The sequence below is a fragment of the Metopolophium dirhodum genome, chromosome 2 (assembly GCF_019925205.1).
Source record: "Metopolophium dirhodum isolate CAU chromosome 2, ASM1992520v1, whole genome shotgun sequence".
NCBI classification, from domain to species: Eukaryota; Metazoa; Arthropoda; class Insecta; order Hemiptera; family Aphididae; genus Metopolophium; species Metopolophium dirhodum.
The window spans coordinates 39,501,440-39,570,730 of record NC_083561.1 but is presented as its reverse complement, the minus strand read 5'-3'; the positions used below and the strand labels follow the sequence as shown (position 1 = coordinate 39,570,730).

Here is a 69,291-nt window from a genome sequence, read left to right as displayed (position 1 = left end):
TATTCGTGAATCGAACTATTGATCCATGACTCCAAGGGCAAGGGCGAGCACAGGTACCGATGTATAACAATATATTGTGTCCGTCATCTTACCGAAAATCATCCAAGGTCGTGTAGAGAGAGAGAGAGAGAGAGAACTGCGCGCATACGTGCTTGATAATTTATTTTTTTGGGATGGTTTCTGGAGTGATTATAATACGTCATATTATTATACATAATAATCTATCAAGGGAGTAATATATACAATATATAAATCCATTAGCCGACGACTGGACGATATAATAATATACCAATTGTAACAAGCCGACTGTCTCTCTTATAAATAGTATAACTATATGGCTATATTAATATATTATAGTGTTGCGTCGTATGAACTTTGAACTTTGATGCTCTATAAATTATACTTGTAAGTTGTATTAACAAAATATTAATATGATTTTCTATTCTATTTACTTCTAAAATAGATTAGACATTTATGACGTTCTAAGTTTCTACGTGGTACTAAAAAAAAAGTATGTATCACCAAATATACATCATTTAAAAAATTGTTAAATCATCATAAGATATGCCTGATTTAAACATATTATACTTGTACAACATATATTTTTAGCTATATATTATCATATTATATAATTAAAAGATAGGTAGGTACGTAAAAATATGCTCTAAATATTCCCAACTATAGATACATCATTTGTGTTGTTAGTTATTGAAAAATGTATATAATTTGCCTAGTAATAAATCTGACACGTCAGACAAGTTTTAGGTAGATCGCGATCATCATCCGAGAAATTTGCTGTTAATACAATACGGACTAGGTACGACATAAAAAACAAAACAGCGGTAGGCGCGTTAATATGTTTACCATACAATACAATTTGGACTGTCACCAGTCAGCGGGAATCCTCGGTAATACAATTATTTAATTAGCATTTATTATGTTACGGGTGTGTATATTCAGGTAAGGTTTACATACGGAGTATGTGCGTTAAAAAAAATCTTTGGTTTACAAAAATGCAACAGGGAGAGTTTTTTTTTTTTAAATAAAAATCTTTGGGATTTTTGGTGACTATGTTATGCTTTATGTGAATAATATACCTGATATGAACATAATAATATAATATCGGAGGTCATAGAGAGATCAACAAGATATTATATTAAGCCGTACAGCATTCGACGTCATCTGCAGACAGCAGTCCAGCTGTAGTCGCATCTATATTATAGCACTAAAAATGTATTATAGGTGTTTGATGTCGTTAGTTCTAGATTTACTACCATTTGTCCACCTATATTACAATGAACATCAAAACATTTCGTATATTTGTGCCAACAAGTAGTTCCAGAGTCCAGTTAGTTCTTTGGTTAACGAATAACGGCTATAAAATGTATAGCTGACAACAATAAGACCGTAATTTAAAACCATTTGAACAAAAAACTGACAAATCGTACTTGTGAAATATTGTACAATATATTCGAACAACAATAAATAATTCGAAAACCAATCACAAAATATAATTGGTTTTAAGTATTAAAACCTCATTAAAGTTTGGACTTTTGAGGGTGCCGCCAACAAAGTCTCCCTATATAGATGTGACTTTACAGGTATAAATTCGTCCGGAGCGGTAGTGATGCGGGAAATGAGTGTGAGCGGGATTCGATTGCTGGAGCGGTAAAAAAGGAAATGGGTTTCGGCTGTAACGGCTGCAGCGTAAATCGCGGTAAACGAATAGAGCCGCAACTGAGTGTCTACCTTCCCCTCTTCCGCTTTATGAAAAAAAACTTTTGGGACATAGTATTTTAATAACATTAAATAGTTTTAGATATTAGAGGGGTGGATAAATTATTAATATTAGACAGGTAAATAGAATAAAAATAATATAAGTTATTAAATTAAATAGACAAATTTTCGATATTTTAAGTATGATACCATTTTTGTTTATGAGTAAAAAAGATTAAAAACTAAATACAGGATTCTTTATAACAGTTGCAAAATGTTCTTACTAAAATTATTAATTATTAATAAATATTAAAAATATATAGGTAGAACATTTTTTTTACAAGTTTACTTATATAAGTTCAAACTTAAACGAAACTCGTAAAAATTAAATATGTTACCTAATTATTTTTTCGTGAGCCGCAAAGAAAATATTTACTAATGAAAGTCTTAAAAAAAAAAAAAAACGCCAGAAAATGTACAAACTATTGATGGTATATACATATATTTTTTTTTTTTTGTTATGTATTTGAGTCAATTAGTTAAGTTACTTTCTGAATGGATGTATTCGTATAATATATTATTTAAAATTTAATAAGTAATTGTAAAATAAGTGAAAATTTGGTAACTTCGTTTCTAATTTCACGCGCAGTCGTATGACTTTAAAGAGTCAAAATCATGTTCTTTATTGTTATTGTGGCAATTCGCGCAACCGTATACCTGTCCAAAAAGGTAAAACGCGCTCATAAAATGTATATACATTGTAAACATACGTGCTGAGGCCTAAGATTTTACATGCCTAATATTTTATATTTTATTATCATTATCAATTAGTGATGAGCAACGATATAATTTTATGCATTGATATCGTAAGTTGTACGATATCAATATCCTATCGAAAATATCAAAAATATTTTTTTATTATTTTAAATATTACCCATTTAGTACTTATTAGTTATAAGTAAAATTAATAATTAATATAAATAATTAATTACAATTAATATTGAATTAATAATTATTATTTATTAGTTCAAAAATTTTCTTTACGCATTGCTAAAATTTAAAATGAGAAAAAAAACTTGTTACAATAATTCCCGATATAGGATATAATATCGATATCAAAAATTTGTCAAGATATCGATATCGTATCAAACGATCGATATTGTTGCCCATCACTATTGTCAATACAATAAATAATAATAGATTCAACATAAAAGTATTTATAACTATGATGTTGTACAATAGCATTGGGAACTTAAAAATGAAACAGTATACAGTATTATAAGAGTAACCGTAACAATATTATGGTATTAAAATATATGCCATGCAGTGGTGTGCGTGGCATTGTAATTTGTAGTACGAGTAATAATACCTATATAAGTTCAGCAAAGTTCAGTAAAATGAAATTCCAATTACGAATTCGAACAACAGGAGAACTACCACCCATCACACCAGATATGTATTTGGAGTTCGTGAATAATAATAGAGTGGAACGGCGGGTGGGTACATATTATTATTTTAAAGAATAATTTTTATCGAACGATTAGGCACGATATGTTTTGGTACTGGTCCAGATAAATAGTGAAAATCCATTTTGAAATGTTGTCGAAAAAAGTTTGATGCCATATTTTTTATAAGATTATAATCGTTATAATTTATGACGACAACTTTGAACATTTTCATCACACAATATAATATACACAACATGTAATATCATTATCATTATTATTATTATTTGTTACACTTAAATTTTGTTTTAAAAAAATGCCGACGTACTGAACCGATCAATGCACAACTAAACCATATGGCAGCGTTGGACGAAAATTCTTTTTCAGTCGTATACCTACATTAGTTTTTTGGGTAAGCGGTGATTTCTTTATGCATTTTAATAGTTCCCAATAGTTCAGCCAATAAGGTATAACGTTTTAAATAATTTTATCATTTGATAGCCATTTTAATACCTTTAATTTGCGCCACCAATAGATACATCAAATTGAGTGTGTAATCTGTAACACACTTTCAAATTTCAATTTTAATTATGGAATTTACCTGACAAATTGACCGAACTCACATCATCATTCATCAGGTATATAGCAAGCTGCACTAATCCCGACACGTGACCCATTATATAATATAATAGTTTATTTAATTTTAATATAATATTATAAAATATGTGGATTATTCAAATTTTAAAATTGACACATATTTCAAATTATATAGTGAACTGCATTAATACGTTCCGATGTATACAGGGTGTATCTTATGTCATTGTACGCGGGGTTTTTTAACGATTATGGATCGATGACAATATGACATGGAATTTCGTTATTTTTTTTAACCCCTATACGTCTTACCTAAGACATTAATGTCAACAATCGAATACCATTTACCAATTTACTATTATTACTTTAGCCACCTAATAAAGAATCCAAATTTATGATATTGTAAGAAAAGTAACTGCGAAGTAATTAATTATACGATTACCTATAGTAACAAATTAAATAATAATATTGATTTTGATGATTGTATGTTAAAATAAAAATAATGAACTATGTTTGCCAACAATTTTGTATATGTTTTTTTTTTTGAGTGTCATTAGATTACAGATTAAACTACGGAAGTGTATAAAAAAGTAGTTATAAGAAAAAATTATTTAGCTCTTGTAAATTAAACCTATACCAATTATTTCAATTAAAAGTATTAATGCAGATTTTACTAAACTTTAGAGGGCCATAGTTAATAAAATAGCGAACCAAAATTGATGATTTTCCTATCAAAATTTTCAGAAAAAAAGTTTTACCAAAATCCATTAAAAAATATTATAGTAGTTGCCATTTGAAAAAATAAAGTTTATTTGCTATTGGTACACCTGCGTGTTTAAAAATGTTGAAATTGTTATAAAAAAATTGCCTGTTAAAAATAAAGAAACGCCTCTTTTTTCGTTTTAACGAAATTCCATGTCATCGATCCATAATCGTTAAAAAAAACCCGCGTACAATGACATATTAAGATACACTCTGTATAATATTATAAATTATTTAATTTTAATATAATATTATATTATAAAATATGCGGGTTATTTAAATTGTAATATTGACACATATATTTCATTATATTATTGTATTTTATATATTTGTAAAATACATTATTATATTCATCAGTGAGGAGCCTAAATTTTCACCAAAATTTGAGCTGCAAATATTGCACTACTGTTACTTTCAATACAAATGCTTACGACTTACGAGCTTACGAATCATTCACAGTTCAATTCAGAGTTCTAGCACCCCACGTTCTATTATTTATCACTCTTTGGATGTACTAAAAGGATTTCAAACGGAAACTTCGATTAAAAATTATTATTAAACGCAAACATCTCAAAAAACAGAATTCTACATTAAATAAAAATCGGTTGAAAAAGTTATCCAATAAAGATTAAAGACCAAAACTAATTTATAGAAAAAGCTTGGTTTCGTCGTTAAGTTAGAAGTAGGTATAACAAAAATGAAGGTATAACTACCGAAGTTGGGTATCATAATTTAGTTTTATTTGAAAAATTAATTTTATAAAACGTACATACGTATTTGTTTTAGACACATCACGCATACAACATGAATAAATAACATGGACCATTATAACGTGCACAATTGTTGGACAGTGAGTTGTTTAGTTATTAAACCCGATTGCAAACGTTTTGCCTTTTTTTTATAACACGATATTGCCTGAACAACCGTCAAAGACATTTTCTTTTCACTCGAAAAATTAGGAACGTTTTTTTGTCGATGGACTTACAATTACTATAGTAATGTTATATTCTAGGCTTGGGTTTCTTTTAATACCACGTAACGTAACCGCACTTTACGTATGTGTTTGGAATACATGGGTTCAGTGGTGGTCAAACAGTGAAGGGGCGGTAAAAGGTAGGGGGTGATAAAATGTTGGTATAAATAAAGTAGGTAAAAATGTTTTGATTTAGTTATCTCATGCTGTCAATCACAATCATAGTTAGGCTTTTTTTCATACACTATAAGGCCCTTAGTCTAAGGGTATATTGAGAGGAAGGTAAAAATTTGAAACGCAACGTTTTTAAAAATTGGTATCTGCCATTTACCTCATAAACATATTTATTTTTCCTCATTTTCCACGGCGATATAGAACAAAAAGCGAAGCAACATACCTCATAATTACCCCAAAATCAATTAACCGGTCTTGATTTCGGAAAACAGGGACCTGTGAATCAACTCGTACGTGGGGGGGGGGGGGGAAGGCGTAATCAGTGCAGTTATATGACGTGTGACTGCGATAAGTTGGAAATAACGGTTGGTTCGTGGTACCTGATGTGAATAATATACGCATATAATATAATAGCCATATACAGATGACAGATGTGCTACTTAACTTGACTCGCCAACCCCGAGAAACGGATGACGCGTTCGCCGCACTTACCACCCCACCGCACCCACTAACCGGAAGTGTTGGTGCTCGAAAATAAATACGGATACAACAATCATCATTTCGCCGGGGTGTCGTCGCACTGCACAACACTTAACGCACTCGTGAACAATTTTTTTTTGCAACCATAATAAAAAAAAAAAACGAGTACGTGCGAGACGCAATATGGTGCCCGCATCAAATATTATCAATACGAAATGGCGAACGTGCGCTATTGAAAATTCACAAGTAACAAATGTAAAAAAATAGAAAGAAACATTTTATAAAAATCGTTCGAATCTAGAATAGATAATTTATTTACATATTATAGGGAGCTTATTGACGGTCAGTATAGAGCTTTAAGGCAAAGTTAATGGACGGCGAACGTCTCACTGTCCTATCCATCCGGTATAAACTGCGACTTTATGCTGTGTTTTTTTACTACATCGAAATTACAATCTTTTGTATTAAAATATATTTTGTATTTATCTATAACACTATATTGTAAACCCTATCGTTATGTCAAATCTTAAGGGGAACAGAAAATATTATAATATAGAGTTCGATTTAAATATCGAGTTTTATCAAAATTAATTAATTTCCGAAATAACGCGAGGGCGCGGCAATAACATACAATAATATATTTTATTGTTTCACTCTTAGCCAGCCGGCCGTGATGTCAACATTTTGTATACTATTTTCAGTTCGGTTTCGATTGATATATTTTCGGATTTTCTTATCGGGTTAACAAAACTTACGATTGAACTTTATATGCAGCGCTACGGTACGAGATACACAAGAACGGTATACCTATAGCTCAGTTTAGTTATAACTTATAACTTACTCGTCCAGTTCATCTTGGATCCAAAAACAGTGGCGTCATTAGAACTTTTTTTTAATACGCATATTTGATATTTTAATGCTTGCCACAAACCTTGTCTAGAATTTATCCATATTTTAGGCCGACCAATTTTTAGAAGTTTGCCAAATCACGAAAACATTGGATTTTAAATACGCAAATTTACACCTTGCGCCGTCCCCTAAATGACGCTTACTGCTTGGCAAATAACCATATAGGCTTTAAAAAAAACTGTGGTCCGAAAACTGTATATTATATTTATTTTTTTCAATACAATATTGTTTTTGAACTTCCTGAGTGGCACCTACTGTTTTTTTTTTTTTTTTAAACCGTAACGACTGCCGAGTGCCAATATGAACAGGACCGCGGTTATGCGCAATATCATGCAGTCGATTTTTCAGCTTTGTGCGCGGAAGTCAACGTCGGTCATTGTCATCAGTCATGGGCTGGTGTTGGTTCACTGTTGTTAAATAGTGCAGAAAATGTGTGCAACCGATGCGTCGACGTTGCTACCTTAAACACAAGTGTGTGACTGGCGAGTGCTAAAGACCTGCAAGGGCCGGGCCGGGCCTGAGGATAAAATTGATGGACCGGACCGGGCCGAAAATGTACGGCCCTTGGTTTTCTACTGAAACTCGGAAATCGCTACGCGAAAGCGTCATCGCTAATAATAGGTACTTTTATATTTTGAGCAGAGCGATGAATGTATTGATTTTACTATGATGAGTTTTTTTGTTTGTGTCCGTTGCATGTCTGTATAATATCGTTGAGGATAAAAAGTATACTAAAATTATACTCGATGATAATACGAATACAAAGAGTGTTATTGATGGGGGGAGGGGATACTGAAAGGACTGTAGCCGAAATGCCTGAGATATTTGAGCAAAGTGTTTCATACGCATATGGTTAATAATACAATGTTTTTTCTATTGTCATAAGTCATAACTATCTATACTTGGGTGTAATTGTACAAAAACGTGTGTGGACGATTTTAAACACCACACCAATAATAGGTGCGGAATCAGGGTGCCTATTGTGTACTCACGTAATGTAAATATATAAATAATAAATATATATAATATATATATATAATAAATGGGACATATAGATCCAATAGGCACTTGACTGCGGTGTCATATTTTCAGGGCAGTAGAATTCGTTTAATTTTCTTTCTATGAATTGTACTTACCTACCTTTAAAAATTGTTGCACTTCAGCGGAAAAAATTTAATTTTAAGTTCGTCTAGGTATATATTTTTATTTTGTTTAACCTTATACAGCAACGATGGGACGATATATTATAATATGCGGCAATGCAATGTGGTAATATTTATTGTACCATTACTACAAGTACGGTCTATCTATATTATGGTATCAGTAGAGTAATAGACATTATCATCATTGAGTATAGATAGTATATTATCTAAACTCAATGGTATTATACTATATTAATATAATTACAAATAAGTACACGATTATAAATACTCGCGGTGACATTTTTGAACTTACCTACACGCGCTAAAATGATAAATACACCCCCAAGTAAGGTGGTTAATGGTTATTCATTTTAATCAATTTCGTTCGTACCGCATGCTACAAGGGTCCGTCGCCGTCACGTCAATTACTATTATTATATTTGCGCGCACGGCGTTCCCGTTGACCCAACTCATCGAGGTCATAACCCCGATGCGATCGTATTATATGTGGGTCGGCACACACAGACGTATAATGTATACCTATAATATTTACTATGCATTTATGCTGTGAAACTTCTATAATACAAAGTATCATACTTCGTGCGACTAGTAGGCAACAAACAAAAAAAATCTCATTATAGAGGAATTCGTTAAATAGAATTACATAAATTAGGTTATAGGTAATTTGGTTGGGGTACTCAAAAATGGGTATTTCATTTAACAGAAAAAATTCATCGAAATTTCCCCATGTATTATAATATATTTTCATAGGTAGGTACATTATAATCCCAGTATCTAGGTACAACTGAAGTTGAACGATCATTTTCAACTTTAAAAAGAGTAAAAACACTACTTCGAAACCAAATTGGAAATGACCGTTTAACAGGGCTGACTCTATTATCAGTTCATTGGGAAATATCAGTTTCACCAAAAAAAGTGTTGAATATAATGGCAAAATCAAAAAGAAAATTATTATTATAAATTTTATTATATCTATGTTATATGTATACCTACATTTTTTTTATTTATACGATACTTTTTTTACAATATGTACATAACATAGCTAGCATAATATAGTAACTAGTAAGTCATTACGAATTTAATTTTTGATTGATTAATAATAGAATGGTTAAAATTAGTTATTATTATTATTTTTTTTTTTTTTTGGTTTGACCCCCTCCGAAAGAAAATCCTGGCTACATCCCTGACGTAGGGTGTTTATAGCTTATATTTCCAACCCCTGTATAGGTTGATACAGGGTGGCTTACATACATCAATTTATTTTCATCTAACGAAAATGGAATATTTGTTTGTTTACCTAAATGGTTGTCATAATTGGTTACAGATTATATTATAATATTACTATGATAATATTACACTAGACACATGGAATATATTAATGCTACCAAATATATTTAAAAAAAAAAAACAAATCTTAAATTTAGATACTAATGACAAAATTACATTGATTCGCTTTCTTAATTGTATACACATATTTAGATATTAGATGTAAACATGTACACACGATATTGGATTTACGTTGGCTTTTAATTTTGTCTCCGGTTTTTTTTGTTTTTTAATTATATCCAGAGTTGTTAAGAAGTGGAAAATCAAAAAATTAATCATTGTAATTTTGTGTTTATATTATTTAAAGTTTCAACTGAAGCAAAACGTTTAATATAATTTAAATTAAATTATAAATTATAATTAACACAACTAGTTATGTATGTATCGCATTATATTATATAAATATATATTTATTAATAACCGATGATTAGAATATAACAATGTGTAATTTTTTGCCGACAGTAGATATAGCATGTGCATGGAAATGCAAGGAATGCATTTGAATTGCCCTTGCGAATGCAGATAATAATATAGCAACATTCATTAATGGTCCTGAAAGCCATTTACATTTTACAAGCCTAACAAAAAGGAATGCACATTTTTTTAGAAGTAATGTTTTAATATATTTTTTAAACAAAACACTGTTTTATATAATATCACGTGTTGTCTCGACGCGACGTGCGCGTTGTGCTTATATTTTTTCACCACAATAGAACTTATTTAAAAAAATTTTCACTCATTTGGGACAGGTATAAAATTCCAATCTAAGTGATCGACTACATAAGCTAGGTATATATACATTTATGTCTATCGTCAAATACACGCACGCTGTGTTTTCCTATAACAGGTATAAGCCTACCTTGCACACTATAATATAATATATATAGAGGTGCCTACTGCAAGGTGACTTCGCTTGTCTGTCCGTAAAAATAATTTTTTTTTTTTATTTTTCGCGTAATTTAAAAATTTGAGATAACCTATTTGAAGGTCTTATTTTTCTAAAGAATTTAAAGTTTAAATACCATACATACATTTGTGCGTATGAATTATATTATAATAGGAATAAAATTTTTTTACACACCAAAAAAAATTCAATAATACAGGATGCTTAACACGGGCTAAATAATACAGTTATTAATTGAAAAATCGGATTTAAAAAAAATTCCGAGGACAAACCACGGTGACACTGAATCCCTGCGTAGACTATTATAAACAGTTTAATTTTACTTAAAAAATAAAAACATATTGAATCCAAGTAATATATATTATAATAAATTATGTGTAACGTGTTACCAATATTACCTATATAATACATCATAATATATAGTTTGTATGATAAATATTAAAATATTATATATATGTATAATATGTATTTTAATATGTAAATAACCAACAACTCCTTGAGTTATAAAAAAATAAATATAAAATGAATAAATGGAATTTTCATTTTTTCTTCAGACAAGCTTAATAGAGTCTAAATGAAAGTTTTAGTCCGGCTGATAATGCTAATTTTTCTGAAAATGTTGGTGGTCGAATCGTCTATTTTGGTTCACTGTACTAAATACTTTATTAATTATTAATTATGACCCTCTAAAACCTAAAGTATAGAAAATTCATCAACAGATGTAAATAAAATAATATTGGAATAAATTCTTATCTCTTATATTTTGTGCAAGTATTAAATGAATTCTAATCATTTTAAATATACCTATATAACTATACGTTAGTGTACTATAAACCTATTGGAGTGTAGTTCCTACACCGTAGTTAAGAAAATAGGAAACACAAATTCATAATTCGACCATCAACATTTTCCTAAAAAAAAGAATTACCAGAATCCAATAACAAAAAATGAACTGTTAATATTTAAAAAAATTAAATTGATATCAATAAAATAATTAACCATGAAAAATAAAATAGCACAATTTTTAAAAAATTTCTGAAATTGCATTTTATTCGTGCATAAACATAAAAAAAAACCATTCGTCAAAAACTCAAGCATCAACGTCATAAGATGCCATAGCTGTATCGGCTATACCTATACTATGTATATTATATAATATTTTGTTGTTATAATGTCCGTCGCTATTGTTGTTCTTGGTTTGATGTATATTATAGGTAAATAATAAAATATTTTTTTTTCATATATTTGCGTGCGACAGCATATTTTATTGAGTTTTAGAATACAATATTATACATACAGGTACATAAAGTACTCAATCGATTCTATAACTATGTGCGTCAGTCAGAAACACGTGCAGAAAACAATGATAATAATATATAGGTACCTATATAATAAATATTAACACTATCGTCTGCATAGTATTTTTATTCGACGACAGTTTTATTACATCCCATCGAAATAATTCCAAATTGTAATAGTCGGTATAATATTATATATTAGGTGTTAATAATTAATATATCTCCACTTGCAACCAAGGCTGGACAAGTTAATGATATTTTTGAACTCAGTTTAGTTAAGTTAAGTATTTTTTTTTCAATTAAATTAAAAGTTAATTTAATAGACATTTTCAATACATCAATTAAGTTTATATTAAGTTAACAAATACTGTTAACTTAATTTCAATTATTAAGTTAAGTTAATTTAATTTTAAAAAAAAAGCATTAAAAAGGTATTAAAATAAGTTATAACCACTTGTATAGTATTATATCTATCAAATTATCAACCCATGGATAAATATATATTAATAATATTATTTATGTATAATTTAAAACCTGTAGGGCTGTATAATTTTAGAATTCTATTCTTATTTCACGCTTGGTTCAGTTAAAAATAAATATAGTATGCAAATGTAAAATATATATAAATTAAAATTATTAATTAATTAATTTGTTATAATTATATTTAAATATATAACATATTTTGTATTTGCTATTTTACAACTAGGTTATTCTAAATATCTATTAAATTTTAATAACAGCGTAAGCTGTATGAATTATGGTATAAATGTATAATATTAATAAGTGATAAGTAATAACTAATGACTAGGGCTGGGATTTCGATGCACTTTGCATTGTTTTCTAAAGCTTACTGTGCGATGCTCGTCTTGTCACAAATTTGTTTTATGTAGGTACTTTTGAATGAGAATAAGAAAGTTTATTTTGCATTTTTTGGAATTTTTTAGTTTTTAGGTCATTTTTGACATTTTTTAGGGGGTTTTAAGTCATTTTTGATGTTTTTGAATATAAAATTAAAGATTATAGATTTATAATATAAAATATTTATATGCTAACAATATATGAAAACCCAATTGACCTAATTTTGTTTTCTAAAATAAATTTGAAACGTAACTTAATATATATTAAGGCAAATTTTAGTACTTTGGCAACATCTATTATTCAATTAGAAATTTCTGGATTATCTTTGATTGAATCCATTAACATTGTTAATAAAATTAAAGATGAAATTCAAAAAGCGCCAAATGAAATTGGAAAAATCGTTTATCAAAAGCTTAATACAGTTTTAAATAAAAATGAAGGATTCAAAATTATTTCCAATATATCTGATATTTTAAACGGACAAGAAGGTACACAAAATTAATTTCCTGGTGATCTTACAGCGAGTGATCTGTCGTACTTTAAATACTCACCTATAACTTCAGTAGATGTAGAAAGGAGCATTTCCATCTACAAAAACTTATTGATGGACAACAGGAGGGCATTTCTATTTGAAAACCTGAATCACGCTCTCGTGATTCAGTGTAACAATAAAGAATAATATTTTATTTATTAATATATAAGGACACGAAATAAAATAAAACATTTATGTACATTTAATGTAATTTTTTTCAATTTTAAGCTATTTTAAATAAATTTGAATGCATTTTTTGAGTTTTTTAAGTCATTTTTGCATTTTTTTAAGGTAATTATTCGCGATTTTTTGGACATTAAAATCCTAGCCCTACTAATGACTAATGAGCATTTACTTAATAAGTAGGTGTTATGAATCAGGGCTTCGTGGGCGACTGGGCTCGTATCTATTCATGATGTCTTTATACGGGCGACTAAATAAATATAATGTTACATTATTACCCCTATATTATTATTAACTAGTGCCTAATTAATACGACATATTAGTTTTTATTTATATAAATATGTACGAAATTCTTCGTAAATATATCTTTTTTTTCTAATAGTTTTTTTTTTTTATTTATTATTGAGCTTGAATTCGGGAACTTAGGCCATTAGGTGTTGGTTTGTTTGTTTGTTTGTAGGTTGTTAGTAGGGGAAGGAATGGTTGAAAACACGTTTTGTATGTGAGGCGAGGAATCGTTGCTGATTTTAGATTTTCGAAATAATTTTTTTAATTTTTTGAATTTAGGATTTTAAAAATCATTTATTCGGTAATTTTGGACTTGGATTTTAAAAATCATTTTTTTAAGGATTTTGCCCAGCTCTGTCTACGAACTTATAACTTTTATAAATAATATTTGGATAATATGAAAATTAAAAACTAACTTAATTGTGATTATAAATAATATAACTCATATAAGTTGATTTTAAGTTAAACTCAGTTAAAGTTAAGTTGATAAGTTAAAAATAACTTAACTTTTAACTTATTAACTCGTTAATGCCCAGCCTTGCTTGCTACAGTAGTTTTGCCAAGATGGGTGGGTCAGTAAAGGTAAAGCCAGGGGGTCCATGGAGGACATGTTCATGAGTGTATTCTATTTTATTATTCAATTTGAGTGTTAACTAAATGTTGTTTGAATTAAATTTTGTTTATTAGGTGTTACATGTAAGCATCAACTGACAAGAATCAAATTTTATTACTAAAGATTAGACAGCTATTACTTATTTTATCATAGGTAATTCAATCTGTTTTTATCGTAACTTAAATTTATAATTTTTTTTAATAACATTTTTTCCGTTTGGAATTTATTTATTTTAATGTTTTAACATAATATTATACATATAATATGTACAACCGTGATCCGCAGTGATATAAACGACGAATTTTAAATTTGAAAAACCTGCTATCGTTTGTCAACGAAGTTACTGAAATATAATTCATCAACTTCAGTTTTTTTTGTGTAGGTACCCTATACCTTGATATTTTGTGTTTCAATGCTTGAAATTACGAATATCAAGAATTTATTTAGTTTGTTAGTTTTTATTGTTGTTCTTGATGACGTACTAATTAGAGCTCAAGCTATACCGGGACAAGTCATAGACGATAAACTTTTTTAGGGGAGTCAATTAAATATAATCTCAATAGTAATAATTAATTATTAAACTTAAGGAATAAAAAAATACATATTAACACACTTTTAAAGACTAAGAGGAGGGTATAACCCTTGTATCACATCTTACCAAGACACCATCATAAGTACTCCAAAAGCAAAAAGTATTCACCCCCTTCTCCCAATTAAAAATCCAGAAGCGTCACTGCAAGTCTGCAATTTAAAATATATTATGCGTTTACTATATTAACTATTTGAATGACACAATATTATTATCTTTTATATCTTGTCTTTTGTACGGATCAGGTTGCAGCACGGCAAAAAATTGATGCACATATTTTGAGAAACTATATAGGTACCATGTACGTGTGAGTGCATAAAGCTATACCTACCTATATATTATAATAATGTCAAGACGTATTTTAAATATCTTTAATCGCGATAACGTTATAAATTCGCTGCGTGAAGACCGGAAATTAACGTAGTAAATATAAAAATGTATCAACAACAACGAAAAAGACGACTGGTACCTATACCTACTTATCATAAAAATATATTATTTTTATCTTAACACATCTGTTTATTTTGACTTTGGGTTAACTTCGTTTGATATAAATATAATATAATGAAATATTACGGTATTTAACTAAAAACAAATATAGGTAACTATGTAGCATGTACCTACTTATATGTACCTATATGATAGTTGAGAGAGTATTTTCGATTTAGTCTGCGCGTAACAAAAAACTATATCGGCAGGGCCAACATTATTGATCGCACGTAGGTACTTACTAATATAATATAAAATATATATATATATAAATATAAAAAAATAAATATAAATAAATAAAAAAAAATATATATATGTATCCATTTAACAACCTTGCAAAAATGGGTTTTTTCATTCGTTTTCTACACTGCTCAAAATATATAAAATTAATAAACATAGTGAACATGGGGTATAACACGAAGTTATACGATCGACGCGGCATAGGTATAACTCGAGACGAAAACGTGATGGGAAACTTTTCAGTGCGGACGGACCGAAATTCGGTTGGGGATATTTCTTCTTTTTTGAAGGGCTAAATCGATGTTGCAGATGGCCCGGCATCACGGTTTTACTCTACGCCGTATCTTATACGTATTAATGTATTATACTGAGTGATACACCAAATATGATAACTTTTTCAATAATGCGTTGATTTAAAATCTAATATTTTGAACTTTTAAACGTATCTAAATAACCGTCATAATTGCAAATCTTTGAGATTTTTTGTACTACTTTAGGAATGTCCTGTGGAGTCACAAACCTTTCGTTTTTTTCAAATTAGAACCGCCCTCCCCCCTTCCCATTCTAGGGGGGGCTTTTCAACTGTAAATTGAGGGGTGACATTCCAAAACGTACTATGGCCATAAAGTTGATTTTCCAGGAAGAGCAGTTTGGTTTTTGTTAAATATTATCTCCTATAGTGATACTGTGTAAATAAGTACGTTTTGGATGATTTATACATTTATGAACCGATTTTTTTCATGGAATAGATGATTAAAGTTTAATTCTGATAGCGCAAGTCGACTTCCGCCTTTTTTTTCTATAAGAATCGGTGCGTATCTCGATTTTGTATATTTTGGCCATAGTATAGGGGAGCCTGGGGCTAAAGCTAAATGATACACTTTTGTCTTTTTGTATTTTACACAAATCTTGTGCAGTAAAATAATTTTTTATTATTATTTTTCATTAGATACACATATGATGATTGATATAACTATGATAACTAGTAAAAAAAAAAAACAATTTGTAACACAATACCCCATGACGGGGCTAAATGTTACATACCTGCAGGGGTAAAGTGATACAAGTTATTCAATATACATTTTTATATTGTGATAGACCTTAATAAGCTTGTCCAATCATTAATAATGAATATGTCCATATTGAAGATGAATATTTAGCTAAAATGTACAACGTAAATAATAATTTCTGACCATTATAGCAATCTATAAAGTGAATTGTTAATAGAAATATTTAACTTTTAATAATACTTTATGTTATTATAAGGTGTCAAATGTATATTATGCTAGTATTATTAAAATTACATTAAATTTTAGTCGTCCATAAATAGATCACATTTGTACAAAACAATTTAAAAAAAACCTTTGAATAAGCACAGGTGAATTAAATGTATACAAACACTAAAAGAATTGATATATAATATAATCGAGTTTTACTGTTTATATGTTAATATCTAACATTATAACAGTTTACCCCGTAACAGTTGACCACAACCGTCCATTTTTAACGATTTTCGTTATAACGCAATAGCTATTTTGTATAAAAAGATAATTCCAATGAAATATTTTTCTATACAAGCTAGACAGTATAATGAAATAAAAATTACTTACCTTAAAGAAAAACTGTGACGAAAAACTTTGGCCAATACAAAACGTTTTTTTTTTTTTTTTCGACTTATTTTACTATTATACAGTTTTCCAAAATATTTATTAAAATACGTTTGTTATCAAACCGGCTTATCAGTAACAGTATGCACGTCATGGCCGAAGCCGAAAATCTTGCGCTGTTATTCTAGTGTTACCGACTGCGCAATACGAATAATTGTTAACGTAACACTTTGCCCCGTGTAACACTACGCCCCACGCTCCCCTACGTTTTGGAATGTCGCCCCTCAATAAATTATTTAGTTGATCATTTTTCTGAAAATGTTGAATATCAGAATCAACGTTTTTGAGTTATTTAACTTGGTGTTCTAAGGATAATAAATTGGTGATTGGAGCTTATAATGATAATAATATGATGGTTTTAATATTTTAGTGATAACCATCAACATTAATAATTTGTAAAAATGTGTAAGTTATCAAGTATAATAAATAGATCCAACATTAAATTTACTTTATATTTTTGTAACACCATTGTTACGGGCAAAAGTCGAAATCGGGCAAAACGCGAATTGCCCACGATCCTTGGGAAAAATGTCATATTTCGGCTTTTGACCGGGCAAACCTAGTTATGACCAATCTCATTTGGACAAACCCGTATACTGCAGACTTTTACGGTAAGGGCAAAACCGCAGTGTCTTATATATACGTTCGCTAATATTAAACACGAATAGTGATTTTTATCGTACGATTTTATTACGATTATTAATGAGCACGCGTGTCTCGTTAATTTATCGTTGTTATCGTATCTTATCAACACGTTATATTAAAGGTAGACAAAATACACCTTATCTAAATGGTACAATATTGTACTGTAGTTCGTATTTTTGTGAGCCTATATTAGTACGTCTTTAGCAATGACTAATACGAAATGCGTGCGTCCGATTTTAAAACTAAATTTGAAAAAAAAAAAACTTTATGAAATCACAAAAAATGAATGTAGTGCTCTCATAAGTGATACAAGACACGAAGAACTCATAAAAGAGGTAGAACAAGCGAAGGTCAATTCAAATAGAACAGCAAGCGACTAAATAGAGTTGACGTATTCACAATCGGTGAGTCTAAAAAGTTAATAGTTCCATACCGAGTAAAACCAATGCTGACATTATTTATTTTGTAAAATGCAATGAAATGTTCGATACATTGCACGTGGCTCATATAAATTATGGACACGGTGGTCGAAACCGAACGGAGCATTCAATAAAACAAAAATTATTATTATTTAAGTCTATTCAATTGTATAGGTACATAAATATTTTTAATAAAAATTAACTAAAATAATTTACAATAAAAAATGAGTGGGGAGATTTCATTTTTCTATCACCACAGGAGGCCACTCCTTAAGCTAATAGTACATACACAATGTAAATATTTTATAATATAAACCTAAGGTCTTTGCAGAGTGTACCTATTTAAAAATTCCAAAAATCACAATTTGAATAAATAATTATCAAAGGAAATAAGTGGGGGGGGGGGGGGGGTGAGCATGCTTGGTGAATCACTCTGTATAGTAACATATAGGTAGATACCTAAAAAGCCACGACGTTATACAGATCGGTATATTATATATTATATAGTGTACAAGTCGAGAAAACCATTTAATTTCGCCGAGACGTTATTTTATCAGGATTGTTTACACGGGAAATGATCGATGAAAAAGGACTTTTATAGGTAACTGCGGTATATATATATATATATTAGATAATGTGTACAGACTTCAAATATTCGTGTGATGTTCGTCTCGGTTTTCTGTACACGCTCGTCGACGACCAAAATGGACCGCAATTCGCAGCGAAAGTGTATACCTATACACGGCTGCAGCGTTTACACGGTATAAATAATGTATAATATAATAATATATTATGATCACCTAGGTATACTGTTTCACGTTCGGTCGAACGACAGGCCGTTTTAAATTAATCTACGGTCGTAGAGTAAAAATCGCGGACCGATATAATATGATTATTTATTATAATATTACAGTATAATAAAGCTGGTACACGACACGACTCTATCTGTTGCACACGATAATATTACAATAATAACGTTAAATTTACATTTTATTACGCACGCACAAACCGTTATAGTGAGGTGGGTATAGCCAACGATAGCGACGGATTTTAATATATTATTATTAATGTATTTGCATAGGTCCCGAACGAACTGAATAATGCAATATAGGTATATTATATAGGTATGCGTGTCCGATTATAATATAGCCCGCAATCAGCCAATATGTTGTTTACATATTTTAGTAAATGCTGTACTTATATACGTGATCGAAATTATTATCAAAGATTACCGAGCGCACTAATTTATGTTTTTTTTTTTATCAAACAAATTATTATTCCCGCGGACAGTAGGTAATAAATTAATATACGTGAACGCTATTCTTATAGAATAATTAGGCATTCAATCTACCTATAACGTTTTAAATTATTAATTCCCAAAATCCCGTAAAGTGTAGAGCAGCGGTTCTCAAACTGTGGTACGCGTATACCAATAGTGGTACGCGGAAAGCTAATAGGTGGTACGTGAAAAGATCTCCCCTTGGCCTCGATAAAGAAAATTGGAATGAAAAATTATTAACATTAAATATTATTTATTTTATTTAGTGATGTGGAGGTCGTTTGTAATCGTAGCAATTATTAAGATAACGATAATCTCTTTAATATAGGACATAGGTAATATAAATCGATAAACTTTATCCGGTAAACGGATAAAGCGTATTCTTATTTCACAATAATGCGTTTTTACCTTAGTTTCGTAAGTTCTTTCAGTTTATTCACGAGTGCCATACGAGTTGTTTGCATCAATAGTATATTTCATATTTTAGATTCTGAGCGAAGCGATGAATGTATTGATTTTACAATGATGTGTGTTTTTTTTTTTTTATTTTTTTTTTTATTTTTTTTTTAATTTTTTTAATTTTTTTATTTTTGAGTCTGTCATCACCTTTTAGGACAGTAAAAGTGCTTGGATTTTCTTCAATAGTAACTTTTCTGATAGGAAAGTGAATCTAGTTGGTACTTTGGGGGGTCAAAAGTAAAAATTACCCAGTAGTTTTCACAAGCGACATGAAAAACAAAAGAAAAATTAAGGAAAAAACGGGAATTTTTACGCAAAATCTGTTTTTGAGAAAATCGATTTTGGTTTTTGGTGTAACTCTAAAACAAATGACCGTAGGGACATGAAATTTTGACTGAATGTTTATATTAGCATTTTCTATACACCATAAAATTTTGAAAATATTTTGACTCTTTTTGAGCTGTTTACGGCCATTGTCAGTTTTCAATTTTTTTAGTTTTTTTTTCTATAAATATCAATAAAATTTTATCTGTTGAGTAAAAAAGCTTGAAAATTTAATAGAAGGCTCCTAGGTTATTGTTCCAAAGGCAGATGAAAAAAATTAAAAATCCTTAGTCACAGTTTTTAATTATAAGCATTTAAAGTTAAAAATTTTGACAAAATACGGAAAAATCACGAAAAATAGCAAATTATTTTGAGTTGAGAATTCATAAAAATTTTTCTTTTTAAATCTAAGATTTGAAAATGTAATATAAGATTACTCATAAGTTTGTCTACCTTTATCAAAAAAAAAATGTCTAGAAGAAACTTAAATTAAATTTTTATGAGCGTCTGAAATTTATATTTTTACAACATTTGATATTTACTCGATTTCTCATGTAACAATTTTCTTATTTTATTGTAATTAAAAAACGAATGACTGTAGATACTTGAAAATTTCACTGAATGTTTATATTAGCATTTTCTATACACGATAAAATTTTGAAAATATTTTGACTTTTTTTGAGCTGTTTACGGACATTGTCAGTTTTCAATTTTTTTAGTTTTTTTTTCTATAAATATCAATACATTTTTATTTGTTGGGTAAAAAAGCGTGAAAATGTAATATAAGGCTCCTGATATATCGTTCTAATATCAGTTGAAAAATATTAAAAATACATAGGCACAATTTTTTTTTTATAAGCATTTAAAGTTCAACTTTTGACAACATTTATCAAATGTATAATTTATTAATTATTTTGTGGTTAAAAATGTATAAAATGTTTAACTTTTATGGCTAAAGATTGAAAATTTAAAACAAGGCTCCACGTAAATAGGTTATATATAAATTACTTTATTCACAATAATATCATCAAATATATTTGGTAAAATCATAGGCTGACTGACCGTTTTCGCTCAGAATCGTTTTTTCTTATACAATGATATTATATCATTGAATTCAAATTTAACACCATCCATTACAGTGACCCACTTGTAACCTACTGTACAGCAGAGCGACATCCACTTATCCACCTTTTTATGTTCTTTTTTCGTACTTTTTTTCGTGACATAAAATTAAGTAAAAAATGAAAAGATTTGCAGTTAGCGGAAGCTCAAATACTGAAAAACAGAGAACACAGGTGAATTGTAAATATGACGTTAGTTGCTTACAATTCGGCTTCGTTGTAAAATTTGGTTCTGAAAATTCTATACGTATAACATAAACGTATACATTATTAATAAGCAAAAAAAAAAAGCAAAAAAATGGTCAGGTGGTACGTAAAAATGTTCGAACTGTGTAGGTAGTACGTGAATATAAAAAGGTTGAGAACCGCTGGTATAGAGACATTAGTGCAGTGACGTATTGAAGTATTTTTTTTATTTTTTTTTTTTGGCTAAAAATAAAATAATGATTTTGAATTTGTCTGTAATATTAAAAAAAAATGATTAACCTTAACTTGTCCACTTATTTGAAATTAATTTTTGCTTGAAAGGTAAATAAAATATTTGACTTTAAATCACAGAGATATAATATTATATAGCCTGCAATATGTGCAGTGGGTATATAGTTTCAAGTTTTAAGTACCTAGGTATTTATCCTTTTTTTGTCTGTTTTTCCCTGTTATCTTGCGTTATTACACTATAGGTAGCACTTTTTTTTTGAACTGACGTTGATGACACACCACAGCCATTCTTATCCAACAAGTATATAATATTTATTTTATAGTTATTATAATACTTAAATAGGTCCTAACCTAATAATGTATTTATAGTATTTAGTAGGTTTTTAACAATAATATATTATGGCGAATAATCATATAAGCGTCAATCTACTCATACACACACTATATTTGATACGGAATTTTACCAAGTTGTGAATTGAAATTGTTTTTCATTTTTCATTTCAAAATTGAACGCAATTCAATTAATTATTGCTTTCTCATACCTACATAATTATTATTTATTAGAGAAAAGATATATTGATGGTTTATACATCGGAATTTGCCGCTATTCATACTATATTACACCTTCCAGTTAGGTACCTAGATCCTAGGTATAGGTGCATTTCAATCATTATTTTTGATATGATAGGTAGGTACGCTTACTTTAAAAAGATTAGGTATTGCAAATTACTATATGAATTGGGCACGTCTTCGCGAAGTCACGACCATACCGGATAAAATATATAATATAATAACAGGGTTTTACGTTATAAATATCAATTTTTTGTTTTAGCAAAAAAAATTTTACTATATCTGTATGTAAATGGTAAATCCATATGCACCGCAGGAAAGGTCCATTGTGATTTTGGAAACGATTGGTATAATATAGTTGTTTACATATTATTTTTTTCGAGTAATTCCCTATCGTTTTAATGGGCATTTGGACCTTTTTGTACAGAATTCATTTGATTTTTTTTCCCGCAACAGCAATACCGCCGCCGCCCGCCGCTATGCAAATGTCACACGTGCCACCGCCGTTGTATCGGAGGAAAACACTTTTATAAATTGCTTTTTGTCCCTACCCCACAACCGACATTTTGCTTACTGTTGTGATAGATTATGTATGCGACGGAAATGATAATATCAAACCAACCGTGCATGATCGGAAATAAATTTGAAAAAAATCATAAAAGTTTTTGGGAAACAAATGTTTGGAATACGTACAGCCGAATGGGTAGGTATATATCATTACAACAATTTGGTATAGGTACAATAAATAATGAAAACAATTTATACTACAAAAAAAAAAAAATAGCGAAGTCGGTATCTTTACTGCGAGTGATACCTACCTCCATTGAGTAGGTCGTCACTGTAAGAGAATAATGATAGTTTAAGTACCGTAAAACAGAAAAAAAAAACTCCGAGCAGATTTTTATGTTTTTATAAAATAATTCTCAAAATATTCACTGCGCGATAAAAAATAAATACATTATATTCTTTATATAAATTAGAATACTATTGCAACTAGGAGTCTAGGGGCCTAGTGGAATGTTTTAGAGTCTTAAAATTAATACATTTTAAAATACCTAATAACGAATATGTTACAAACTTAAAAAAAAATTACTTTTCACCCTCCCAACGTAGGTAGGTACCGACAACTATATCCGATTTGCTACCATGATAATATTTATAACCACCACCCTCATATAGTTTAAGATTTGAAGCATTTTTACCGGTCCGAGAGGCGAAGGCGCGGACAAAACCAAAAAACCGAAACACATCGTTGTAAAACCAATTTATTCGCCGTTCATCTCAGAATTTAAAATTTTCGAGCATATAATGAGGTGCATATTATACCATTGATTATAATATAATATAATATTATTATATCATTGTATTATTATATAATAATATTGTATTATATTACCAATGATATTACATATTACCTATTATGCTAATAATAATGATATCCAAACCTTGCGTGCCGGTTACGACGCGTAGACAACAAAACATGAATCCACACTACGGTTGTCGCGAAAAAAAAAACGATGTTGTAAAAATGTTCAATCAAAGTAATAATATCTAATCCGACGTCATAATATTATAGTGGGTATTATATTGTTATGTTTTACGCGGAAATATTATAATAATATGTAATATATTAGGTATATATATATATATATTATATATATACAGATCGTACCTATATTTGATCATCCGTCGTTAGTCCACGCGACCTTAGTCTTACGACGACTTGTGGTTAACTGTCAAGTACCGCGGTCAGTAATCAGTTCCTACCCATAAAGCAGGTATACATCGGTCGGTCGCGATCACGATTTTTAAATATTAAATTATATTATTAATGGTACGTTTTGCGCTTGTATTGCTCATTATAACCACACTAAATAGCGACGTAACGTCATATCGAGTGAAATAATAATAATATAATAATGATAATAGGCAAGAAGGTACATTTACCATACTTATATATACTAGTATTGTGTCTTTCCTTTGTTACCTGTATTGTTATTTTTTATCTATTATTTAAATCGAATGGAGACACCTATGTACGTCGTGATCGCGAAGAGAAGTGGACTCGGTAGGCACCTACTCGCCTACCTATGCAGAGCGCGAATTGCATTTTTCCGTTCGTTTAGTCTTTTGATTTATGGCGGAAAAGCATATTTTAAACGTCTCGCGTGGAAAATAGATGCTATTACCTAAATGAAAATAAAATGTCTAAAAAAGTCGTAAACTATAAAATACTGATTTCGTCGTGTTGACAGACATGTTCATTTCTACATCCAACATTTTATAGGTAACTACCCTGTTCTTCGTCATTTCATAATGTTAAATTTAACACGGCAATGGATGTTTTATACGGATTAAACATTAAATACAGTACCTATTCATAAAATATCATAAACCAAAGTCTATAAATATATGATTGGGTAAAGGCGGGTACCTACTGGGTACCGGCTTCCAGTGGCGCCCAACCCTATTACTAGGTGTAGCGGTCGTTACACATTGAAAATAAGGGGTGGGTAGGTATAATAACATAAAATAATTAACTTGAAATGTGTTCATTATTAATCACAGATTATATTGGTTGATACCTTAGTATTTACTAATATTGTCAATTAAAATATGATAATAATATGTAAAAATAATACAATTTTGAGTTTGTAAGGGGGTGGGTGGGTGGGTAAAATTATTTCTTGCTACACCTGAAAAATATATCTTGGGCGCCACTGCCGGCTACCTATATTTGTTTTCTTACCATATTATATATTATAGGTAGGCAGGCAATCGATAAAAAATCCGTTTCACGAAGAAAAAAAAATAATGAATACCTGGGGGCACCTATATTAAATCATTTAAATCAATATAATATTATTTATGTATAAACCCCGTTCGCGTTAAGCTATGCCTGCCCACTTTATTTTACGGTAAAATTTTGTAATTTCTCAAAGCGCTTTCGAGAAACCGCAATCACGTCTCTTCTTCCATATTATAGTGATCTATACATAATATTCCATTCAGTGTTTGAAAGCCATCTATAATATCCATTATACAGGTGTAACGCCTTTAGGTGTTTACTCTGTAACCGAACGTCCTTTCGACCGGAGAGGATTTCGTAATGAGTGTTTAAGTTTAAGAACCAACCATTTTCTGTTTGTCCGAATAACGGCGAGATATATTATGGCAGCGTGCTTAATTTATTATTTGTCGAGATTTATTTTGATTGCATTGGATTCGAATATTCGATACCTACCAATTTATATAGGTACCAATATCAGAATCTAGTTTTTTTTTTCAAATAATTGAACGATAGGAACATTTTAAGACAGATTTGGTTGAATATGATATTTAGTATTGTTGCACCTTGAACATATATGGACGTATTAATGATATTGGAGCCGACCGATTTTTAGTAAAAAAACTTATCTCACTCATATTTTGAGAGGGGGGAGGGGCAACATTTTTGACAAGCCCAAAATAAAACTGAAAAAAACCGCTCGCTAACAATTATATTACATTACATTACAATTGCATTTTTATCTCAACACAAATAACCTTCTAACATAATTTTATACTTACAAGTTAGTATCAAAGGTTACTATCATAAACATAAGCAACCCATTTTTTTGAGAGATAACAATAACTAAATAATTAATACATAATATGTAGAGGGATACAGATACTTAAATATATTACATATTACCAAGGCTGGGCATTAACGAGTTAATAAAAAGTTAATTTAATTTAAACTTTTTAACTTAACTAGTTACTTTTGGTTTTTCATTAACTTAACTGTTAACTTACTAAATTTCTTTCTTATTTAACGTGAAATTAACGAGTTCATTTTTAATTTTAAGAAGTAAGTTAAGTTAATTTATTTTGTTTTTAATTTTATAATATTCCACTATGTCAGTCTATTTCGTTTTCATGTCAAAAAATATGTATCGTAAATTGTTTAAAGTTAAAAATTTATATCATTCGAATCTAACTTGTATGGAAATACTGTATGAAGTATTAACACTATATGTCTATATCCTATAATTTAGTTTTGGGTTGGAAAAAAATTAATTACGCTAGCGCTGTATAAACAAATTAACTTTTTTTTAACTTAATAAAAGGTAACAAAAAGTATGTATTAACTTTTAACTTAACTGAGTTAATCTAGAGTTAAATTAACTTTGACTTTTAATTTTTTGTTATTGGTGCATATTAACTTAACTTAACTGAGTTAAAAAAAATCATTGACTTGCCCAGCCTTGCATATTACTATATGAAGGCCCAAAACTAGCCCATACCCGGTCCGCTGATGACAAGGGAGGGGGGCAAATTACCACCCGAATGATGTCACTGATCTCACTGGAAAAACTCTTAACTAGCTATTTATTTATTTTTTCTTTCAAACACTACAGAACAAAACAGTAGTTATAAATAAAGGGCTTACATCATAACTGTGTTTGATTTGTTTGATTAGTATACGTTATAACATCTATATTAGGGGACGTCAACGGTCAACCTAATCTAACAAGTTAACTACCTACATAAAAAAACTGTAAGTATATAGTGATCAACCACAATTTACTTAGGTATACTATTTACATTATTACAAGCAGCACAATAATAAATAATTCAATAATAATATTCTTCTTTTATTACTCCTCCATCAGAAAATTGTGTTTTTCTTCGCTTATAAATACTTGAGTATATATATACCTAAAGCGTAAAAATGTGTTAAGATTATGCACTTGATCAACTGATATTCGTATAATTAATTTTCAATACGATCGACCAATATTCCTCTAAAGATCAACTGGTTGGCAACCCCTAGTTAATTGTCATGACTCATGAGTAATAGGTGTAAAATATGACAGTAAATGTTAAATTATTAATTTATAATATACATTATACGTCATGCATCATAGACAAGGTTTTCATCAAATGCATATATGATAGGTATTAAAAATTTAAAAACAATACATTGCCTGAACCTATCTAGCGTCATACTATAAATTCTTAAGCATTTTACTGAATCATATGCTGTGCACCACACCATTATACTTTATAGTAATGATTAACCAATATAAACTTTTATGATTTGACTGATGTTTTTTATTAATGGAAAATTAACAATGTTTGTTTTAAAAAAAATACATATTTAACGGTTCATGACCAAACAAGTACTTTAGAAATATTAAATTGTTATTTAAAATCTAGTTGTTAGTTAGGTATTTAATAATAATTTGACTAGATAAAAAACAATTTTGAAATATAGACTTAACTAGATGATGATCAAGAAATTGACAAGTCACACTTTATAAACTCTGTTAACCAAAACAACTAATTGAATATATTTATTAAATTTAAGATAAATATAATGCGTCATGGTTTATTTAACATTATGTACATTATTCAGAAAAATAAATAATTATTTTTATATCATTTTGTTTTTTTAATAATTGTCATAGGTAAGTTACAATTTGTATGGGCATTAAAATATTTACTTTTTTTTAACTTTATAATTTACAACTATATTTATTGTATAATAAACTAAATTAATATATTAATATAGGCAAGCAACACCTATTATAAGTACAAAAATATCACATATTTTGATACGTTTTAATTTAAAATGTATTGAAAATAAATTTAATACTGTGCCATACTATTTCATAAAAGCTATATCAATTGCATTATTAAAATGTATTACACAAATACACAATACAATAATATGTATATTGTGTATTATGGTATTGAAATAATTGTTTTACATTATTAAAAATGCCTAACATTATAATCACTGACTAAAAAACTGTTGGTATCATCCACTACAAAGGTATCAAATAAATTAATATTTATAATTTAATATCAAGTTCTAAATGGTAAATAATAGTTATTTACAATACCTATATAAATAAATAATTGCCATTTTTTTAAATCTTTAGTACCAATTTAACATCCAGTCCAGTGGTTTGGTTAAGATGTATGAATACATATTTAAAATATGATTGGATGACAACAAATACTATATTTTATTACAATATAACAATATTCTGAACATTTGAGTAGTACAATTTTGTTTTCGGCTCACTCCAATTCTATTCTACAAGGTTTAGCATCTCTGTTGTCTTCTTTGTCAGATTCTTCATTTTTGTTTGTATCTACATCATCAAAATCATCCCACTCCTCCGTGATGTCAACTGGTACGTTGGATTTACAATCATCATCATTTTCTTCAAGTACCTGTTCAGCATCTTCCAGCGTCACAGTTTCTACTTCTGTAGTTTCTTCATTGTAAATGATTTCTTCGCCTTTTCCTAGATCATCCGTTTCATTTATAATATTATTTTCAGCTAAAACTTTGGCCCCAGGTGGTATATTATCAATAACAGAAATCAATAGCTCTTTGGTTGATGAAGTTGAAGGAATAATGTCATCAACTTTATGGAAGTTTCTCAAATGTCCTTTGAGCATCAAACTTGAACGGAACGTCCTATCGCACTCAGAGCAAGTATAACTTCCATATTCTGTTTTGGATTGTGGTTTAATGCCACATTTCTCCAAACTCTTATGTCGTTTTAGATGAACTTCGGTTGTAGCAACAAATCCACAATCGTCACATTGAGGAAATTTGAAATCAGCAGGCGGCTGAATTTTGTGTTTTGTGTACATGTGATGTATTTGTAAGCTCTTGCGTACAGAAAAGTGTCCACAGTGTTCGCAAACTCTAGTGTCTTCTTTCTCATTATGTTTTTCTACCAAATGTCTCCTGTATATTAAATAAGAATCTAATTTCAATGGATTGGTGTCAGTTCCACAAAGATTACAGGACCAAGGTCCAATTATGTTCATGATATCCGGCTTGACTTTGTGAGTGGTAATTGGTTTTTTAACACCACTCCCAGCAGGTAAGATTTTCTCGACTGAATTAGGAGTGTTGATAATTATGCTTTCAAACTGGCTTTGATTAGTACTAGACATAATTTTCAATTTAATGTTACCTTTACTTTGCAATAAATGTGGGTATTTCTTTAAGATTTCTTGCACTACTTTGCTATTGGTGTTCTCTGGGTCTGTATCACTGACAATTTTTAATTTTTTGCCTCCTGGTGATGATATAGTTTGAGCCTCACATTTAATGACTTGGGTTCTATGACCCTTGTCCATGCTCTTATTAATCAATTCTCCATTGGAAGCTCTCTTGAGCATTGCCTTTGCGCTATCACAATTTTCTTGTTTAATTAAAGGGGCACTATCATACTTGGGTAATTCAAAAGTTTGTTCTATAAACTCAGGTACATCATCGGCATCACATTCAAACCGCATTGGTTTATTTTCACTCAAAATATCTTTCACTTTCATTGTATTAATAAAAGTAGATGCTGGTGTATGTTCTGGTGGTGATCTAATGGTCATATTCATTTGAGTGGTTGGTTTCTTTGCAGGCCTATATTGATTTAGAGCAATTGCTGAATGAGTTCTTGATGTTGAAGCTTGTGGGGAGTGATACTTAGGAGTTACTTTGTTTGCTCCATTCTGTGACTCCAGAAGCTTAAGTAACACAGTAACCTGTAACATGTCAGCTACTTCAATTAAACTCATACGACTGTCTTCGGTGTAATGAAGTTGTCCGGTATACATAAACATGATAACACTCTTAACTGCATCAAAGTCTAGATGTACAGGCATTGTCATTGTTTTGTCAGTACTTGGGTGGGAAACAAAATAGTCTGAACACGTATTCAAAACAACTCTATGGACTTTAAAAGATTCATTTGTCACTGAACGAATAGTATAGTCGCAGTATTCATCTTTTTTGGCCAAGTTGTTAAGGCGCTGCATGAAGAAATTGCCCCAGTTGTCAATTTTCAATTGACTAGGAACCGACATAGTTACTTACGAACAATCTAAAAATTAAATATTATTTATTAGAATCAATTTTGTAAGTAGAAACATTTTAATAATACTTTTAAAGACTAGGTAACAATGTTTTAGATTTATATAACTTGACCTATATTTTCATTAAAGGGATTCGATACTGTGATTTTCTGTTTTTGTCTGACACACACGCGACATAGGATTTTAGACTGGTTCTTTGCCAAACATACAAATTGATGTAATGAAGTGATAAAAATTCTTTATTTGAAATCAACTTTCCCACATTTTTGATTTTTTGAATTTAACTATTCCAAAAATTAAAATACGACACTTTTTAAATACTCTTTTTTAATATGATATTTTTAGGAATTTGGGGGATATTATCAAACATGTGGAAAAGTCGATTTCAAGTAGACTTGACGACAAATTCAAATCTGTTTTCAGAATTCTTATCGCTTCAATAGATCAATTGGAATGTTTGGCAAAAAACACTTCTAAAATACTATGTTGCGCATGTGTTAGACAAAAACAGAAAATCACGGTATCGAATCCCCTTAATTTGATTACACTATTTAATAATATACAATTTGTATTTGTAGATATTAGGTAGGTACAAAAAAATTGTTAAAATAGATTTCAAATCAAAATATTTATTTAATTGATTTGATGAAAAATAAGACTACATTTTAGTATTTTACTATCATACAAGAACAAAACCATTTATACAAAATAGGTACCAATGTTTTATTTACATATTGGTTACAAATCAAAAATATTGTTCATGGCATTGGTCATTCTAATCATTTACCTACTCAAACTAAATAGTAGTTCATATAGATAATAGATATTATATAGACCTGACCGATACAAAAATTCAATGTTTATATTTTGGATATTATGAAATCAAGACTATAATCAAACACAAAATCTTGTGTCATATAGGTACTCATAGGTGGATGTAAATTGAAATTGAAATTAATGCAATTAGGTAAGTAGATAAGAATCTATTAATTCAAATTTACTGTTCAAACTGTTCAAAATATATTAAAAAAGATTAATTACAAAGATAACTGGGAGAATTGAATCAAACATTTCAACATCCTACCAGTGGCCTATTTGTTTTTTCACCTTTATGATGCAAGTATATTATATAAAACGCAAGACCTACATTCACAGAAATGTGTACGTACCTACATATCTCAAGCGATTATTAAAATAATTGAAACTATATAGGCCAACAATAATTTCATATCGATCAATAGGTAGGTTGATAGTGATCAGCCTTACGTAGGTTCTTATGGCTCACCTACAATGGCAGGACGTTACGCAGCTTGTCGTTGAAAAATATCTGTCCGAAGGCAGCCTCTCACGCCTGGTGTTCTGGAGTTGTCCAGAGCTCAGTGGCGATCTGTAAAGATACGAGTATGCAATGAGTACGTGCAGATCAGCGGTGGTCGAGACGACGAGCCAAGACGATGGTCTGTCCGACCGGTACGACGATACCGCCATCGCCTCCGCTCGTCGTCTCCTCATCCGATGCCGTCATGGCAGCCGCCAGAGTACGCCGACGGGTAAAATTATTGTTAATGTTATTATTGTGGAGCTTCGACGCCACTGCCGTCATCGGCAAGCCGCCGCCGCCGTCGTATTCCTGTGCATACAGAGCGGCGCGCGTAAAAACTAACGACGGCGACGATGTTGACGAGGTATTATTATTATTATATTAGTCAAACAGAATGCGACGGCTGCAGCAAACAAGCAGCAGACCGACCGATCGAGCGCTTACCACGAGATAGTGCTGGGCGTCCCGGTGCGTGCGTCGTTGGACGACGGGACGTGTCCAATATTCGTGTGCCCGTCAATGGTCGTCGTTCGTGGGCCACAAATACGGCGGCCGACAGATTTGCGTGATGACTGATCGACGATCGGCGCCTTGGCGGCGTCGGAAAACCGGGAACGGCTTGTCGGATCGTTGGGCGGCGGCGGCGGCGGCGGCGGCGGGCTATTGCGGTGGGCAAACGATAGCGGCGGCCATTGGGACACACTCCGGACAGGCTCACTGCTTACGACGCGCCACCTGCCGATGACGGCGGCGGCGGTGACGACGACGACGCGAAGCGGTCGTTTGCTCGCGACCGCAGTGCTGCCACACGGCTGATCGTTTCTCGTTACGCACGGTTCCGCCGCCGCCGGGGTTCGTTATCATCGTCATTCGTCAACTACGTCCAGCGCTCAGTCGGAGCGGCGAGCGGCGCCGTTTGTCGTTTGTCGCTGACGTCGGGCCGCGTAACCGAAACATGGCAAAATAATATGAAATAGGCACTCAATACGAAATACGAAAATCCAAAATAATATGTTTATAATATTATGGTTACTACGAACGATTTATACAATATGGATATAATATTGACATATTGTATTAATAATTACCATTTGGTGGTGTAACGTAATTTTTATTTTGACAAATAGCGGTAGACGTCGTTCCTTCTTTTTTCTTTTTCGACATTCTGTGATGGATATTTTTATTATCAGTGGTCGGGAAAAATATTAGCTTGCTTTCGCTATCGCTACTTTTTTTTAAATGTTCCATTTGGTAGTTTGTTCCGATTCAACATTTGGTCACTGGACAGGTTTTAACTACGCGAGTTAATGGTGGATTGAACGCGAAAACTGCATTAATATACTCATTATTATTGTAATAAAAATAAATAAAATATATAATAGTTTAATAGTTATCAATTATCTATTTAACTATCGCCAAATAGGTTAGGCCCAAGTTTTATAGATTCCTCCCAAGACCAATTTTTTTTTTGTATTTATTAGATTTTCCAAAAATTTAGAAAATTAATAATGGTACTTTATCATTATCCTCCCAGTTATTTATTATACCCGCCTTATCATACTGCTTAATTAACTGTTTAACGTCTCTTTGTCCTGAAAGTCGAAACAGATATTTCTTTCCATTTTAGATTCTGAGCGAAGCGATGAATGTATTGATTTTACAATGATGTGTGTTTTGTTTTTTATTTTTTTTTATTTTTTATTTATTTTTTTATTTTTGTGTCTGTCATCACCTTTTAGGACAGTAAAAGTGCTTTGATTTTCTTCAATAGTAACTTTTCTGATAGGAAAGTGAATCTAGTTGGTACGTTGGGGGGTCAAAAGTAAACATTTCCCAGTAGTTTTCACAAGCGACGTGAAAAACAAAAGAAAAATTAAGGAAAAACGGGAATTTTTACGCAAAATCTGTTTTTGAGAAAATCGATTTTGGTTTTTGGTGTAACTCTAAAACAAATGACCGTAGGGACATGAAATTTTGACTGAATGTTTATATTAGCATTTTCTATACACCATAAAATTTTGAAAATATTTTGACTCTTTTTGAGCTGTTTACGGCCATTGTCAGTTTTCAATTTTTTTAGTTTTTTTTTCTATAAATATCAATAAAATTTTATCTGTTGAGTAAAAAAGCTTGAAAATTTAATAGAAGGCTCCTAGGTTATTGTTCCAAAGGCAGATGAAAAAAATTAAAAATCCTTAGTCACAGTTTTTAATTATAAGCATTTAAAGTTAAAAATTTTGACAAAATACGGAAAAATCACGAAAAATAGCAAATTATTTTGAGTTGAGAATTCATAAAAATTTTTCTTTTTAAATCTAAGATTTGAAAATGTAATATAAGATTACTCATAAGTTTGTCTACCTTTATCAAAAAAAAAATGTCTAGAAGAAACTTAAATTAAATTTTTATGAGCGTCTGAAATTTATATTTTTACAAAATTTGATATTTACTCGATTTCTCATGTAACAATTTTCTTATTTTATTGTAATTGAAAAACGAATGACTGTAGATACTTGAAAATTTCACTGAATGTTTATATTAGCATTTTCTATCATACATGATAAAATGTTGAAAATATTTTGACTCTTTTTGAGCGGTTTACGGACATTGTCAGTATTAAATTTTTTTAGTTTTTTTTTCTATAAATATCAATACATTTTTATTTGTTGGGTAAAAAAGCGTGAAAATTGAATATAAGGCTCCTGATATATCGTTCTAATAGCAGTTGAAAAATATTAAAAATACATAGGCACAATTTTTTTTTATAAGCATTTAAAGTTCAAATTTTGACAACATTTATCAAATTTATAATTTATTAATTATTTTGTGGTTAAAAATGTATAAAATGTTTAACTTTTATGGCTAAAGATTGAAAATTTAAAACAAGGCTCCGAGTAAATAGGTTATATATAAATTACTTTATTCGCAATAATATCATCAAATATACTTGGTAAAATCATAGGCTGACTGACCGTTTTCGCTCAGAATCGTTTTTCTTATACAATGATATTATATCATTGAATTCAAATTTAACACCATTCATTACAGTGGCCCACTTGTAACCTACTGTACAGCTGAGCGACATCCACTTATCCACCTTTTTTATACTATTTATTTGATTTTTAATAAATAGTGCAAGCTGTGTTGTTTAAGAAGGGTTAGGCATAATTAAATTATTTGGTTTAATTTAAATTGTCTGTAATTTCTTCTTAAATATTTTTACCTGTATTGTTTAATTTAGTTCCTAATTTCCGAAATATTATTGTATTTTTCGATTTTACTTTCCTTTAAATTGTTATAATATAAATTATTATTACAACTGTCAACAATTTTACTAAAACTATCCCCAATATATTATCTATATTAGACGTTTTTTTTTTTTATTGAACAAAAATTTTTATTTACAATTTGTGTTTGCAAGTTATACAGTAAGTATATTTGATGTGGTTTGATTGACGGGAGGGAGAAGTCACCCACCCAATGGTGGCACCCCGTGAATATTAAAAGTTATAATGCAATATATCATATATTATATGGAATCTTTTTGAATTTCGTTTAAACTTTTGAAGAGGTGTTAATTTTATCTTTCTGAATCGTTGTTTATGCTATGATAATATACAATAAAACGTATGTACCTGTTTTATTTTTATTTCGGTTCTAAGGAAATTTGTTTTAATTGAAACTTTATGTATCAAAAATATAAATCATTTAAAATGTTGATAGGTAAATACTTAGAAAAAAAAACAATAAGATTTTAAGAGAAAAAAAATGAATACAACTACATTCCTTATTATAATAGTACCTATGCATTAACTCACCTTCACGTAGGTGTATATAGTATATATATACTACTAGAGTTCGGATGTTTATGACTTAGCATATTTTTTTCGCGCAGCCAGAATTACACCGTAGTGAGATATAAATTTGATTCTTGACGTCTATATTAGAAATAGGCAAACTTTTTTTTGCATATTTGACATTTTTGAGCATATAAATGCATATATTGCTAATTTTCAGTTTTAGTGGCATTTAAAATATTTAAATATAATATAATAACATAACACTTTTTACTACCTAATATGTATTTTAGTTTTTATATTTATAGTATTTTATTTCTTTTATGTATTTTGCAATGAAGTTATTTTAAAATCATTTAAAACAAAAGTTATTCTGAATCACTGTTATCCCATTTTTTGTAATTGTTTAAAATAGATATAATATTTAGTATACATTTAATAGTGTTCATAATTTATTTGCTAATAAACTATCCAGATAGTAGTTAGGTACATGACTAAATTGTTAGTTGTAAAACACACCACTATATTATTATTTATTATATTACATTTATGAGTACCTCATAATATTATGGTAAGTAAATAGGTACCTATAGGCTTTAGGTAGGTAAGTCATGCCTTGCACTATGAATATATTAGAACTGCACATGTATACATATACCTATATATTAAGTTCAAGTGTGAAATAACTGCACTAAATGCCTTAAATTGTTTTGGATCACGGTTATAAAGAACTTGTAAAAGTTTCATCGCCAAGCAATAACAAAAACAAAAAAAAAGTGTGTAAGTGGATGTTGCTCTACCGTACAGTAGGTTACAAGTGGGTCACTGTTATGGATGGTGTTGAATTTTAATTCCTTGGTACACCTAATATCATTGTATACTAACAACGATTCTAAGAGGAGACGGTTTGTCAGTCAAGGATATTGTATATTATATTAATTATATTGTTATTACTTATTTTTAATAAGGTATAGACGGAAAGTTGCATTAATGATATAAAATTACAAAAAAAAATAACTAAAATCGTTATTCTTGATTATTTAATACGTAATTTTGTCCAAATTTTAACTTAAAAATAACTGTAAAAAAATTGTGTTTACGTATATTTTTTAGACTTTTGGTTACAGAATTAACTACTTACGTTAAATCTTGTTTTACATTTTCATCCCGTAGCTATATTAGTTGAACATTTTATACATTTTTAACAACAAAATATTTTGTAAATTCTCAATTTGATAAATTTCGTCAAAATTCGAACTTTAAATGCTTATAAAAAAAATTGTGCTTGTGTATTTTAAATATTTTTTAACTGCTATTGTACAATACATCAGAAGCCTTCTATTAATTTTTCACGCTTTTTGCAGGCTCAACAAATAAAACTTAATTGATTTCATAGAAAATAAAACTAAAAATATTTAAATTTAAAATCGTCCACAAATAGCTCAAGAGGAGTCAAAATATTTTGAAAATTTTATCATATATAGGAATAGATAAAATAAATATTCAGTGAAATTTTCATGTATCTACAGTTATTCATTTTTGAATCAACACAAAATAAGAAAATCGCCACATGAGAAATATCGAATATGTCCAATGTTCTAGGAAATTGGATCTCAAACGCTCATAAAAATTTAATTTGACTCTAATAGACAATAGATATAATTTTTTTTTTTATTTATTAAAGTAGATAAACTTATAATAAACATTTTTAGGAATTTCTAACTCAAAATAATTTGCACATTTTCGTGATTCTTACGCTTTTTGAAAACTACTGGGAATTTTTTACTATCATGTCCCCTCCGAATAAGTACCTACTAGATTCACTTTCCTATGAAAAATTCTGTCGAAAAAAAAATTAAGCATTTTTACATGACTGACACAACAACAAAAAATATATATATATACAATAGGTATAGAAAAAAAACACACATTATTATAAAATCATTACATTCATCGCTCCGCTCAGAATCTAATAGATACCTGTGCTACGTAAGTGGACGTATACTACACACATTTGTTGTCTCTGTCTTAAGGGTACTATAATACAATAACATATAACGTCTATCACTACTTATTATAACGGGCCTCGCCATGGGTCATTATTTAAGGGGCAACATTTAGGAAATTTATAATCTTATCATAGCCGCCCGAGATCTATATGACGTGTTATTAGTTGTAAATGATTATTGGTGCGAGTGAAATTTTATTAAATTCGGTATCGGCAGTGGTTATTGTTACTTGGTGCCGCGCACGGGGTGCAGCCGCTGACGGAAACCTCTCTCGTACGCGCATGCACATGCCAATAACTCGATAACTATATTATTATAAATTTCTCTACACGAATTTTACATAAACACACTTGTTGTTTTGACAAAATTTAAGTTGGTTAACGTTGTCTGATTTGGATTTTGAAAAAAATATTTGAATCCAGCAGGAAAATATCCGTTGTAGATCAGATGTTAACGATGTTAATATTCAGAAGAATCCGTTTTACTTTGTTATTTACTAGAGTTAACTTACTTACAATCAAATTCAAAGGTAGATATAATATATTAGGTATCTATCTAAAGTATCACAAAAGGTTTATTTATGATATTTTAATTTTATTAAAATTGTAAATTGTAAGTAGACTAATATTATATATGTATCCAGACAGTTAATGTTTACAGTTTTGTTATTGTATTTTTGTTCGAAAACTCATAAAATGAAAAAAAAATTAATTATTTTTGGTATAATGCTATATGAATATAATAATCAAACTATTATCAGTCGAATCGACCAGGAAAAACAAAATAAGTAAGTTTGACATTAACAGTTTACGAGCCGTATCTATGAGATGTAATGTGATGTGACGACTGGCGGTACAACATTAATATTCAATTTATTTATAATAATGTTTTTATTTTTTCGAACTTGTCGGCCGTATTTGGTCGATGACGGATGTAGTCTAACCTAACCTAACCGTAGAGAACTCGTGACAGTCATGATTATTATTTAACAAGACGTAATAACTATTTTGCATCCCTACATGGCTACATATAATATATTATATACTATTTATAACGATAATAACATATGGTCATAAGGATAAATCTTCTGAAAGAAGATTAAATATATCCAAACACAATAATACAGTGTAGGTAAATTGTAATTTGTAGGTATACAAATATTTGATTAGCTCAAATCAAAACTAAATACTAATCACGCGTAGACACATCAGTACATCACGTATAAGTATAGCTGCGTAAGTTTTTGGTTAGCAAGTAGGTTGTAGGTATACGGATAGTAGTTGTTGAAAATAAATATCACTTAAAAAGGTAGACAATATTATAGTATATATATATATATATAGATAGGTAGTAAGTAGGTGTAGGTATCTAAATTTAAATTATAAATCATATTGCTAAGCAGTAAGCAGTATAGAAATTTCGTATAAATGTAAACCAGTAGGTATGTTATTTTCCTGAGACTAAAATATTTTTATTGGTAATACACTGAAAATCCATTAAAAATATATAATATACTTAAATAGATGGCGCTGTGTTCCAATACACATACGCACACCCACTCACACATCTGTATATTATATAATATTTATATATATGTACATGGATAATACCTTCAGTCTTCATAGTATCATTACTCATCAGTTATTAGTTATTACTATTATTTACTTATTAGTTATTAATTATTACCTAGGCCAAATATGCGATCAAAACAGAAATAATTTAAAATAAACATTATACAAACTGCGATAAAACCTAAAATGCATACAAAATATGTAACCAAAATTCACAATATTTAAACTCTGATATTATATTTTACTAAAATACAGTCTTAAACGCCATCAATAAATAACAATAGTATTAAAATCATACAAAAAGAATTAAAATTAATAATATTATAAAGCCTATAATTTGTGTTTAATTTAATTTGTTATTCCGTTTGTTTTTATAACAAATTGTTTTGATAAATTCATATCTTTAAATTTGATTAGATATCTGTGTATTTTTATTTTAGATTCTGAGCGAAGCGATGAATGTATTGATCTCACAATGATATGTGTTTTTTTTTTGAATTTTTTTTTGTGTCTGTCATCTCTAAAAGTGTTTGGATTTTCTTCAACAGTAACTTTTCTGATAGGAAAGTAAATCTCGTTGGTACTTTGGGGGGTCAAAAGTAAAAATTCCTCAGTAGTTTTCAAACGCGACGTGAAAAACAAAAGAAAAATTAAGAATTTTTACGCAAAATCTGTTTTTGATAAAATAGATTTTGGTTTTTGGTGCAACTCTAAAACAAATGACCGTAGGTACATGAAATTTTGACTGAACGTTTATATTAGCATTTTCTATACACCATAAAATTTTCCAAATATTTTGACTTATTTTGAGCTGTTTACGGACATTTTCAGTTTCCATTTTTTTTAGTTTTTTTTTCTATAAATATCAATAAAAATTTATCTGTTGGATAAAAAAGCTTGAAAATTTAATAGAAGGCTCCTAGGTTATTTTTTCAAAGGCAGATGAAAAAAATTAAAAATCCTTAGTCACAGTTTTTATTTATAAGCATTTAAAGTTCAAATCTTGACAAAATACGGAAAAATCACGACAATTAGCAAATTATTTTGAGTTGAGAATTCATAAAAATTTTTCTTTTTAAATCTAAGATTTGAAAATGTAATACAAGATATTATCCATAAATTTGTGTACCTTTAGCAAAAAAAAAAAATGTCTACAAGAAAGTCAAATTAAATTTTTATGAGCGTTTGAAATTCATATTTTTACAACAATTGATATTCACTCGATTTCTCTAATGATTCTTCTAACGATTTTCTTATTTTTTTGTAATTAAGAAACGTATGTCTGTAGATACTTGAAAATTTCACTGAATGTTTATATTAGCATTTTCTATACACGATAAAATTTTGAAAATAATTTGAATCTTTTTGAGCTGTTTACGGACATAGTCAGTTTTAAATTGTTTTAGTTTTTTTTTCTATAAATATCAATAAAACTTTATTTGTTGGGTAAAAAAGCGTGAAAATTTAATATAAGACTCCTGATATATCGTCCTAATAGCAGTTGTAAAATATTAAAAATACATAAGTACAATTTTTTTTTATAAGCATTTAAAGTACAAATTTTGACAAAATTTATCAAATTTATAATTTAATAATTGTTTTTTAGTTAAAAATTTATAAAATGTTCAACTTTTGTAGCTAAGGATTGAAAATTGAAAACAAGGGTCTTAGGCTACACGTAAATAGGTTATACCTATATAAATTACTTTATTTACAATAATATCATCAAATATACTTGGTAATATCATAGGCTGACTGACCATTTTTGCTCAGAATCGTTTTTCTTATACAATGATATTTTATCATTAAATTCAAATTTAACACCATCCATTACAGTGACCCACTTGTAATCTACTGTACAGCAGAGCGACATCCACTTACCCACCTTTTTTTCACTGTCCATTTATAAACCTTAGATCATGTACTATGTAATACAATAATACATGATCTAAGTTATAAACTGATACTTTAGAATTTATTGATTTTAGTATTTTACAAAGCAATATTTTTTTTGTGTCTGTAATTTGTATGGTACCTATATACAAATATACAATATAATGTATAGTAGAGAATTGTTTCTATCTAAAACTTTGTTTCTGATAGTTTAATATCTAGTTGGTACATGTGAGTGGTAAAAATTTTAAATTAAAATATACAATTAAACTATAATCAGCAGAATTAGCCGGAAAAAACAAAATACTATCCGGCATCGGCAGTATTTATTGGATACGTAATGTGACCGGTAGTCGGAACAAAATCAATGTACAATTTAATTTAATTTAAATCCCAGTGCTTTTCTAAAATAAAAAAAAAATTAAGAAAAAACGAGAATTTTAAAGCGAAACCTACATCAAAAACGAATTACCGGCAGTACCTATAATATAATTGGGCCATTAAGAATTTAAATGTGTGTTTATTATCATAATAAATATTAAATAATAATTAATAATTATAACTAACGTGTGTTCAAATATGTTTATATATTATTAATTTATAATTAATTTATATATATTTTTTATATATCAGTGCAGACTTATTAAAAAATAAAAAATTATAAAATAAAATATTTTATTGTATTAATATAATAGTATCGTCGAGATACCATAATAGTGATATGACTATAATATTTTGCAAGTATATATTAATATAAATAATCATACTACCATTGATTATACTCTGTTGCCGCTGCCTAATACAAAATAATATACCTACGCATTTCATCGGGAAAACAAAATATTTACAATTCGTTACAATGACAATAATATTATATTCCAGATGGCCAGCGGTGAACGGAGCTAACCCGGCTGCTAATCTTGAAAAATACTACGACTAGCGAATTGTTCCCGATTTTGAATGTTATTTTTTAATCACATGCTCAGTATAACTCGACATAACTTGTGTAGAGTATTTAAAAAAAAAATAAAAGTGTTGTTTTAATATAAATATAGTTGGGCGCTGTTAAAATTACAGGTAGTTACCGCTGTATTGCTAACACCCTGCACTAGTGTAATATAAATTATAATTTATACCTAATTTAAATTAATTAAGTCAACGGCTTGAATTGTATCTGCGAATGTTTATTTTACACAAACAGTTTTTAGCAATTTTTTTTTTTTAATGTATGTTGTGAATCTTGCTGCTTGTTGTTACAATAAATATTATTACTTATTTATTTATTATCTTCAGAAATACGCAAAATAATGTATTCACAATTAATTTACTTATAGTTAATATCATCTGTATGTATCTAAGTATCTTCGTTTACAGGAAATAATATCATGGATATTTTCATTGACTTTTTGGTCGTTTAGCGATCCATGATTTTATCTGAGGAATAGCCAAGACTTTGTGTTTAAGAGCTGTGAGATGTGGACGGCCATCAACCAGGTCGACATCGATTACCGATTTTATGTGATCCAATATAGATACAAAGTATAAGTCAGGCCAAGATAACTGTGAAACATAAAACCGTATTAAATATAAGTATGTGGTTATGCATGAACTATTATTTCAATTGTTATAATAATAATTGATTTAATTACTGATTATAACTGATACCTACGATAATAATACAATATGTATAACTTAATTACCAATAACCCATTCAAAAAGTTCAATAGTTAATGTGTAATAGAATAATTTTTTTTTGAGGCAAGGCCGTAACTGAAAAAAATTTCGAGTGGAGGTTCAAACATTTTTTTGATATAGATGCTGGCACGCATCATTTTTACGTTCAATATAAAAAAACTTTTTATTTTTGTTATTACTGCTTTTACTAAAATATAAAATTACTATTAATACGATATCATAGTCAATTAACAATATTCACGGCTAAAATGTTTCTACTTTAAAAAAAAAAATTGGGGTGGGGTGGTTTGGGCTTTTTACGGCTTTACCCTTCCAGTTTTGGCCTTGATTTGTGGTATAGATATAACAATAAACTATAACGTTGAATAATAGGTAATAATAATCAAGGAGTCGGATATTAAAATATAAATATACATATACGATATACATACCTTTCCATTTACAAAGTAACCGCCGTTTTCAGAAACAATCTTTTCAAATTTGTCAAAATAAAATGGAATTGAATCATTTACGATAGGGTCACGTAATTTTGATTTGATTTCCTCATTTGGTTCATGATAATAGTTCATGATTTCTTTAAAAAAAAAAATAATACAGTATAATTATATTTGAATAATATAATAATTTAGAAACATTGGAATAAAGTACCTACCACTTACAAACAAATTTAAGAATATAAAACTCTTATTAAAAAAAGAAAATATCTCAGAAGCACAGAAAATATTAATTATTAATCTAGCCTCACTGCAACATGCACTTTTAAGTTATAACGAAGAAAACGCAGAAGCAATTTATAAATGTTTCCTCAATACATAAACGTTTGTTTAAGCCTTAACCAATAGATAATAATAATAATAATAATAATAACACCATGGTGTATATAATAATGGTGTTATAATGCATTATAATCAATATTATAACATTGCCTAAAGGTATACCGTAGGTATATTGTATGGTATATACTCGGTAAGTCGATATAGCTATTATAATATTAGTATACATTTATAATTATTAAAACAAAACATAATATTATATACGATATACCTACCTAGGTAGTAGGTACCTATATGTTATAAGTTTATAACTTATGGCAATTAATAATTATATATTGTTAAGCAGAACCTGCATGGCTAAACAAGCATGATTGTTTGTTTTAATAATTGGCAAAATATAATATAAGAGCATTCGGATATTATTATATACAAATCTCAAAATATAGGTACAAAAAACCGAAGTACAGTTTGTAAATGCTTAAACTCACAAATATATAAAACCATGTTAAATATAATTTCGTACGTAGTAATGCAAAACAATTTTTGACCGGCCTTAATCTTTTTTGTACAAATTGGAAATTGTAGATATACCTATTATAGGGACCTATGAATGCATTCAATTTACAACTCTTTCTGATTGTATAAATAGGTAAGTACCTACGCTGTATTCACTATGGGTACCTACGGTACGTCCAGTATGGTTACGTTATATTAATAGGTAGGTATATAATATATATAGGTACCTAGTGCAACAGTAAGAACTGCAGTCACCGAAATGTGTAGCTAGTTAGTTATTAGTGACTGCTTACATTTTAATTTAGATATTATATGAACGTTGTTACTATTATATATAAATATAATATTAATATTGTAAAATATGTAGAAATCATTGTTCATTAAAAACAAAAGTTATCACATATTATAGTACCTATATAGTCAGTTCATTAACATTTATTAACGACGTACGATACGGCCAGCTCATAATAAATGATTATAATGAAATAAAACTGTTTTGATTCAAAAATATGATCGTTTAAAATAATAATATTATATTATACTAACCTTGTCTTATCTCGTAAATGTTATCGACTGCAACGTCTACCAATAACGATTCCCATTCGTCGTCACCAGCCAAGCCGGCTTTTTTCGCCAAATACCGACAGATAGCTATGGACTGATTAAATGTTTTTCCGTCGATTTCCAACACCGGCACTTTACCGAACGGCATGGCTTAAAAAAGAGAAACGATTGCCCGACATTATAAACACCGTAAATTGATTGCCATTACATGATATTATATTTATACAGTATAAATTGAATAGGTCAACATAATATTATGCCTATACTGCACTTTACCGCAGTTCCCTACCTATATATGCATACAATATAATATAGAAGAGTATAGGACATATTATAATACCTATATTATTATACATCGGAGGGATGGCGACTTTTTTTTGCCCCATCAATGCGAACATTTTTGCCAAGTTTCAAATCACAAGTGTTTTTCGCAAGTCTCCCTATTCACTGGACTATCTATACTATTATATAATTACTTACTAGGTTTGATCGCTGGCCATTGTTCGCGTTCGAATCGAACATCTTGAAAATCGACGTTTAGATACGATAAGAGGAATCGGATCTGTTCGGCCCGAGCTGTCAGGTTGAAGTACGTCAATTTATAAGTCGTCATGACGCGGCGTCCGGAAATGTATCGTATGAATTCTTTTTACAATACCTATTTAAAAATAAAATTAGTATAATAAATTACAGAGTTTTATCCACGTGCGTACAATAACGTTTGTTACAATAACAATATTATATTATGGTTACGTTCAGCGCCTCGGCGGTAAAAACGCAATATAGAAAGTAGGTAGGTACTAGATAAAAAACGAATGTCCGTCGTGCTGTCTGCGTGTACAAGTGGTGACTAAATTGTACACTTCAAACGGTTGTAGGTATAACAGGTATGGGTAATGGGTCATCTAAATATTATAATTTATAATAATATAAACTGTATAATATTATATTCGAGCTTGCATTGGCGGGAGTGTGCGGGTCACTGGGATTTCGACTTTTATCGTGATGAAGATGGTAGCTAATAGGTAATAGGTACATTATTATAATAATACGGTATCGAGGAAGTCTATTTACATTATACACTCGACTGCAGCTAGTACATAATACACTTATACACAGTGGTTGAAGTGGCTCTCAAAATAACCGGTAAGATGTCCTACCTACAGGTACAATGGTACATCTCATATTAATATATTATACAAACTAAATTGTAACTATTACTCACGCATCCAATAAATTACGGCATTTTTAGATTCTAAACGAAGAGATGAATGCACTCTTATTGGTCTTACAACGATGTGTGTTTTTACTATAAAAATATATATACATATAATAATATATATAGGTATTAATTATTTAATATTTTTTTATATTTAACATATTTATAGATAAATATAAATATATATTTTAATATTTTTACAGGACTTCTAAAACAGTTTGTGCATTAAGAAAAAAACCATTTTGAAAAACAATTCTTTTGGCCAATACTGAAATTACAAGTGTCTCTTAAATTAGTGAATTTACCAAAAATCATTTGGCCATGTCTATATTAGAATCAACTCATTGGTAGTAAACTAGAAACTATAATATGTGAGACTTTTTTTCTTTTGCTATTCTTAGTGTAAAATAAAATATTTAGATGAATACAGAAGATATATTAGCAAAATAATTTAACAATTTATTATAATTTACTAGCAGATCCCGTGCACTTCGTTGACCGTTGAATTTTTGCTAGATCAAGAACTGTGAGAATTAAATTCAAGGTTCCTAATGAGTTGTACATATACCTTATTTTCAAAAATACAGGGTTACGTGTTTTTTTATAAACGTTTAAAGTTCGAATTTTGACGAAATTCATCAAAATTGGGTAAATTATGTTGTAATTAGAAATTCATTAACAATTACCTTTTTATACCTAAGATTTAAGATATTTATTGATTTTACACCTATATTCTATACTATACTTACTAGCTATGTAGTAGGTATGTACATTTAAATAATATTGACAACCGACGTCTACAATATACGAAATTAACTACTAAGTACCTACGAACTATTGCTTGTATCCAAACTATCCGTTATTTAATACCGCATTGAATATTAAAATACTTTTTACAAACTGCAGATTCGCTTTTAATATTTACAAAATATAATAATATAACTTGTATAGAGTATATAAAAAAATTAAAAGTGTTATTTTAATAATATAGTTGGACGCTGTTAAAACTATAGGTACGTTCCACTGTATTGTTAACACCAAGTGTAATATAAATTATAATTTATACCTAATTTAAATTAATTAAGTCAACGGCTTAAATTGTATCTGCAAATGTTTATTTGACACAAACAGTTTTTAGAAATTTTTTTTTTTTTTATGTATGTTGTGAATCTTGCTGCTTGTTGTTACAGTAAATATTATTACTTATTTATTTATTATCTTCAGAAATACGCAAAATAATGTATTCACAATTAATTTACTTATATTTAATATCATCTGTATGTATCTAAGTATCTTCGTTTACAGGAAATAATATCATGGATATTTTCATTGACTTTTTGGTCGTTTAGCGATCCATGATTTTATCTGAGGAATAGCCAAGACTTTGTGTTTAAGAGCTGTGAGATGTGGACGGCCATCAACCAGGTCGACATCGATTACCGATTTTATGTGATCCAATATAGATACAAAGTATAAGTCAGGCCAAGATAACTGTGAAACATAAAACCGTATTAAATATAAGTATGTGGTTATGCATGAACTATTATTTCAATGTGAATTATTGTTACAATAATTGATTTAATTACTGATTATAACTGATACCTACGATAATAATACAATATTTATAGCTTAATAATTATCAATATTCCATTCAAAAAGTTCAATAGTTAATGTGTAATAGAATAATTTTTATTTGAGGCAAGGCCGTAACTGAAAAAAATTCTGGTGGAAGGTCAAATATTTTTTTGATATAGGTGCTGGCACACATCATTTTTACGTTCAATATATAAAAACATTTTGTTTTGTTATTTCTGTTTTACGAAAATATAAAATTACTATTAATACAATATCATAGTCAATAAACAATATTCACGGCTAAAATGTTTCTACTTTTAAAAAAAATTGGGGTGGGGTGGTTCGGGCTTTTTACGGCTTTACCCTTCCAGTTTTCGCCTTGATTTGTGGTATAGATATAACTATAAACTATAACGTTGAATAATGGGTAATAATAATCAAGGAGTCGGATATTAAAATATAAATATACATATACGATATATACATACCTTTCCATTTACAAAGTAACCGCCGTTTTCAGAAACAATCTTTTCAAATTTGTCAAAATAAAATGGAATTAAATCATTTACGATAGGGTCACGTAATTTTGATTTGATTTCCTCATTTGGTTCATAATGATACTTCATGATATCTTTAAAAAAAAAATATTACAATTTTATTTATATTTGAATAATATTAGAAACAAATTAAAAATATAAAATTCTTATTAAAAAAAATATCTCCTGATTATAAAAATAATACTGAATAGGATATGACAAGTAATAGGTCATCACCTTACTGAGAATAAGCAACAAGCATTGAAGCCAGTTCTACCTCGTCAAAAGTAGACCTCGGACTATCTACTCGTATCGTACAATAATCAATCATGGTGTTTTTATATTATAATATAAGGAAAGTAAAATACTTTGTTCATTCAATCACATAAAACACACAAAATCACAAAAAAATGCGATTTAAAATTATATGCAGGATATAAGGTACATATATAATTCAGAATGATACATTTGATCAGATTTGATTTAAACATTATCTGCAATACAAGTTACAATACAAATTAAATCCAGTTTTTATTCATCATCAAATAACTAGAGTCAAAATATAATTATTAATTAGTATGACATTTGCGATCAATCACATCGTGATCAAATTTCCAAAATGTACAGATTCTGTTACTACTATACATAGGTAAATATAATGTATAATATTTATAAATCTAAAGACAAATGTTATCGCACATATAGTACCTATAATAGTTTAGTCAGTTAATTAACATTTATTAACGATTTATGATACGGCCAGCTAATGATAAATGATTATAATATATAATAAAATGGTTTAGATCGTTTAAAATAATAATATTATGTTATACTAACCTTGTCTTATCTCGTAAATGTTATCGACTGCAACGTCTACCAATAACGATTCCCATTCGTCGTCACCAGTCAAGCCGGCTTTTTTCGCCAAATACCGACAGATAGCTATGGACTGATTAAATGTTTTTCCGTCGATTTCCAACACCGGCACTTTACCGAACGGCATGGCTTAAAAAATAGAAACAATTGCCTGACATTATAAACACCGAAATAGTATATATACATAGATAGATTGAAGGATATAGGATATATTATATACCTCGGAGGAATAGTGACTTTTTTTATTTCGTTAATCGGAGCCCCAATATACGAAACTTTTTGCCAAGTTTCAAATCACAAATGTTTTTTGCAAGGGTCCCTATTCACTGGACTATCTACATTAATACTATTATATAATTACTTACTAGGTTTGATTGCTGGCCATTGTTCGCGTTCGAATCGAAAATCTTCAAAATCGACGTTTAGATACGATAAGAGGAATCGGATCTGTTCGGCCCGAGCTGTTAGGTTGAAGTACGTCAATTTATAAGTCGTCATGACGCGGCGTCCGGAAATGTATCGTATGAATTATTTTTACAATACCTATTAAAAATATAAATAATATAATTATAGAATTTTGTCCACGTACGTAAAATCAACGTGTGTTACAATAACAATATTATATTATATGGTTACGTTCAACGCCTCGGTGGTAAAAACGAAAAATAAAAAGTAGGTAGGTAGTATTACTATGGGTATAACTAGATAAAAACGAATGTCTGTTGTGCTGTCTGCGTATAATACAAGCGGCGACTAAATTGTACACTTCACGCGATTATCGGTATAACAGGTATGGGCAATGGGTATCTATATTATAATAATATAAACCGTGTTACGTGTGGCCCCGTCAGGGATCCAAAAGATGATGATTTAAATAAGTTTGTTGTCAATTTGAATAGTAAAACGAAATGTTGTTTTATTATACCAATATATAATTGTAAAAAAGTCGTCTAGAGTATGTGGATGGATGAGTGTAGCGTGAATAGCTCTGGTCTTGGTGACTATGTTACATCTGAATATGCCATGTTCCTGGCCCTCCTATATAAACGATGTCGGCTCTTTTTATGTGGTTGGCACGTGGACTTTGCCGGTGTCTTTGGTTGTAGTTGTTTGAAAGTGGTTGTTTTCGTAGATATGAAATCAATTAGCTTTTGTCGTTTCTTATGCTAATTTTGTTATGTTCGCAAAATTATTAGGAGGGCAACAGGTTTGCGAAAATGTTACCTATGCATGGGATTATAGTTTATACATTGTGCAAGGTCCGTATAGACGTATAGTCAGTCCATTAGTGGTTCAAGTAGTACATTTAAATGTCAAATGTTACTTGAAAATTATTATAGATTAAATTAGAGTGGTCCTGTTAGTGGTCCGTAGTATAAATTATAATATAATATTAGTCCATAAAGTCAAAGCACGCAACAACTGTATAATATTATATTAGAGCTTGCATTGGCGGGAGTGTGCGGGTCACTGGGATTTCGACTTTTACCGTGATGAAATGATGGTAGCTAATAGGTATATTATTATAATAATACGGTATCGAGGAAGTCGATTTACATTATACATTGACAATATTATTCGACGACTGCAGCGAGTACATAATACACTTATATACAGTGGTTGCAGAAGTGGCTCTCAAAATAATCGGTAAGATGTCCTACCTACATTTGTATAGGTAAATATCATATATTATACAGACAACATTTTAACTATTGCAGCACGCGCATCCAATAAATTACATTACGGCATTTTTAAATTCTAAACGATGATTGCACAACTTCTTTTGGGTGTAACACGCTGGAAAGTGGAAGCAATGGCTTTTTAAGTGTAAATGATATTATAATTTATATTTTAATGTATAGCCATCTCGACCGGTGTTGTCCGTGAGATTCGTAGCATTATATTATAAATTAGGCAATCTTCCTGCCGTAGACGCCGTGCTGTTTGTACGTAAGTGTATAATTCAACTCCAAAAGTCTAAAGTATCAAAGTTATACACGGTTTTTCATTTTTACTTGATTCAACCTACGGCGGATTATAAAATCAATTAATACAAAATCCTAACCTAACCTAACCGTCCTAAAATACGATGAAGAAAAAAAAACAAAACATTAGTACCTATGTGTAGATGAGGGAGAAAAAAAATGGGAAAATAAGAAAAAAGGTGGGAAAGTGGGTGTTGCTCTGCTGTACAGTAGGTTACAAGTTGGTCACTGTAATGGATGGTGTTAAATTTGAATTCAGTGATATAATATCATTGTATAAGAAAAACGATTCTGAGCGAAAACGGTCAGTCAGCCTATGATATAGTATATTACTAAGTATATTTGATGATATTATTGTGAATAAAGTAATTAATATATTTACCTATTTACGTGGAACCTTAATTTAAATTGTCAATCCTTAACTATAAAAGTTGAAAAATGTATACATTTTTAACTACAAAATAATTATTAAATTTAAATTTGATAAATTTTGTCAAAATTCGAACTTTAAATGCTTATAAAAAAAAATTGTGCCTATGTATTTTTAATATTTTTTAACTGCTGTTGTAATAATATATCAGGAGCCTTGCATTAAATGTTCACGCTTTTTTACCCAACAAACAAAATTACTTTATAGTAAAAAAAACCAATACAATTGAAAACTGACAATGTCCGTCAACAGCTCAAAAAGAGTCAAAATTGTATGATGTTTAGAAAATGAAAATGTAAACATTCAGACAAATGTTCGTGTATAAAAAAAGAAGAATAAAATTGGAAACATAAAATGTTCCTAAACAGTTCAAAACAAATTAAAATATTTTGAAAATTTTATCGTGAACAGAAAATGCAAATATAAATAACCAGTGAAAATTTCATTTGTTCATTTGTTTTAGAGTTCACCAATTTGTGGAAAACTGATTTTGCGTAAAAATTCCCGTTTTTCCTTAATTTGTATGTTGTTTTTCCCTGTGCTTTTGAAAAATATTGGGAATTTTAAATTTTGACCTGTCCAATGCACCAACAATATTCACTTCCCCATTGAACAAGATACTGAAGTTGAAAATAGAAGCATTTTTTCGGTTACCTAATGTGTACATGGACACAAAAATAAAAAAATAAAAATAAATTTTTTTTTATGATGATGTGAGGGTATGTATGGTGGAAATAAAGTGTAGGTACGACCAAACCGTCATTTTTGAGATTTTATGTGTGACACTGCTACATCATTTTGTTAATCTGTAAATTGTTTTTTAAATCGTAGCACTGGTTCATATTATGCACTATTTCAATAACAACACTGTTGAATATATTTTTAAAAAAGTGTCAGAATTAAGGGGAATAAATAAATATTAGGACAAAATATAATATATGTAATGTAAAGTACATGTAATTCTCAAACTATATCATTAAAAATGTGTGTTATCATAAGTCTCATGATTTAGGTATATTTAATACTTGAAAATAATTAAAATTTTAAATAAATTTAAAATATATAGATCAGAAAATTGGATTTAGATATCAATCCCTCTCATTACCTCTTGAAAAATAATATACTTGATCAGCGGTACAATAGAAGATACCTACTTGATGAGTAAAAACAACATTTTTAAAATTAAACTTGCTTTCTGCAAATTCTAAATCAGTTAATTATCATAGTACCGCCAAAGGCCAATTATAGGTACCTATACGAATGTATTTTCGTATAATTTTATACCAGTGTATGGCAATCGTCGTCAGCCGTGACATTAGTTTAAGAGATTTCTTATTGTATTTATTATCAGCTATAATGTGAGGTTTGAGAGTTGAGGCAAAAACGACAAAACGACTATATCACGGTCTTATAATTATAATATAAGACCGTGGACTATATTAATTATTAACACATTAGCCATTACCCAGACAGCAATTTTTTGTTTAATAATATTATTATAACATTATAATAACGAATAATATTAGTATAACGTTATTATAACATTATTATAATATTATCATTACAAAATTCTGTCTGGGTAGGTAGTAATCTATTCTGTTGATATTTACTCTGAAAAGGAAGTACATATTTGTTTAGAAGACTGCTACGACGTATTTTATTATAATAGGTTATCATACTGGCTGTTCTTTTAAAATTGTTTAGATTTTACATAATATTTTCAACAAAATGTACCTATATATATTTTAATTTTAATAATTTAACACATTTTTACAAACAAAATATTATAAAAAAAGGATTTACATTTAATTCATACAGCGAGCTTTTAGATTGGAATATATTTCTGCGGGTAAACAATCTTCAGAATGGCAACTATATAGATATTATAATATATTAATATAATATAGGATTGTCAATATATTATTTATGTAAACAAACGTAAAACGCACTTGATCAGGCAAAAACATAAAAAAAATTATAAATTATACAAAATAATAAATAAAAAAGACGATTAAAACATTGGAATCTAAGACTGTTAAATGTACCTACATTAATTGAAAATCGCAAAAAGTGCTGTATAGTTAATTCCCCCCCTCCCCTACACATCGCCACTGCCGCAAAACCATATCACAACCGTGTCGTACGTGAACACCGATTGGAAAAAATAAAACAAATTACTGTAGACATTCGATTGAAACTCCGAGAGGGACAGGTCCTGTTGGATGGCCAACTGTATGTGACCCGCCAACAGTCTTTTGATGTCTATCAGGGCGTCTTCCATCCAGTCGCTGAGGGTGGTCATGCGGTTGCTGAAGAATACGCAGAATATCGACACGCCGTTTTGCCGATATATCTGCACGGTACCTGAGCTCATGGGCATGATCTGTATGTCCTCCAACAACCTGCAACGGACGACCAAAAATATTAATAATATTATACCGAAAACTGTAGTCGAATACGAGTAATTAACAATAATTATAATTACTTCACGACAATGTAATTATACCTATACCTATACCTAATAATATATTTTTTTCGAGATTAAAACGCGATTTTTACCGCACGGATTTTACGTGGTTTTTTTAACATATTATACGAGTATATCATAATGCTTTTGGGCTTGGTACAGATATTTTATTTTTTTAATACATTTTGTCCACCGTTTTCCACGTCGTGGTTACTTATTAACAAAACATATATAATATTATGATTCATAGATTTTCATTGTAGAGGGAAAATATCGAGTAGCGTGCTATGAAGTGGCGTAACTACGATTGTATTGTACTTTATTTTATCGTGAAATTTGTAATCTAATATAAAAAATAGGGTATCGTTGGTTAGGCTAAGGCCCTCATCAGTTGTGGCCCCGTGGCGTTAGCCCACCTTGCCTAACCGGTGTTTAGGTATTTACGCCACTAGTACAATGGATTTTTTTTCAAGAAATTTGAACAAAAATATAAATTTTATGTTCCACCAAAAAAAAGATATTTTTTGAAACTGTACCTGTAAAGGAGTATAGATAATTTTATGTCATGCGTTAAATAAAAATATTGTTTGGGCGTATTAAAATAATAACATGTACGACGTATCTCAATCGATCTTAGGACTATAGGTATGTAATAATAATTTTTAAAACGGATTTGTGGTTCAGATTAGAGGGAATAACGCATCATAATAAATTTAAATTTATTTATTTTGAGGAGTTCTTACTTCTTAGCATTATTATACAATAATTATAATAATACATTTTTTTTAAAAGTTAGTACTATTCACATATCTCGAAAAATATTTCTCAAATAGCCAATAGGTAGGTATATAAGAATTATAGGAGGTTACTATAAGGAGATTCTATCCTGGTGGCATTTTCTCACAAAATAGACCCATCTTATTATATATGTCAATCGTACTGCAGACTATCGTTTAGCAATCAAATAACACTTCTGAAGACATATGACTTGAATATGTCTCGAAATTAACTTGAAAATAACTTTCCCACTTTTTTGATATCGAACTCTTAATAAATCCTTAAAGTTAGATTTAAAAATTAAATAATACAAATTAATTTAAAAATGTAAGGAAGTCGTTTTCAAGTCAAATTGAAAAATGTTTTCATAAATATTAAATTTTATCTGATAAATAGGTTAGCCAGTACAATAATTTGTAAGAAATTGATAGTGTAAGAAAAATAAGTACTTAATATTCATGTTAATCGTGTAACTCGTTATTGACACATATTATTATGAGTTTATACGTCTGAGACCGCTATTTCTTTTCCACTACCGGACACTACTTTCACACAAATACACAATATAATAATGATTTATATGATCAAAATTATTACTATGCACACACATATTTAAATATTTTACACGACAAGCACGCATAAATACTAATTCTAAAATTGCCTATATTGGACCCCTTAAAAACCATCGTTATCGAATCCTTTTAATAAAAATAATATTACCTACTAAAATATATGTCGACATACTGTAATCGTTGTAGTATTGTCAACAATGTAAACAATAATGTAACATAACCATTATAACCCATTGCGTATTTAGATACGGTTATAAGCCATCATAAGACGCTTTATTAAAAAATTACCAAGCCGACTTCAATGCCTGTATAGGTAGGGTAGCATCTGGGTTAAATTATCCCCAATTAATTAATATAATATTATTTTATAATAATACCTATTTTTGAAAGGATAACGGTCGTTGACACGTTCCACCACTTCGTCTTCCCAATCGTCCATGTACATGATGTCCATGTCGATGAATAAAATAATGTCAACGTCTGTGTTTAGGTCCCAAACATTTTCGGGTATCGTTTTAATGATTGGTATATTTGGTTGTTGCATAGCTATAACATATTATTCAACTAATAAAAAAAAAAAGTAAATCTTATAAGTACCTAGGTACAACAAATAACAGGTACCTATTCAAATCTCTTTACGGTGTTTAAGTATATATAAAACAAGCGTTATATTGTGTATAATGGACTATAATTCCACTAAAAAAAAAGTAATTTTCTGACATCAACTTTGAAAAGTCTTATTAAAATAATATAAGAATAATATTGATAGAATATAGCTGGAACATCGTGTGTCCAAATTAGTTACAATTTATGATAATCTTAAAATCACGAAATCTCGAGAAAAAATATTATAATAAGTAGGTACTTATTATTACGAGTGGTACAACTGTAATATATATTATTATTTATATCGTATACTTAGTGCACCGACATAAAACGGTAAACAGTGTTCTTACTCGTTCTCTCGCAATCGTCGTCGGATAGCAGCAGTTCGATGGCGGCTGTTATCGTGGGAACCGCAGCAGGTGCCGATTTCGGGGTAAACGTGGTAACCGCTGGTAATATTATTGTTTTCGACGGTTTGCGATCGATGGCGTTATTTTTGGTGATAACTATAATATTATATAATAAAATAGAACGTCGGTATTATATTAATCATTACTCATAATAGTAAAATAAATAATAAAAACGAATTCATAATATAGGTATTATGATGTTAAGCAAAATTTTAATTGGCCCTATTTTAATAAAATTTGGAAATATTATTAGTTGTCATGACGTATATTATGTTTTACGTCAACACTAATAACATTATTATTGCTTAAACGCTTAATGCTTTGAATTTTGGTTCCGTAAAAGGTTCTGTGTATAAGTGTACATGATAGTAGGCGGACACTATACTTTTTATTAATTCAGATTGAATTAATAAAATACCTAAAATATCTATCGTATACCCATTAAATAATTTAAGTATAGGTACATTGTACACATAACATAACGCCATGTCTGTGTGTGTTTGCTGTTGAATGGATGGTTATTATTAAAGACCGGATTTTTATGCGTTTAAAATCTTAAAAATAAGATGTTTTTATGCCGTATAATTCCATCAAAATAATATTTTATATGCATAAATATGATTTTTTTGGAAAAAAAAAGTATTAAATACTGAAAAAACAAATAAAAGTAACAGTTTATGAAAACTATAAAATAGTTAAACTTCAAAAAAAATATTCAAACAGTCATATATATTATATAGTCATAGCGAGCCCGGCTCGATCTCTCCCATTTTGACTCCCCTCGATACTAGACGTGTTAAACGCTCAACGACACCGCGCTAAAGTACTAAACCCCAAGTTCGCGTCTGTATACTCTGTTCAAGTTGAAGACTTAGGTATACAGATAATTGACTTGGTGGAGTGACAAACGGGTGTTGCCTGATCGCAGCCCGATGAAAAATGGCCGTCGCCGATATAATGACGATTCGTAGAAAAAAAATTCAAAATCGAATGTTTCATTTGTCACACAGGACACGGTAAAATTAAAGTGACGTGACAAATAAAAGTATCTGCTTATTATTTCCTTGGGAAAATTCTGAAAGTCATAATTAATCGTAAACCTGCTCAAGAAACAGCGCACAACAGACTGAAAGTATAATAAAATCATATGCCGTGCGACGGTGAAAAGTCCCACGACAACGCTGGTGCGGATACTAACCCTTGAAGCGGCGCTTGTAGCACAACCCGTTGGCGGTGCGGACGCGTACGCGGGGCGAGGGAAACTGCCTCCGCTGGCCGCACAGCCACAACTCGCCGCTGTCCCCGCGGAAAACCGTCCGGAAAATGAGCTCGAAATCGTAAGTGACCGGCCGCGCACGCCGCTGCTGCTGCTGCACCGCCAGATACCGGTAACCGACCAACCGGTCCCTGATAGTCCGCAGTCCGGTTTCAACGTCCAAAGCCGTGCTGTCGGCTCTTTTTTTCATCCTCTCCTTGCTGTGGCTGTATAGTTTTGCGTTGCCACTTTCGTTTTTCCGCTGGTGCCGCGGCCCGTTCAGCAACAAACAGCATATTGACTCGCCGTACACCGAATACACGAGCGCGCACGATTTTCCCGACACGTTTATAATGCTCGTCGTGAACCTGCAGAGCCGAACAAAATTAAATTTAATGTGTGCGTCAACGGTCGAATTTGACTTAAGACTGACAACTAAACGTCGGCGGTGTAAACGTTTTTAACAAATTGACAGTGTTGCGCATAATTAATAACAAAACAAAATAAGGGGCTAACGCTCTGCTGAACATATTATAGCTGTCTATAGAGAAGTCATACTGAGGTGTTAAATTTAAATTCATTGATATAAATTGATGATTGTATACGTAAAACGATTGTATAGCTATAGACAGCTAAAAAATAGTCAAAATAGTTTGAGTTGATTAAAAAATATATATATTAATTTTACCACGTATGAAAAATTCCAATACAAATATTTGATGAAAATTTCAACTGTCTGCGATTAATAGTTTTAGAGTTACACCAAAAAAGTTAAATCAACAATTGGATTTGCGTACAAATTTTCCCGAATGCACCAACTTGATTCACTTTTCTATTATAAAATATGCAGATGTCGAAAATCAGAGCATTTTTATAGTACCACATGTGTTGATGACAGACAGTAAAAAAACACATCTTATGCCTACGTGACATAGTTCAAAAATATAATATACTTTACTGTCTATACTTGATGATATTATAATTTTGAAAATTAAATGGTGTATAGAAATTGGTAATTTAAACATTCGGTGAAAATTCAAAGTGTTTACGGTTATTAATTTTTAGTTACACCAAAAAAACGAAATTGACTTAGTCGAAAACTATATTATAGTTTTGCGTAAAAACACAAGTTTTCCTAAATTTTATTTTTTTAGTATTTTCTGTGGCTTTTGAAAACTCAATGTTCCATTTCGACCTGTCTAAAGTACCAACTATATTCACTTTCCCACCAGAGTAGTTGCGGTACTAGAGATTCGAATCATTTTTACTGCCCCAAAAGTTAATGACAGACATACAAAAAATACTATATTATAAAATCAATGCATTCATCGCTCTGTGTGTCAGTGTATCGATAATTTTTATCAGAGAATCGTACTCGGTACTATGTGTAATGTGTAGTAATAAATTTAGTATTATACTATAGATGTATACAGTTATCACTTGTCAGCTATAGCTTATAATTTACAAATATCTAAAAATATGTATAAACATTTAATTGTAGAAAAGATGAAACAGCTATAACACTATTCTAATTTAGTATAACGTACAAAATTAATTTTAAAACGTAGTAATAATTACTAATAAACCATAATCATCTTGAAAAATAATTATACAGAATACTGAATTACGTAATTTTATACATCTATAGATACTACTCAACACGTAATTTATAAATTAAATAATTAATGTCAAGTATTCTAATTAAAATTATAATAGGTAGGTACATAATATACAATACCTAAAGGTACCTTGTATACAATATGTGTCATTTAACTAGGCACTTTAATTAGTTTAATTCTAGTGTATAAATTGATGATGAAACTAAAGTTAATAATATTTACAACTCTTGGAATGGATATTTGTCATTAATGCGACGAAAACATTCGTCCTTCCAGTAGTTTCTATTGTAGACGTCGTTTTTGTCAATGAATAAAATAATATCAAATCCTTTTTCCATTTCCCAAATGTTCGTCGTAGTTTTTATTATCATTGACATTTTTATTTCACTAAAAATAAGAATACACAGTACAATTCGATTTAATAATTGATATTTGCACGATATAAAAAAACGTCAATAACTCTAAAAAAATGTTTGAACAGTGTAATTTTTTTTTAATGAACTCAGATAACAATAATAGGTAGGCACGAACAAATATGGCCATAATATCCACGTAGAAATTAAAACCATATTATTGAAAACTGACAGACCGATTTTTTTCCATTATTATTTTCATTCCCATTCAGAGTGATTGAAATTAAATATTAAGTTGTAAAAAATTACATAATATTAATTTTACCGGATGCCTTGAATGAAAACACAGTTTTCGAGTTTTTGGTAAGCACTTACAAATTTTTAAAAATTAATGTTGATTGGTGTTCAAATTTATGTGGAGAAAAATTCGAGAAACTAAACAAAAATGTTCATGTATTTTGTAAATGTGAGATCGTAATGTTTAAACGTTCAATTGAAAAAAAAATAATTAGTTACACGGATATCTAATATATTTTATATGCTTAAGCTCATGATACCTATAACAATCGTTATTAATAAAATTGTTGTATCATGATTAAACTCAGAGATATAATTACCAGTGATATTATAAAAATATATACATTTATGTAGTATTATTTATTTCGTAAATCCACGGAGTTAATCAATGGCCATAGAATATCTATGGACATTTTTATAACCTCCGTTTTCATGAAATTATTCCTTGTAATAAATATATTCTTTAATAATAAAATACAGTAGGTAATTATGTAAAATATTGAGCTCATTACTCCATGTCTTTATGATATTGGTATACTAACGTCCATATTATGTTACGGGCAGTGTAGAAAATCGGAGAATTATATACATTTCCCGGTCATTGTATAGAATGACCAGCATTTTTGGGAAATTTGAATATTACTCAAGTATTGTTTATATTGTCCGGGCATTATATAGAATGGCCAATTTATCAAGGGCAATATGAACTTAAAAAAATATTGCCATATTTTGTGTTTACTAAAAATAACCAATATATAGAACTAAATTATCAATACAACTGCCTGATTGATTTATCAATGTATAATAAAGATGCGAATTAATTCGATAACAATTCTCATATTTTTGATTCACTTTCAACTATAAAGGAAATAAAGATAGTGAACTAGATTCACTAGATTATTTTCAAACTTTAGGTTAGATCTTAGATACCCACATAATCAGTCAGTACATTTTGTATTTTAATACAATTTGAAGGGTCATATTTAAATTTACACTAATCACTCAAAAAATATCATCCTGGGTGTTATGAAAAATCTGTAAAACTAAATCATAAATTGTTATATTTTTGAATGCTATTTAAGTATAAAGATGAAAATTGATATAAATATAGTAATACCTAATTAGTTATTTTAATGTAAACAATTAATATTCTAGTAATAGGTAAGTTTCTTTAAACATAAATTAATATAATAATTATAAAAACATTTAAATTATATTATGTTTTTCTTATATTTTAAATAATATTTATGGAATCCACTAAAAATTAGATATTAATTAGTATTTAAAAATAAAATTATTTTGTCAAAATGTGGATTTTTGTTTATTATATTTGTATTTTATAAATCATAGTTTGTAGTTTGTGCTAGTTAAAGGTAAGATTTTTTAAAAATTGATAATTTTGAATTAATTTACAAAAATCTAACATTACGCAAAACGGAATTCTTCATTTATATAAGTGTATGACATAAAAATATAAATAATTTGTATTAAAATTAATTATTTCTAAAATTAGTAGATGAAAAATTAAATACCATTGTAAGTAAATGAATAAATATTTATGAATTAAGTAACTTCTCATCAGAGGAATAATATCTGGAATATCTTAATCAGGTATAGTAATGCACATAGGTACATTTTTAATAATTTTATACATACAAATTTGAACGTATTCATTGAAAATCAAACAAATTTTTGATATAAAAAAAAGCAAAGGGTATAATTAATAATATGCAATTTATGTTTTAGGTACTTTATTACCTTTTTGTTCGTAACTTGGTAAATCAGTTTTTTTTCTTTAGAAACATCAGCCACAGCAATATTCAATAATGGTAATAATTATTTTTTAATTTATTTCTAAAATGCATCTTTATAATATTGACATTAACGCATGGTTATAATATTTTAATAAACATAGAAGTTTTGAATTAAGAGGACGCCACACCCGCAGTGTGGTCTCCGTTTTACAAGTACGTAACATACCAAATTTACGCTCAGAAGTTCACGTTTTATACCGTTAGCTTAAAAATTAGAGTGAATCGACTTATTATGATACTTGATAGTAAGACCATTATCTGTGTTTTGATTGAAGTTTTTACGATAATTCAGTTTTTCAGTGAGTTATGAGCATTTTTATTTAACATTTATTATACACGCATAGGTATCTCACTTAAGAGGATGTCAGCGCACTATTTGTTTTCTCTCTCTGACCCTCGCACAACATAGACAAAACGCATTTGCGCAGAATCGTTTTTTCTATGTTTTTAAGTAATCTTTGAGTAAAATCACTTATTACAAAAAATATAGAAAATAATATTTTAGAGGGAATGACATATCGATTTTATATTTTATTGTTATTTGGCTTTCAAAATAAACAAAAAAATTTTGGAAATTAAAATGATGTTTAAATTGTTTTGAAATAATATTTAGAGAAATCGATATGTCATTCCTCAAAAATATTACTCTCTATCTTTTTTTGTAATGGGTGATTTTACTCTAAGATTACTTAAAAATATAGAAAAAACGATTCTGCGCAAATGTGTTTTGTCTATATTGCGCGTGGGCTACAGAGAGAAAACAAATAGTGCGCTGACATCCTCTTAAAAACTGAATTATCGTAAAAAGACTTCCATCTACACACCATTGCCGGCTCTCCAATTTGTATTTTCTGATTATTTTGATAATAACAAAAAAATAAACACATCATTCTAAGACCAATATAGATATATCATAGGTATACCAATATAATGTAAAGATAGTTAGTAATTATATATTGTGCAACATAATAATCTAATGATTTCGAGTATTTTTGTACTTTGTAATTTTCTAACATAGTTTCCGACCCCCTCCCCCCATCTTCTCGCGTGCAAACACACACACACAAATATAATCTTCTAATACAGTAAGTTCATCGCACTATACTAATCTCTACACACAATAGTATTATATAGTAATCTGCCATTATAGTTTAATATTAAAACACAAATAATACATATAATTTCGTAACTGTATTCGTCAGCTCGTTGCCGTTCAATTGGTACAATATTGAATATTATATGTACATATATAGCCTGTATAGTCTTATATTCTCCTATCCTATCATTATTTTATAGTATTGATTTTACATCCTGTATGGTACATACATTATTATACATATTCCTATATTCGTGTAGTCCACCCTCAGAAATGTCATCATTGGCACTGAAGAAGCAATATTTTCACTATTTGTTTTATTTTCATATTTTTTTAATTCTGTTACCAACCCACTATATAAGTAATAATATACTATATTCGTTACCAATATAATATTATAATAGCTGCAGGTATATAAAATCGTGTAATATGTCTGTTTAGTATAAAATTCTTAACTCGCGTGTGTACTATAAAGGTATTGCCTATTATATTATATGCGCCAATGTGGTTTTAAACACGCATAATTATTGTTATTCATATTTCTATTGCAAGTCTGTAATCATACCTATATAAAGTCAAGTGTCAACGATGATGAAATAGTATTTTAATATACTTTTGAGTACTTAAATAATTATATCATTAAAATATTGTATGTAACATTCTACTTAATCCAGTGCAGTGGCGGCTTGAACTTTTTTTTTCTTGACTCACATTTAATATTTTTACACCAACCACCCTAAAAAATTTTTTACTGCTCTCCAAAAGGTGAATTCATAGTTTTTTAGCGGATAAGTTATGCCAGTTATAGGTATTTAATTGGTATACACAGTAAATATTATATAACCCTGTATCACCCCTGAACCATATAATAATTGTACTTATATTACATATCAATATATTTATATTCCATTCTTTACACATGCGGGTACATAACGGGATTAACCGCTTAACCTAATGTTGGCTGTTAGTGTACGACTTACGCTGATACACATGTAGTCCATATAGAGCTGAAAATTATATTTCTAATTGAATTACCAACTTTTAAAACTTCTTCAAACTAACTTTCCCAACCACAGGACACCCACCCACCCACCCATTAATATTTCTATGAATCACATGATTCAAATATACCTCCTTCGAGCCGCCACTGATCTAGTGGTTGTCTACTGAGTTGGCGAAGAGTTTTAACCGATGTCTGAAGCTGCATGTCAGTCATCTCAGTTATCCGGTTAGGCAATCTTACTTCGTCGGATAGCGGACAATTTGCGACGGCCGGGTCACGTCATCAGGTATGCAATCCGACTGCGTCGGATCGCGGATAACGTACATTACTGTCACAAAAAAAGCAAAAATAAGTAACAAATTTCCTCGAAAAAAAATTTAAAAAATTTCGGGCGTCCGTGCAAATCATATAGCCAACGGATTTTTTTGGGTGTCTATCAGGTCAGTCACCTCGAATGACGTTCGACGTAGTATATAACTACACACAATGCAAACGATATACTACACAACCCAAAAAAACATATTGTATATACCTATGATATATGAACTAATAAATACATAGTTATCAATATAATATTACAGTTGTCAGGTGAGTTAACTGGTTGAGGTAATCAAATAGCCACTTTCTTATTTTGGTAATTCATAATTTAATGTAGCATACAAATACTGCTACAGTTACTATATAATATATATTAATAAATAAATAGATCCTCATTAAGTCATATAGTATACATGTATAGGTTAGTTATTAATTTGATTTTATGTTCATGATTAAACATACCTATAGTATAGTCGACTCGACTCGAGCTAGGATATTTTATTATATAATTAATATTTATACATTTACAGACCGAGTAGGCAAAAGGACAAAAGGCAGTCAAATACGATAATATAATAATAACGCAGTTTATTGAATCAAAAAAAAAAACATGTAAATATATCAATAAAAAAATTGAACTTTTCGACGCATGTATTTATGCCTGTATATATAGTAAAACTCGACTTTTCTAAAAAATTATCGATAAACACGTGCGACGGCGGCACTCGGTTTGCACGTTATCTCCGCTGCGGCGGGCCCGCCGGGAACAAAGTACGGCCGCGCGCGGCCTGTAAATTTAGCGGGGAACGCGAATAAGGTATCCGAGCGAGGACGCGAGAAGTCCTCAAAATGGGTAAAGTTGAAAAATCTGAAGAAATTTATATCTTCATGCATAAACTAAATTGTTTATATTAATAGATTAATAAATAAACTAATCTATATAAATATTAGGTTAATGTTTACTCTTTACTGGATGCCCTGTATATATTTTCTGCAGGTTCATCGTTCAACTATTACCTATGTACACAGTTCTTCAAGTCAACGCACTATATGCACTATTGGTTAGGTCTTATAGTTTTTTAGTACCCTGTCCTGTGCTCAGTTTTTCTAGGAGTTTGTGACTCTCTTTTTTATGTAAATATATATATGTACAGGACGCCAAATAAAAAAATTATCAAACGCTAAACAAATATACAGAAATACTTATAATTTAAAAATAACGACTTTAAGTTTTTAATTTGAAATATTTTGTTAGTGTTTGCTTTTTACTGGACATAATATATCTTTTGTAGGTTAAATTGTGTACGTGGTTCTTCAAGTCAACGCACCTCTATTTGTCAGGTCGTATAGTTTATTCAGTATCCTGCACTTGGTACCTATGTGGTCCAGAGCACGATTTAGCCAAGACTTACATTTTTAAGTTTATATAATAATATATATTTGTACAGAACGCTCAATAAAGAGATGGCCAAACTTTAAACAAATATATAACTTTCATTTAAACTTTTCTTTCAAATTGTAAATTTTCAAATATTTGGTTAACGTTTGCTTTGCTCATTACTGGACGCCCTGTACATATGTTTTATAGGTCTCACGTACCTATACGTGGTTCTACATGTAACCACACTACCACAAATCACAATATATTATGCACTTGGTAAAGTCGCAAGTGGAATATAATATGTACCTATACATTATTGATGCGTGGAAAATGGAAGCCCGAATTACTTCCGGTACAAGATTTGTAAGCGACAATGTGTTGACACATTATGCTTATATCTTGTAATTTTTTTTTTTTAATTTTATTTCAATAAATTTCAGTGGAGGAGTATCTAGGCCCGTCTAGCAGATCCAGCTTGCCGTACGTGCAGAGTGATTGAAAGTCCTTCGGGCTTCCGGTAAATGATTTAATCACACTGTTGTTTCAATTTACATACGAGTAAATCTTTGTTTTTTTTTTTTTGTCTTTGGTACTGCGTAAACGACTATTGTCAATTATTGTCATTATCAGACTTTGTGAAAATGGGCCTACGAATTGGACGGTCGTCTGAAGTAAAGTAAATTGTTTAAATGAATCATTATAGTTTCGAGTACTTACTAAATGCCAACAGTGTATTTAAATTATCAAAAACTTACATAACAATTAAGTTGATGGAAATAAACAAAATATTATTACTAAATAAATGCTAGTTCAATCTTTTCATACCTACCCGTGTATAGGGCGAATGCCGAATAGTAATTATTTAAGTCCAGCGACCAGCGTCTCAACGTCTCAGTAGTCAGCTAGTGTAAGTTCGTCCTGGGGTCCCGTCGGCACAGTGTCTGCCGCGCCGATGGCCCCTCAGTTTCTGCGGGTCAGGCGATGCAGCGACGTCCGTGTTCCCATAGCTTACCTTAGCTCTATCGCTCACCCATCGTGCTCTGAGATCTCCGCCGCCGCCGTCACGAGTCGCCTTCGTGCAAGCTGCAACTGTCGTCGAAGTACCGTCGGGGCGGTATCGTTGCCCACGCTGGTCTAGCTAGCCGTCGTATGTCGTCGTCGTCGTCGTCCGTCCGTCGCTCCTCTCACGACCTACACTGCTGGGCCGTCGCCGAGCAGCCACAGATGGTCTCGCGTGTCGGCAACCGCGAGCTCGCGACGCCATCGACCACGACCTCGTCTTTCCGCGGGTGACCGGAAAACGTACTGGGTGACTTACCGCCGTACACCATAAAGTGCTCTGTCACGTATCAATCCCCCATGTCGCCGCCGTCTTGTCTGGTGTTCTTCGGTCCGAGGAGGAGGGAGGGGTGGACTGCGGCTTCACTCTCCTCCGAAGCATCCGCACAGCATCAGACGTGTGACCCGCCTCACACCCTTCCACGTGGTGGCCACTATTCGCCTTGCGCGTCCACGTGGAGGTGTGGGGTCCGCTGGTTTCGGTGCTTCCAATTCAGTTATCCTGGCCAGTCCATTTCCGTCCCTCTCTTTGTCCTCGGCCGGTGTCTCTGTCATCTGTTCCGGAATTGTAACTGTCTCTGCGTCTCCGCTGGCCATAGCCTCCGATGAGTCTTCGTCGCAGACAGCTTCAACAATCTCACCCAAAAGGGTGTTCACGACGTCATCTGGGTCTTCTTTGTCATTGATATCCTCTGGAACTTCCTTTTCGTCCACAGGCTCTTGATTGTTCTCGTTTTCAATATCTCCTTGATTTTCGTCGTAATCCAAATGTTGCCCTTCGTCGACTTTGACGCAGACAGCTTCGACTATCTCACCCAAAAGGGTGTTCACGACGTCATCTAAAGCTGGGTCTTTCATGCTGTTGATGTCCTCTGGAACTTGCTCTTCATCGATGTGCTCTTGATTTTCGTCGACGAAAAATTCGTCAATAAGACTGTGAACCATCTCCCTCAGGATTGCGTCTATATCGATCTCCGTCGTGGCCATGTTATTTTATTAACAGTGTTTTTTTCCGGTATAGTATGGAACAAGTATCTAATACTGTTGGAGACAAAATTGTAAGTGAGTTATAAAAAACAATTTCGGTCTAAGCAGTCACCGAAAAATACAAACATTGCCCAGACAACGGTTACGACGTCGTTTATTGCTAGCCAGCGTGAGTAGGTACGACCGCGTCGTTTATTTAACGGCTTATTTTCCCAAACATCATTATTATCGATACGTACTTATGCCTACGGGTTAGAAGAAAACTTGTGTAAATATAATTAAGAATTAATTTATAACAATAAAAACTATTATTTAATAATTTGTGTTCTTTACTTGAAATAATTATTTTAGTTTTAAGATTTGCTAAAAAATTTGCTACACGAAGACAAAATTTGGTAGAAAATCTCTGTTTTGTGTTACACGGTAAATCTGAGTGCTTCAAGCGGGACATTCCCCCTTGACAAAAAATTTTTACCGTGGAAAAGCTGGCTGTGAACATACAAATATATACTACTGTGGTATTTATTATTTTTCATGTTTAAATATCTTAATTTATAAATCTAAGAAATGGATCCTAGGTTTGCCGATATTATTTTTCTTCATTTCATTACGTCCTTTTGTGCAGCGATCAACAATGTGTATACTAATTAGTCCTTTAAGCATTGTTACGCGAACACCCAAAACAATACACCAATAATACCATAATAATTACGCATATAATAATAATATATTATTTATTTAGCAAACAAATAATTACATTCAACGATACAATATATTATTATAGTAAAATAAATTGTAGTGATAACAACTCTCCTTTAAGCTATAGCCTATAACTATAGTGTGTGTTGGTGGGTATAATATAAGTCTGAGTATAATAATTAATTTCTTTCTTTCATATTTATATTTTAACATAATTTAACATCAATAAAATATATTAGTTTTTATCTTTAAATATAAAAATACAAAGTTCTTCGTAAATATACTTTTTTTTTTCTGATAATATTTTCTATACATCTTCAGACTTATAATCTCTAAGTTCTTCGTAAAAATACCTTTTTTTTCTGATATTTATAATATTACAAAGCAGAGACCTGGGGGACCGCCCATCGAATTTTTTCATTGGTAGTCTCTTACGCTAGTTCGAAAAATCGTCAGAGGAGCGCCCTCGGGTTTCTGCTTTATTTAGTTAGAGATTTCATAAATCAACGCAGGTTCGACAAAATACGAATCGAATTAAAGTTTTTTACAAAAGTCAAATAACATCGCTTTTACTAACTTCGATTCTTAACGGCTCGATGAGTGGTTAAACAATTATGTTGTGCGAAGACACTTATTATACAATAATAAATATTGCTATATAGTACAATAAAATTCTTACATTTTCAACTTCGAGGGAAGTTTATGGTAGAAAAATGGATTTAATTAGTACTATGAGATCAATAGTAGACACTTTTTTGTGCTTTACAATAGTACAATATAATATCGGGGTCCGGGAAAATCAACAGAAAACAATAAGCTACAAATAACGGAAATATGCGCAAAACCTGCAGTTATTGACAAAATCGATTTTGTTTTATTGTTGTGATTCAAATTCAAAATAAATACCTATCCATACGTCATATTATATGCATCCATACAGAGACTTGAAATTTTCACCAATTATTTGTATTAGCATTTTCTATACAAAATATTTTATCGTTCTTGAGCTATTTATAGATTTTTTACATTTTTAGTTATTTTTAGTTTTCTTATCTTATAATTTAATAATCGACTAAACGTTTTTACTTCTATAAAAAGTTCGAAAATGTAATATAATGTTCCTCGTTATTTGTTCTCATAACAATTAAAAATATCAAAAATATACATTCGTTTATTAATTTTTTAAAAGCGTCTGAGTTAGAATTTTTACGAAACTTGTCAAGATAGTGAACGCCTTTTGTAGTTTTAGACCTATAGTAAGAAATACATTTTTATTTCATACCTATAAGATTCAAACATTTTATATGAGATTACTCATAAATATTTCCAAGCAATAACAAAACAAAAAAGTTTGCCTACTGAAAATCACTTTCGTTTTTTATGATTTATGAGTAAACAACTAACCACCCGTTCAAATTTTGTCGACATTTAAGGATTTTACCTATATAAATCAACTACCATTTTATTTTTATTTTT

General features: G+C 29.9%; 4 protein-coding genes across 16 annotated transcripts; all 4 read right to left on the bottom strand.

Annotated features, from left to right (window-relative positions):
• Positions 1-28,282: 28,282 nt before the first annotated feature.
• On the bottom strand, positions 28,283-32,455 carry LOC132939206 (centrosome-associated zinc finger protein CP190). 6 transcript variants are annotated; one of them, XM_061006267.1, is made up of 3 exons: positions 32,108-32,455; positions 31,512-31,729; positions 28,283-30,350 (listed from the first exon to the last, which is right to left on the bottom strand). In XM_061006267.1, exon 3 carries the CDS (start codon positions 30,331-30,333, stop codon positions 28,531-28,533), a length of 1,803 nt encoding a protein of 600 aa, XP_060862250.1. In that variant the 5' UTR covers positions 30,334-30,350; positions 31,512-31,729; positions 32,108-32,455; the 3' UTR covers positions 28,283-28,530. The 6 variants fall into 6 exon arrangements, with proteins under 6 accessions (XP_060862250.1, XP_060862251.1, XP_060862252.1 ...); XM_061006268.1 differs by having other exon boundaries at positions 31,516-31,729; XM_061006269.1 differs by having other exon boundaries at positions 31,632-31,729.
• A 9,641-nt stretch (positions 32,456-42,096) lies between these two features.
• LOC132938441 (glutathione S-transferase-like) lies at positions 42,097-45,347 on the bottom strand. 3 transcript variants are annotated; one of them, XM_061005273.1, is made up of 5 exons: positions 45,195-45,347; positions 44,962-45,139; positions 44,464-44,631; positions 43,060-43,202; positions 42,097-42,493 (listed from the first exon to the last, which is right to left on the bottom strand). In XM_061005273.1, the coding sequence occupies exons 2-5, from the start codon at positions 45,092-45,094 to the stop codon at positions 42,329-42,331; spliced, it is 609 nt and encodes a 202-aa protein (XP_060861256.1). In that variant the 5' UTR covers positions 45,095-45,139; positions 45,195-45,347; the 3' UTR covers positions 42,097-42,328. The 3 variants fall into 3 exon arrangements, with proteins under 3 accessions (XP_060861256.1, XP_060861257.1, XP_060861258.1); XM_061005274.1 differs by having other exon boundaries at positions 45,210-45,326; XM_061005275.1 differs by having other exon boundaries at positions 45,235-45,304.
• Positions 45,348-45,733: 386 nt separating this feature from the next.
• LOC132938503 (glutathione S-transferase-like) lies at positions 45,734-49,709 on the bottom strand. Of its 2 annotated transcripts, XR_009663919.1 has the most exons (6): positions 49,613-49,709; positions 49,053-49,230; positions 48,649-48,816; positions 47,764-47,906; positions 46,960-47,191; positions 45,734-45,790 (listed from the first exon to the last, which is right to left on the bottom strand). XR_009663919.1 is itself a non-coding variant. In XM_061005372.1 (5 exons), exons 2-5 carry the CDS (start codon positions 49,183-49,185, stop codon positions 47,027-47,029), a joined length of 609 nt encoding a protein of 202 aa, XP_060861355.1. In that variant the 5' UTR covers positions 49,186-49,230; positions 49,613-49,709; the 3' UTR covers positions 46,895-47,026. The 2 variants fall into 2 exon arrangements, 1 of the variants encoding a protein (XP_060861355.1); XM_061005372.1 differs by lacking the exon at positions 45,734-45,790 and having other exon boundaries at positions 46,895-47,191.
• Positions 49,710-52,875: 3,166 nt separating this feature from the next.
• Positions 52,876-61,651, bottom strand: LOC132939393 (uncharacterized). 5 transcript variants are annotated; one of them, XM_061006529.1, is made up of 6 exons: positions 61,217-61,651; positions 59,031-59,195; positions 57,133-57,557; positions 55,875-56,030; positions 55,296-55,464; positions 52,876-53,504 (listed from the first exon to the last, which is right to left on the bottom strand). In XM_061006529.1, exons 2-6 carry the CDS (start codon positions 59,183-59,185, stop codon positions 53,201-53,203), a joined length of 1,209 nt encoding a protein of 402 aa, XP_060862512.1. In that variant the 5' UTR covers positions 59,186-59,195; positions 61,217-61,651; the 3' UTR covers positions 52,876-53,200. The 5 variants fall into 5 exon arrangements, with proteins under 5 accessions (XP_060862512.1, XP_060862513.1, XP_060862515.1 ...); XM_061006530.1 differs by having other exon boundaries at positions 61,439-61,651; XM_061006532.1 differs by lacking the exon at positions 59,031-59,195.
• Between the last annotated feature and the right edge of the window lie 7,640 nt (positions 61,652-69,291).

Bases quoted from the DNA above. Each gene is read 5' to 3' on its own strand.
- LOC132939206 (XM_061006267.1), bottom strand. From the start codon at position 30,333: ATGTCGGTTCCTAGTCAATTGAAAATTGACAACTGGGGCAATTTCTTC.
- LOC132938441 (XM_061005273.1), bottom strand. From the start codon at position 45,094: ATGACGACTTATAAATTGACGTACTTCAACCTGACAGCTCGGGCCGAA. The intron at 44,632-44,961 runs GTAAGTAATTAT...CTCTTTTTTAAG, and splicing joins ATGGCCAGCGATCAAACCTA to CCATGCCGTTCGGTAAAGTG. The intron at 43,203-44,463 runs GTTAGTATAATA...TTTTTTTTAAAG, and splicing joins CATTTACGAGATAAGACAAG to AAATCATGAACTATTATCAT.
- LOC132938503 (XM_061005372.1), bottom strand. From the start codon at position 49,185: ATGACGACTTATAAATTGACGTACTTCAACCTAACAGCTCGGGCCGAA. The intron at 47,907-48,648 runs GTTAGTATAACA...TTTTTTTTAAAG, and splicing joins CATTTACGAGATAAGACAAG to ATATCATGAAGTATCATTAT. The intron at 47,192-47,763 runs GTATGTATATAT...TATGTTTCACAG, and splicing joins GTTACTTTGTAAATGGAAAG to TTATCTTGGCCTGACTTATA.
- LOC132939393 (XM_061006529.1), bottom strand. From the start codon at position 59,185: ATGTCAATGATAATAAAAACTACGACGAACATTTGGGAAATGGAAAAA. The intron at 57,558-59,030 runs GTAAATATTATT...TCGGCTCTGCAG, and splicing joins AAATATCCATTCCAAGAGTT to GTTCACGACGAGCATTATAA. The intron at 56,031-57,132 runs GTTAGTATCCGC...ATAATATTATAG, and splicing joins CTACAAGCGCCGCTTCAAGG to TTATCACCAAAAATAACGCC.